Genomic DNA, 72,089 nt, shown 5'->3' with positions numbered 1-72,089 from the left:
AAGATTGTGAGCACCTTAAGGACAGAGATTGCATCTTATTCTTCTCTAGGTACCTAGCGCTAGTACTGTGTAGCACACGGCAGATGCTAACTAAATAGGGGCAATGCTGATTAACTAGCTGAAAAATATCCTTAAAATTTTATTTTAAACTACAACTCTGAAAGCAAAATAATTACCCTAGCTACTAATGCTTACAATTCATTCACCGCTCTATATTTAGACAGTAAATATGGCTAATGGGGAGAGTAAAGATAAGTAATTGCTAATGATTTCTGAAAGACCATTCCTAGAAGGCAAGATACAACAAATAAGACTATATTCCTAGACTAATTCCTACACTTCGTTTACTGCTCCATTTATTGAATTTCTGTAGTTCTTATTACAGCCTAAGGCCTTATCTCATTTAAGTAAAGCAGTATAATCCCTGCCATGAAAATCCCTTTGAAAATCATAAGATTTTTCTAATGGCTTATGTTGGGAGGAGAAGAGGCAGGCATAACATTTAGTGGATATTAGATGAAACTGGGAAAAAATCATTGCATTTTCTGACTTTAAATACATAAATCAAATCACTACTGAGTCATTCTGCAGAACAAGAAAACACCTACTCCTGAAAGTCAGAACTGATTTAGAAACTCTGTATATTGAGGATACTTTTATGTAGTGTTGCCCAAAATGGCAATGAGTTTGTAAAAGGTTTGGTGAAGTTTACTACACAGCGATCCTGGGGCAAACTCTACTATTTTGATTTTGTTATTAGACATCTTTCTTTCAAACAGCTCATGATACTACACCAAGAATTCCCAATTTATACAGCAGCAGTGAATTCACAGGAAATTGAACAAAAGGGAGGGGAAATGAAAAGGTGAAGGGCAATTTTTGCACCTAAAAAGAACTTCCAAATGTGAAGTTGCCTTTGAAACCAGGATAAGAGTAAGATCCTCAATAGAAGTGATTCGTGTGATCATAACCGGGAGGGGATCCGCACAGCTATTACATGGTGCAAGTTCACTTACACTTCCTAGCATAGAGGCATGCTCCATTGTCGCTCTTCATTGTTGACTGCTAGTAATACCATCACTTTTGTTAACCACATGCTGGCTAGGATTTCATCTGTGACATCCACAACCCCGGCCAATGGCTGGTTTTCCACTGCCCCTCCTTGCCCACCCCAAATCAGCAGTTGGCTTCTGAAGGTAATGTCACCCCCACCATTCTGCTGACCCCTTCCTGAATTCAGCCAGGGCCTCTGCTGATCCCTTTGGGACGTGACCCGAGCCCAGCCCCTTCGCAGGTTGCTCCCTGCCCCTGCCTCTGGCCCTCTGGGAATCTGGCCTTTTCTCCTTCTTCTTCATCCTTTCCCACCCCCTCTTCCCTATCGAATCTCCCCTTCCTCCTCTCCCCTTCTTTCCCCTTCAGTATCCCTCCTCTCTCCCTCGGGGATCCCACCCACGCTAATGCAGTAATAAGCAGCAGGCAGGGGCTATTGACCTTGCAGAGGGTGTGGATGAGAGCCTGTGTTTTCTCCTTTAAGAGCTCAGCAGCTATTTCTTGCCTCTCCCTCCTCCCTTCTCCCTTCTCCTTCCTTCCTTCATTCATTCAATTGTATTTCTTGAGAACTTACTGTGTGCGGAGCACTGCACTAAGGGCTTGAAAAGTACAATTCAGCAATATAGAGAGACAATTCCTGCCCATATCAGGCTTACAGTCTAGAAGGGGGAAGACAGACATCAAAACAAGTAAACAGGCATCAATATAAATAGAGTTTTAGATATATACATATATAATGTAAGTGCTGTAGGGCAGGGAGAAGGGGGGAAGAGCAAAAGGAGTGAATCAAGGTGATGTGAAAGGAAGGGGGAGCTGAAGAAAAGGGGAGCTTAGTCAGGGAAGGGCTCTTGGAGGAGGTGAGCCTTCAGTAGGGCTTTGAAGGGGAGAAGAGTGATTGTTTGGCGGATTTGAGCAGGGAGGGCATTCCAGGCCAGAGGTAGGACGTGGGCTGGGGTCGACAGCAGGACAGGCGAGATCGAGGCCCAGTGAGGAGGTTAGAAGCAGAGGAGTGGAGTGGGCGGGCTGCGATGTAGAAGGAGAGGAGGGAGGTGAGGTAAGAAGGGGCAAGGTGTTGGAGTGCTCTGAAGCCAATAGTGAGGATTTTTTGTTTGATAAGGAGGCACCCTCTGCCCCGAACTGCTGGGTTTCCCCATCAAAACTACCTCTCTTCCAATGATCCTGCCCTCTGCTGCTGTTGCTGCTGCTGGCCTGCTTCAGATTTTGACTGGTCCTACCTTATTGTCTCTTCTCCTGTTACACGTACACCCACTCAACTCCACAGACCCCGAGTCAGACCTGGAATCCTGCAGCTGGTTTTGTTTACTCTTGTACGCTTTCCTCCTCTGCCTCTTGCCTGAATTTAGACAAGGTTGCCCCATTTTTTCTAGTGCCCATAATTCCAAAATATTTAAAAATTTAAAGTTTCCCCTACCAGAAATGCTGAGCATGTAGGTGAAATGCACTGCGCAACAAAGCAGGAGCTCTTTGCCCTGATTAAAACAAAACTAACATAATACCAAGGAATTAATGAATACAATGTTATTCGGTTTGATTATGAAGTAAATGAGAAACTGATATAAAATGTTCAAGTTCACTCCCTTGTAAATAAATGTCTTTTTTTTAAGAAAAAACTTCTGTGCTTCCTAGCACTTGGAAGCTAGTTATAATCAAAGCAGACTGTTTATTTTTAGTATCAAATCTTCTTACTCTCAATTTTTTAAAAATTTTCATTGACACATCTCAGCCAGATATTCTGCAAGTTCAATAGCATTCCTTGCACTCACCATGTACGAGAATAATGCATTTATCTTTTTATATATGTTAGTCCTTCTCAACAAGATTCTGAGGTTCACGTGGGACAGGGACTGAGTCGGAACTGGTTATCTTGTTTTCACCTCAGGGCTTACCACAGTGCCTGGTACATCATGAGCTCTTAATAAATACTACACCTACTCATGAAATGAATAAGCTGACCTCTTCCACTTTTTGGATCTTCCTCCTACATTTCCTCTCTCCTGATCCCCAGTGCTATGAGGAGATACTGAGGGATTTTTTTCTTCTGAGGAATGATTAAGGACAGCAGTAGCCCTTGGCCCTTTAGAGATGGGTCGGTCATAGGTTGAGACTGTCTAAGACACGTTGTGCTAGGTGGAAGACTGAATGGAAACCTCGTTTCATTTCTAGCATTCTTTTTCATGCTTGGATTATTTGAGGAGCTTGAGTGACTTAAAAATGAATAAGAACTGAACTATTTCTGTACTGTGATGATGGAGTCTCCTGTCAAGAATAATGGATGAGCCTTAATCCTGAGTTTTCAGGGCCAAGAACCTGTGCAGCGGCATTGATTATAGTGGTGGTGGCTTGTGCAATGCTTGTCAGTTCTTTCTGAGCAGGGACTGCCTCTACCAACTCTGTTTTACTGTTCTCTCCAAGCGCTTAGTAGAGTGCCCTGCACACAGTAAGTGCTCATTAAATTCCACAGAGGCATTGACTGATTAGGCCTGCCCAAGGCAAGATACACTTTTGAGTGTAAAATTCCTCTTATGGTCAGAATCTGCCCAAGACAAATGCCATCCTTGATGCCAAACCAACTTTCGTGGGGAGGAGGAATGTCAGGGGAAATGTTTCCGAAGCCCCGTAACATTAATCTCACCCCAAAGCCTGCCCCAGGAACTAGGCCTTCCTACATCTACCCAGCTGATGAAGAACATTCATTCATTCATTCATTCAATCGTATTTATTGAGCACTTACTGTGTGCAGAGCACTGTACTAAGCGCTTGGGAAGTACAAGTTGGCAACATATAGAGACGGTCCCTACCCAACAGTGGGCTCACAGTCCAGAAGGGGGAGACAGACAACAAAACAAAACGTTTTCAGGTGTCAAGTCATCAGAATAAATAGAAGCAAAGCTAGATGCACATCACTGACAAAATTAATAGAATAGTAAATATGTACAAGTAAAATAAATAGTGTAATAAATCTGTAGAAACATATACAGGTGCTGTGGGGAGGGGAAGGAGGTAGGGCAGGGGGGGGTGGGGAGGGGGAGAGGAAGGAGGGGGCTCAGTCTGGGAAGGCCTCCTGGAAGAGGTGAGCTCTCAGTAGGGCTTTGAAGGGAGGAAGAGAGCTAGCTTGGCGGATGTGTGGAGGGAGAGCATTCCAGGCCAGGGGAAGGACGTGGGCCGGGGGTCGATGGCGGGACAGGAGAGAACGAGGCCCAGTGAGGAGGTTAGCGATGGAGGAGTGGAGGGTGCGGGCTGGGCTGGAGAAGGAGAGAAGGGAGGTGAGGTAGGCGGGGGTGAGGTGATGGAGAGCCTTGAAGCCGAGAGTGAGGAGTTTTTGCTTGATGCGTAGGTTGACTGGTAGCCACTGAAGATTTTTGAGGAGGGGAGTAATGGACTGACAGTCAATCGATTAATAAATCAATCAACTGAATTCATTAAGTGATCACCTAGTGCAGAGCACTGCACCAAGCACAAGGGAGAGCACAATTCAGAACTCAGGTCCTCTACCAGTTCTGTGCCCTGTTTCACTAGGCCACAGTGCTTCTTTTGTGTTTCAGTGGCGCTGACTGATTCCTCTGGGTGTCTTTGCCTACTGACACTGAGGAGCAGTGTGGCCTAGTAGAAAGAGCATGGCCCTGGGAGTCAGAGGACCTGAGTTCTAATTCTGGCTCTGCCACTTGCCTGCTGAGTGACCTTGGACAAGTCATTTAACTTCTCTGTGCCTCAGTCTGTCCGTCTGTAAAAACAGGGATCCAATGCCTAGTCTCCCTTCATCTTAGGCCATGAAACCCATGTGGGACAAAGACCGCGTCCAACCTGATTAACTTGCATGTGCACCAGTGATTAGAACAGTGCTTGACACACAAGAAGTGCTTAACAAATAGCACGATAAACATTAATAATAATAACTGGCTGGTGACTCCCCAAATGTCTATCGAGCTCTACCTTGGCCAAACACTGTGTTCAGCCCTCTTTAGGTGACAAGGAAGTTGTCCAGGTAGCCATCCTTAAAAACGGGTTAGGACAAGTTCGGGTCTTCCAAGAAGGCACTTGTCATCTCATAGATGATGGAGGCAGAACGCTGTTAAGCGTGGCAGGGTACCTGTAGAGAGGCATCTCTTCACGATCACCCTGGGGTCTGCTGAGTTTTCAGAACAACTACAGCCACGAAAGTATTCCTCCATCCCAAATCACAAGTCAGATTAAACTAAATCAGCCCATCAACCCTAAGAACCTACCACAGGCCAGCCTTGCCTTAAGATGCTCCAAGTTATGATGGAGAACACAGTGCGTCTAAGTTTGTTTCAGTTTTACAACTAGAACTGGGAGCCGGCTAGTGGAGCTGGATGAGCAGGGAGCCATGGGGAAAAGGAGAAAGAATGTAAAATCTATGATGGGTGGGGTGGGGTGGGGAAAAAAGGAAGAAAGACAAGGAAGGTTTAAAGAGGGCCGGTAAGAGTTCTCTCTTGGCTCATCCAGGGGTGTGGGCTCCCCCTGATTGTGCCATGGCTGCTGAGTAATGGCTGCACTGTAGGCCATACCTGGGACATCAAGTGGCATATCAAATCTGTTAGGAGGCAGCGGGGAGACTGATCTCAGTAGAGACTCTGCCTAAATAATTTGTACTCTGTGCTTACCTTACCCAGGTAAACAATAATAATTACTATTTGTTAAGCGCTTACTATGTGCCAAGCACTCTATTGAGCCCTGGGGTAGATTCAAGACAATCGGGTCAGACCCAGTCCCCATCCCACCCAGTCCTCACAATCTAAGAGGAAGGGAGACTAGGTACTTAATTGCCATTTCACAGATGAGGAAGGAAACTGAGACACAGAGAAATCAAGAGACTGACCCAAGATTACACAGCAGGGAAGTGGCAGAGCCTGGATTAGAACTCATACCCTCTGACTCCCAGCTCCGTGCTCTATCCACTAGGACACCCCACTTCCCAGTGCACTTATGCTTGAGATAATCTCAATGACAAAACATAATCCCCCAAAATGAAGGCACTAAATATGTGTCTCCCCAGTTAGAGAGCAAGCTCCTTGTGAACAGGGAGTGGGGTCACTTTGTTTTTCTGTATTTCCCAAGGACCTATTGCAGGGCACAACAGTAAGTGAGCGCTCAATATATGCTGTGACTACTACTACTATTATGTGTATGTATGAAAGACATACTCACACAAATACACACACACATGCAAATATTCATGGTCAGAGAGACAGAGGATATATTTCCTTCCTGCCTTTCCCTTTCATTCAAATGTATTTATTGAGCATTTACCGTGTGCAGAGCACTGTACAAAGTGCTTTGAAGAACATTGCCCTGCGTCTCTGGTTCACCCTTAAGGTTTGTGCAAGATCCCCAATTTACCACTGGCACAGACCTCTCCTGGGAAGTGTAATGTGGTTGGGAATCATACTCTTATAATACTCTGGCTCTGCGAGTCTTTTTTTCATAAACTGCTAATCCGCAGTGTCAGGCTGTCAGGACCATCTGTGTCACTCCATTATTTTCAGCCTTAGTGCCTGCCGACTTGTACTTCCCAAGCGCTTGGTACAGTGGTCTGCACACAATAAGCGCTCAATAAATATGATTGAATGAATGAGTGAATGAATATTCAAGAACTACAGAGCCTCATTCTATCAGGAGAGGGAGAAGAGGAGGCATTAGAAAGTGAGCTAAATAGTGCACCTCAATTTCATGTCCCAGAGTGGCCCCAAATCTGCCAAACTCCTCAATATCCTCTGCAATAGACTCTATAAAAGAGCAGCTGCAAATAAATGGGCTGGTGATTTGTATTATCATCCAAGTCCTGCTGGTGGTTCAGAGGAAAGAGCATTGTTCTGGGAGTCAGAAGAACTCCTGGTTCTCCTACCTGAGGTTTTGCCATCAGGATCAGGAGCGAAGGCTCCTCTGACAGGAGAACCACCCAGGGATTACCATGAGCTGGACAGGCCCTGGAAGAATCCTGAAAAAAAGCCGACTAACATGGGCAGCAAAGATTTTGGCTCCTACCATGGCACCCTGAATCAATCACTCAATGGCATTTATTGAAAGCTTACTGTGTGCAGAGCACTGTACTAAGTGCTTGGGAGAGGACACTACAACAGAATTAACAGACATGTTCCCTGCCCATAGCAAGTCTGACAGGAGGTGTGGTACTCTGCTGAGGTCACTTCAGTCGTAAATGGGGACCACATTTACCTCTGTGTACATTTCACAATGAGCTTCATCCCTGCCCGCCTACTTGCATGTTGGATTGTACATTGTACATACATTGTACTTGTACATATCTATTCTATTTTATTTTGTTAATATGTTTGGTTTTGTTCTCTGTCTCCCCCTTTTAGACTGTGAGCCCACTGTTGGGTAGGGACTGTCCCTATGTGTTGCCAACTTGTACTTCCCAAGCTCTTAGTACAGTGCCCTGCACACAGTAAGCGCTCAATAAATATGATTGATGATGATGATGGTGATGGATTACATGCTCCAGCAGGGCAGACAGAGTGCAAATGACCACTAACACTATAATCAATTCTGCCACACAGGTTCTGGGTCCTGATGCACTGGAATGCATGCATTGTTCCCATTGGGAGAGTCCATCTGCATCCTCATCATTATCACACATACGAACCTGTGAATTGTTCTCGACTAATACTAAAAGACCCCAACAACATGCTGTCATTGCACTGCCAACTGACCAAGAAGCACAACAGAGTTCAATATGTACCTCAGATTCCTGACCCAGAAAAGGTAAATTCCCACCCTCTGGACCGTAATTTTGGCCAGTTTGCTTATCAGATATCAGGGACTGGCTTTCCAGATCATTCTGAGGGTCACCTGTATGGAATCATGACTAAAATGGACTATTCCCTTGAAAGATTGAGTTCCTGGTGAAGAAACAGTAGGCAGGAATGTGAAATTTACTTTGCTTTTTGATTGTAGTTATTATGATATGTAAGCTCATTGTGGGAATGTGGGAATATCACTGACTGATGATTTTTTAAGTGGTTACTATGTGCCAAGCACTGTTCTAAGCACTGGGGTAGGTACACGTTAATTGGGTTGGACACAGTGCTTTGTTTTTAAATGACAGGGTGAGGATAATCTAAGTGTTTATGGGAGATATTGGTGCACAATCACCAATTTAGCACTGCCTCCACAGAAACAGGTGGGTAGGGCCCTGAACAGGCCTTGGCCTAAATCGGACCAGGCTAGAGGTGTCACAGCAGGGCCTACAACCCCTTATTTAGAAATGCCTTGGACAAGGGTGTTGTTTTTCCTAGGAGACAGAGCAACCCTGGAGCCATCACAGCTGCCCCTCACGCCCAGACGTTTCGTGTGCTCTCTGGGTCTGCACAACCCAACAATCCAGGGACAATCACGTATGTACCCTATGCCTTAGGTGTGCAGCCCTACCCTCTCTCCCTTCCAGAAAGGAGGTCTGACCCCATTGGAATCCACCAGGATTTAGGCCACATAAGCTCCTGTCCCCAGATTACTGGCCTGTACGAAGCCCTAGTAACGTACAGGGGAGGAAACAAAAGTCAAAGAGCTCAAAATTATTCCTCTGTTAAAAGAATTATTTTACACATATCCCCTAATAGCAGAGTTCTGATAGACCTGTTTTGGAAAAATCAAGCTGTTCATGTCTCAGAAGAGGAAACACCAGGCTGAAAACAAAATCTGTTGTTACTAAAGATGTTGGTACTATGAGACATTATTTTGCTTAGCAGCTTGGCTATTAAAACAGAGTCACCTATTTCATTTTAACCATTTATTTAATGCAAGACACGTGGTTTTGCTTGTGCAGGTATTTCAGAGAGAATTCTCAGGATTTTGAGGGTGAGAGAATTACCTTAGCCCAAAAAAATGAGTGTTCTAAAATGATCATTTTTACATCTGTTCTGTTATATTGTACACTCCCAAGCACTTAGTACAGTACTTGCCACATAGTAAGTGCTCAATAAATACAATTGATTGATCTATATATTATTGAAATTTACAATATTTCCAAAATGTCCTTTAATTAGTTTCATGGTCAGTAGATTAACCCCTACTAGTCCTTCAGTAAGTCCAAGGGGGTTACTGAATCGACTAAAGTTGTCCTTCCTTAGTTCACGTAAAATTTCTAAAAAGTTTGTTAGGAAGTGAGAATTGATGGGATTACATGAACGAACTGACAATAGAAGCTGGTTGAAAGTTACTAAGTAGACTAAAGTTGTCCTATCTTAGTACACATAAAATTTCTAAAAATTTTGTTAGGAAGTGAGAAGTGATGGGATTATATGACTGAAACGGCATTAGAAGCTGGTTGAAAATTTTACCATGAAACTAAGCACCGTAGCTCAGTGGAAAGAGCACGGGCTTGGGAGTCAGAGGTCATGGGTTCTAATCCTGGCTCCCCCACTTGTTAGCTGTGTAACTTTGGGCAAGTCACTTAACTTCCCTGAGCCTCAGTTACCTCATCTGTAAAATGAGTATTAAGACTGTGAGCCCCACGTGGGACAACCTGCCCAGTGCTTAGAACAGTGCTTCACACATAGTAAGCACTTAACAAATGCCATTATTATTATTTTGGTACCAAGCAGGTGACCCAAAAGACTGTAGAAACACAGTAGTTGATGATCTAAGTGAGGACATTGGAACGCATTTGTATATTTCCTTTTATCCTACATGAATATTTCAAACCTTCACATATTTTCCCAAAGGAAGGCAGCATATACCTCTCAAAAAGCACAATCCTGTTTAATCTCCCCTCTAAAATGTCCATTTCTTTTCTGTTGAAATTATCTTCCACTAAACAATAAAACAGAAATCAACCTGGACTCGTCACTTGGGAAAGAGCAGCGGTCAGGAGTTTCTCTCCTTTGTCTAACAGCTATTATTTCATTTTGAAAGTCTAGGGTGCTGGAGGCCGCTGTTTTAATCTGTCACCCTGGATCCAAGTGCTGAGACGGCCACTCTGCTGAAGAATGGAAATACTAGGATGCTCTCTACTGTTGAAAATGGGGAAACGTTGTGGCTTTATTACCTTCTGCTACGTTCAAGGAGTATCATAACGACCCCAGCACCGGCCATTTAATCAAAATACAGATCCATTCTGTCTCCATGAAAGGCAAGGGTTTCCAATCAAACTGTATTCTTTGATCCAAAACTTTTCTTCTTTGTACCAGCACAGCATTTAAAGGAATTTAAAGCATTCCCCCCACTTCTAGACTGTGAGCCTGTTAGGTAGGGATTGTCTCTATCTGATTGTCTCTACTGTCTCTATCTGTTGCCGAATTGTACTTTCCAAGTGCTTAGGACAGTGCTCTGCATACAGTACACACTCAAGAAATAAATCAATAAATATGACTGATATAATAATAATAATACAGTAATAGCTCTATTCCGGGCCTTAGTGCCTGGATTGCAATGATCTCTTGTCTCTTTCATTGTTTCCAGCCTTTCCCCACTTCAATTCACCCATTTTCAAGTGAGAATCATCTTCCTCAAGAGTACTTGGATTATTTTCTCTTTTTAGAAACATATGGATATACTGTATTGCTCCTCCTATCTGTAATTTATCTAAGTGTCTGTCTCCTCCACTGGGTGGTAAGCTCCTTGAGGGTAGGGTTCATACATGGGCAGAGAAGCAGCGTGGCTCAGTGGAAAGAGCCCGGGCTTTGGAGTCAGAGGTCATGGGTTCAAATCCCAGCTCCGCCAACTGTCAGCTGTGTGACTTTGGGCAAGTCACTTCACTTCTCTGTGCCTCAGTTCCCTCATCTGTAAAATGGGGATTAAAACTGTGAGCCCCCCTGGGGACAACCTGATCACCTTGTCACCTCCCCAGTGCTTAGAACAGTGCTTTGCACGTAGTAAGCGCTTCATAAATGCCATCATCAGTATTCTTTTAGACTGTGAGCCCACTGTTGGGTAGGGACTGTCTCTGTATGTTGCCAACTTGTACTTCCCAAGCACTTAGTACAGTGCTCTGCACACAGTAAGTGCTCAATAAATACGATTGATGATGATGATAATTCTTTTATACTTTCCCAACTACTTAATAAAGTTCTCTGTATACAGTAAATAGATGCTCAATAAATGTCAGTGCTGATAATGATGACGACGACGATGATAATACTCAAATTTTTAAATTGTGAATTATGGGCTGTAGACCTCTCCACTAATTCTCCCTCTCCCCACAAATTTATCTTCTCCACTAATCTTGGCTCATGCTCTCCACTCTAGGTAAGAAAACCTGTTTACCATATCCTGCTCGTGACTCATCTGCTCCTGCCTCTAAGCCATTATCCATGCCTAAAATGCCTTCCTAATCTCTCCCCACCAAACTGTGTCCCTCCCTGTCTTGACTAATCCAGCTCACTCCTGCATTCTCCTTAGGTTAGACGAATCAACTGTGATTGTTGACCTCTCTACATGGATGTCCCACCAGCACATCAAGCTCTACAAGTCCGAAACTGAACTCATTTTTCCTCCAAATCCTCCCCTTCTCCTAACTTTCGCATCACATGGCATAGTGGCTAGAGCATGGGCCTGGGAATCTGTAGGTCATGGGTTCTAATCCAGGCTCTGCTACTTGTCTATATGACTTTGGGGAAGTCACTTCACTTCTTTGTGCTTCAGTTACTCATCTGCAAAATGGGGATTGAGACTGTGAGCCCCATGTAGAACAGGGACTGAGTCCAACCCGATTTGTTTATATCCACTACAGTGCCTGGCACATAGTAAGCACTTAACAAATACTGTTATTATTATTATTGATAATAATATCACCAACCTTCTAATTTGTCAAACTCACAACTTCGCCATTATCTCTCTCTATTTCAACCCAAATACTCAATCAGTCACCAAATCCTGGCAATTCTTTTTCACGGCATTTCCAGAATCCGCTCCTTCCTCTCCTTCTAAATAGCCACCGGGATGGTTCAAGGACTTGTCACCTCTCGATTCAGTCGGATAATAGTAATAATAATAGTACTTGTTAAGTGCTTACTATGTGCCAACCACTATACTAAGCAGAGAGGTAGATGGAGTAGATATAAGATAATCAAGTTGGACACAGTCTCCCTTTAGACTGTAAATTCGTTATGGGTAGGAAACATGTCTGCCAATTCTGTCATATTGTACTCTCCCAAGTGCGTAGTACAGTGCTGTGCACTTAGGAGGTGCTCAATAAATGTGATTGAATGATTGGGCTCACACTCTAAGAAGAAAGAAGTAGGAGTCAAACCCCATTTTACAGATAAGGAAACTGAGGCACAGATAAGTGCCTCACTTGCCCAAGGACTTGCCCGAGGTCACACAGCAGACAAGTGGCAAAGCTTGGATTAGAACTCAGGTCCTCTGACTCCCAGATTTGTGCTATTCCACAATGACACGCTGCTTCTTCTAGAATGTGAGCCCACTGTTGGGTAGGGACTGTCTCTATATGTTGCCAACTTGTACTTCCCAAGCGCTTAGTACAGTGCTCTGCACACAGTAAGCGCTCAATAAATATGATTGATTGATTGATTGATTGCTTCCCACATCTACTATATCAGATTCCTTGCAGACCTCCCTGAACTCCAGTTTCTCCCCTCTCTTATCCACATTTTAATCTGCCGCTTAAATCATTTTTCTAAAACGCTGTTGAGTGTACATTTCCTCACTCCTCAAAAATCCTCCAGCAGTTGCCATTCTTCTCCACATTGAGCTGAAGCTCTGGCCATTGGCTTTAAGGCACTCAATCAACCCTTTTTCCCTTGTAACTTGTTCTTGTTCCTATCCCACTACAACCCAGCTCACACATTTTGATCTTTTCAAGTAAACCTACTCAATGCACCTTTTTCTAGTCCCATGCTGTTGATCTCTTGCTCATGCCCTCCTTTCTGCCAGAAAGACCTCCCACTTCCCATCCAGAAGATCCTTGCTCTCCCCATCTTCAAAGTCCTTCTCTAAGATCACATCTCTTCCGGGAGGTCACGGCTGATTAACCTCTCATCTGCCCACCTTATTTTTCCTCTTATCAGTCACTTCAGCTCTTCCATAGTCAAATCCCAGTTCAAATCCCAGCTCCGCCACTTGTCAGCTGTGTGACTTTGGGCAAGTCACTTAACTTCTCTGTGCCTCAGTTCCTCCATCTGTAAAATGGGGATTAAGACTGTAAGCCCCCCGTGGGACAACCTGATCGCCTTGAATCTCCCCCAGTGCTCAGAACAGTGCTTTACACATAGTAAGCACTTAATAAATGTCATTATTATTATTGTTATTATTCCATACAATGTAAGTACACCTTTCTACTGCACTTTTGTATATATCCTCATATTATATTGTTTGCCCCTTCTTGTAATTCATTCATTCATTCACTCAATCATATTTATTGAGCGCTTACCGTGTGCAGAGCACTGTACTAGGCACTTGGGAAGTACAAGTTGGCAACATATAGAGACGGTCCCTACCCAACAATGGGCTCACAGTCTGGAAGGGGGAGACGGACAACAAAACAAAACATATTAACAAAATAAAATAAATAGAATAGTAAATATGTACAAGTAAAATAAATAGAGCAATAAATCTGTACTAACATATATACAGGTACTGAGGGGAGGGGAAGGAGGTAGGGTGGGGAGGATGGGGATGGGGAGAAGAAGGAGGGGGCTCAGTCTGGGAAGGCCTCCTGGAGGAGGTGAGCTCTCAGTAGGGCTTTGAAGGGAGGAAGAGAACTGGCTTGGAGGATGTGTGGAGGGAGGGCATTCCAGGCCAGGGGGAGGACGTGGGCTGGGGGTCGATGGCGGAACAGGCGAGAACAAGGCACAGTGAGGAGGTTAGTAGCAGAGGAGTGGAGGGTGCGGGCTGGGCTGGAGAAGGAAAGAAGGGAGGTGAGGTAGGAGGGGGCGGGGTGACAGAGAGCCTTGAAGCCGAGAGTGAGGAGTTTCTGCCTGATGTGTAGTTGACTAGTAGCCTCTGGAGATTTTTGAGGAGGGGAGTAACATGCCCAGAGCGTTTCTGCGCAAAGACGATCCGGGCAGCGGCGTGAAGTATAGACTGAAGTGGGGAGAGACAGGAGGATGGGTGATCAGAAAGGAGGCTGATGCTGTAATCCAATCAGGATAAGATTCATTTATTCATTCATTCAATCGTATTTATTGAGCGCTTACTGTGTGCAGAGCACTGTACTAAGTGCTTGGGAAGTACAAGTTGGCAACATATAGAGATGGTCCCTACCCAACAGTGTGCTCACAGTCTAGAATGGGGAGACAGAGAACAAAACAAAACATATTAACAAAATAAAATAAATAGAATAAATATGTACAAATAAAATAAATAGAATAATAAATACGTACAAACATATATGCATATATACAGGTGCTGTGGGGAGGGGAAGGAGGTAAGGCGGAGGGGATGGGGATAAGATGACAGATTGAACCAGCAGGGTAGCGGTTTGGATGGAGAGGAAAGGGCAGATCTTGGCGATGTTGCAGAGGTGAGAACGGCAGGTTTTGGTGATGGATTGGACATGAGGGGTGAACGAGAGAGAAGAGTCGAGGATGACACCAAGGTTGCAGGCTTGCAAGACGGGAAGGATGGTAGTGCCGTCTACAGTGATGGGAAAGTCAGGGAGAGGGCAGGGTTTGGGAGGGAAGATAAGGAGTTCAGTCTTGTACATATTGAGTTTTAGATGGCGGGCAGACATCCAGGTGGAGATGTCTTGAAGGCAGGAGAAGATACGAGCTTGAAGGGAGGGAGAGAAAGCAGGGGCAGATTGAATGCCTTGAAGGCAAGGATGGTATCTACTAAATCTATTAGTACAATGTTCTGAACAAAATAATTGCTTAACAAAGACTATTAACTGATTGACTGACTGATTGATTGGCGCGATGCTTTCATTCTGTTCTATTTGTCTTTTCTTATCTTCCCCTTACACTATAAGGTCCTTCAGGTTAAGGATCATGGTTCTTATTTCCTACCCCATTTCTACTCTTTTTGACTCCCCACAGTGATGCATTAGGTATTCAGTAAATATATGACCCAATTCCTCCATATGCAGATCCTGGAACTCAGCATCCCCCTTTAAGTTCCTCCCCCTCTAAGAGCCTGCCCAGGCAGGCTCCTTGCAGATCCTCCACATGTCCCTGAATGAAAGTTTTGCATTCCTCAGAGAATTGCTGGGGATCCAGGAGACATCCACATAGAGCTTCTCTCTCTACCAACATGAACGACATGGATGCTCAAGATATGCCAAACTTGCCAAAGGTTTGGGGTGGCCTCTGGGGACCTGTTTTCAGCTGCAAAGGAATGTGGCTGGCCTGGGATCGTGCCTTGTTCAGAGTCCTTTCAGAGGTCAGGGATGATCCCAGATATAGCACCTTTTTGGAGGCCAAGATTGGGAATCAGCTAAACCTGCTGTGTTGGTGACACAGCAACCAGAATAGTAGTCATGCCACTCTGTCTCTCCTCTTAAACAATCCTGCTTACTGTCAAGGGTGTGCTCTGATCAGGAATGTGATTAAGCATCCCACATACGACCTTGGAGTAAAGGAAGGAGAGGAGAGAAATCTCTCTTCCCAACTCCTTTGCCATCAATCCTCAAAGAGAGTCCTCTATAAATTTATATGCTGATTTTCTCATCATTGTAATAATAATAATAATAATAATAATAATAATGGCATTTATTAAGCGCTTATTAAGTGCAAAGCACTGTTCTAAGCATTGGGGAGGTTACAAAGTGATCTGGTTGTCCCATGGGGAGCTCACAATCTTAATCCCCATTTTACAGATGAGGTAACTGAGGTGCAGAGAAGTGAAGTGACTTGCTCAAACTCACACAGCTGACATTTGGCAGAGCCAGGATTTAAACCCACAACCTCTGACTCCAAAGCCCATTCATTCATTCATTCATTTATTCAATCGTATTTATTGAGTGCTTACTGAGTGTAGAGCACTGTACTAAGCGCTTGGGAAGTACAAGTTGGCAACATATAGAGACGGTCCCTACCCAACAGTGGGCTCACAGTTTAGAAGGGGGGAATGCCCATGCTCTTTCCACTGAGCCATGCTGCTGCTCATCCTTCCAGTCTCATAAGCCCGTAAATTTCACTCCTCTCTCTCATTCAACCCAAACATTCAATCTACCACTAAATCCTGTTGGATTTAGTCACGACATTGCTAAAGTCCAACTTTCCCTCTCCATCTAAACTGCTACCATGTTAATGCAAGCACTTACCCTTTCCTGCCTCGATTATTGTACTATTATAATATTTGTTAGATGCTTACTATGTGCCAGGCACTGTTTCTAAGCAATTGGGCAGATACAAGCAAATCGAGTTGGACACAGTCCCTGTCCCTTTTGGGGCTGTACCAGCCTCCTTGCTGCTCTCCCTGCCTCCTGTCTCTCCCCACTCCAGTCCATACTTCACTCTGCTGCCCAGATCGTTTTTTCACAAAAATGTTCAGTCCATATTTCCCCACTCCTCAAGAACCTCCAGTGATTGCCCATCCACCTCCATGTCGAAAATAAACTCCTTCCCATCGGCTTTAAGTATTCAATCACTTTTCTCCCTCATACTTCACTTCGCTACTCTCCTACTACAACCTGGCCCGTATACTCCACTCTTCTAATGCCAACCTTTTCACGGTACTTCAGTCTTATCTCGCCACTGACCTCTTGCCCATGTCCTGGCTCTGGCCTGGAATGCCCTCTCCTTTCATATCCAACAATTCCTCTCCCCACCTTCAAACCTTATTGAAGGCACATCTCCTTCAAGAGGCCTTCCCTGACTAAGCCCTCATTTCCTCTTTTCCCATTTCCTTCTGCAACACTGCGACTTGCTTCCTTTATTCACACCCCCCTACGAAGCCCCACAGCACTTTCTCTATTTATACTAATATCTGTCTCCCCCTCTAGACTGTAAGCTCTTTGTGGGCAGGGAATGTGTCTATTACATTGTTGTATTGTGCTCTCCCAAGTGCTTAGTAATGTGTCCTGAACACAGTAAGTGTTCAATAAATACAATTGATTGATCAATGCTGAACCGATCTTCCACTCTATTGGAGGACAATCATGCTCATTGAATATGATGATGGTATTTACTCCCCCTATTCCCACTGACAAATTCAGATATATTTTCAAGCATCCATTTTCTGATGGAAAAAACAATGAACTAGATGTGAGATGTAGGAGCCCTGATTTCAGCTCTGCAAATTATATCTTTCTTTCCTGAATCTTAAAAAGGTTTGTCCTCATTTTCCAGCTTAGGAGAACAAGGCATAAAGATTCTAAAAAACCACAGAGATTCCATCCTAGAAACAAAGTTCTCCATTTTCTTTTTTATTTTGTGACTTGTTGAATCTCCTTTTGTTTTGATATAAAGCAGAAATGCATTGAGATGCACAAGGCAATGAATAGCTTCTTGGGGTTATCAGACACCCCAGCTCCACTTCATGACTTAACATCCATAACGACTGTGCCAACCTCCGGTATGAATATTATCCATAAACAATTGCACATAATTACATTAGAAAATCACACTGATCAAATAAAAGCAAAGAGTTTGAGGCCAAATATCAGAGGTGGGTAAGTGTTCATCTCTTCCATGACAACACACGCTGCTGTCAAGTCTAACAGAGAGAACTAGGCATATAAAATATAGGCTCCACTTGATGCAATTCAAATAGGATACAAATGGTCTGTATCTATCAGGTTGCAAGGTAGGGCTTTGTTGGTGGGGGCTCAGTGCTATGCTCCTGGTGGGAAAATCTTAAGAAAAGAAAGCCGAAGTTAGGAATGTTAACTTTGGGGCCAGGCTTGTAGTTAGGTAACCTCTGACTCTTGGATGTAATATGTGTCAGTAATCATGAAGATCCATTCCTCTCAAACGTCTCATCTAAGAGGTCTGTTGCCATGAACATTCCCTCAGTGCTGATGGATGACTGTGTTCCAGGACCGACTGTTGGTAATCCCATTTTGTAATTTGATGATTACAGAATAGCTCATGTGAAATGAATTTAGGTGTGCTTCTGGGATAAGTCCAAGTTGAATTAAAAAAACCTATTGATTGATCTCTTTTCCTCCTGTTCCCTCTATATATTCCCATAGCTCACCTCCTACGGAGGCCTTCCCAGACTGAGCCCCCTTGTCCTCTGATCCTCCTCCTCCTCATCCCTCCTACTCCCTCCCTCTGCTCTACCCCCTTTCCCGCCCCACAGCACTTGAGTATATTAGTACATATTTATTATTATTTTATTTTATTACTGATGTACATATATCTATAATTCAGTTTATCCATTTTGATGCTATTGATGCCTGTCCATTTGTTTTGTTTTGCTGTCTGTCTCCCCCTTCTAGACCGTGAGCCCGATGTTGGGTAGGGATTGTCTCAAGCTGTTGTTAAATTGTACTTTCCAAGAGCTTAGCACAGTGCTCTGCACATAGTAAGCGCTCAATAAATACTATTGAATGAATGAATGAATCTTTCTCTTTCCTTGACATATTCAACTCCTTGTGAGCAGGCAATCTGCTTCATGCTTCCATTGTAAGCTCTCTGTAGGCAAGGAATGTGTCTACCAACTCTGTTGTATTGTACTCTCCCAAACCCTTAGTACAGTGCTCTACACATCATAAGCACTCAATCACTACGATTGATTAACAGTACCCAGTGCAATGCATTGCACTCAGTGGGAGCTCAATAACTACCTTACTACTATTATTTCTGCTGTAGACCGTAAGTTCCTTGAGAGCAGGGATCGGGTCAAACGACTATTGTATAGTACTTTTCCAAGAGTTTAGTACAGTGCTCTTTAAAAGTTAGAGCTCAATAAATATCACTGATTGATTGAATGATTACTACTTAATCCTAACCCGAGCTAGACCGGCTTGGAATTCTAGCAAGGTTATCCAACCAATCAATCAATCAATCAATCATATTTATTGAGCGCTTACTGTGTGCAGAGCACTGTACTAAGCACTTGGGAAGTACAAGTTGGCAACATATAGAGACAGTCCCTACCCAACAGTGGGCTCACAGTCTAATAGGGGGAGACAGAGAACAAAACCAAACATACTAACAAAATAAAATAAATAGAATAGATATGGACAAGTAAAATAAATGAATAAATAAATAGAGTAATAAATATGTACAAACATATATACATATATACAGGTATAGTGCTGCTCCTCCCTGGGTACAGGACTTTGTTTCTAAGGGCTTCTTGGCACCCTTGCTTTCCCAAACGGACTTCCCAAAGGACTTCAGCTCATTTCAACTCCTTGGCAAAAAGCAAAACTGCCATTTACTGTCTCCTTTTTATTGAACCCTTTCTCTAGTGTTATTCCTATGCTGGTATTGGTTCTAATTTTCTCTTGGCAATTAGATGGAGAAGTTCCCCGCATCTGTGCCTCTCCTTGCCAACTCTTCAGCAACAGGTTACGTCTTGAGCCAACAAAATTGAAAATGACTCTGTTTTGGCAGGTGCTCTTCATTTACAAACCTTACCTTCGGCTTAGCTACATTCCAGAGAAAAAGCTTCTCAGTGGATTTCAAATATCTTCCCTTTCATTTGAGAAGACATATATATACACCATAAATTCTAAAGGAAACTCTTATCTACAAAAGTTTTTGAAAAAGAGCATTCTCCCACCCATCACTCCACTCTCCGTGAGCACAAAGAGGCTCTATATGAGGCCGTTCCACTATATGTTATCTTTGCTTTGCAGCCCTAGAAGCAAATGACGCTGGAGGGTGGCGAGGCAGATTCAGCAGTCACAGAGCTCCAGTATTTATGTTGCTCACAAAGCATTTGCTGGCCCACTCTCTGGTTAGAATTTGGTTCAATTAAGGAATAACAAAACTGTTTGGCTGCCAGCCATTAGCTCATTGTCTCCCTGATCCAGGCCTTGGGTTAGCTCCACGTGAAAATATGGGAAATGGATGAAAGGAGGCTTCACTCCCCCACCCTCCCTGTGGGGTCCAATAATCCTGGAATTTCAGGCAACAGGGAACCATAGAGATCAGGGTGTTAGTGGAAGGGAGAAGATTACAACTTCAAGCTCTTGACGTAAGTTCTACCTTCGGGGAACACCCCTGAACAAAATGCTTGGGATATGATAGAGCAGGAAGTGTGCTTAATCACAATTCAATGGAACTTAACACGTAATATCTGTCCTTATTACTAATAAAGCAGAACATGATTATTCCTTCAGGTCTCTTGTAGGATTTCCAACAGGAAGAAAACAAAAATCATCCTTGCAAGTGCTTAGTACAGTGCTCTGCACACATTTAGTGCTCAATAAATATGATTGAATGAATGAATTAATTAATGAATGAAAAAAACTAGCCCTCCCCATCACCAAAGATGAAGTGAGCATTAACTCTATCCATTCGTTTTTCACCTTTTGAGTAGACAGATATTAAATTCCAGTGCCTTACACACACACACACACACACACACACACACACACACACACAGAGTTATGAATCCAAATCCCTTTATACAACTAGGGTAATGCCGGGTGTCCCAGGACGGAGATTAATAAAGGCAGATTTTTCTTTTTAATGGTAAGCATTTACTACTGCCAAGCACTGTACTAAGTGCTGGGGCTGATACAAGCTAATCAGGTTGGGGACAGTCCCTGTCCCACACACGCTCACAGTCTTAATCTCCATTTTACAGATATCTGAGGCACAGAGAAGTTAGGTGACTTGACCAAGTTCACAGAGCAGACAAGTAGCAGAGCCAGGATTAGAACTCAGGTCTTCTGACTCCCAGTGCCCTTTTCACTAAGCTGCATTGCTTCTCATTTAATACTAGTGTCTATTTCCTCAAAAAAATGCATGCTGTTGTGACCTGGTTAACTTCATACGTTGGGGAAGGAATCACTATTGCTATAGCTCATAACCAAATTTTCCCACAAATGCTAATCTGTTAGAAAAATAAAAACTGGTCAACCAAACTAAGAAAGCCAGGGTACATCTACCTGTGATAGAGGTGTAGTTCACAATATCAGCATGACCATGTAGCTCTTCCTTAGGGATTTTCTGCAACACTGTGCTAGCTGTGGTGTTATTTATGTAGTCTGAAGGCATTAGATAATTTTTTTTTTTTGGGGTCACATTGTTCCAAAAAATGCGCCTCTGAAAGCTGGGCAACAGAATCTACATATCAAGATAAACTAGGAATTATTATTGAAAATATCTGGAACTGGGTTTGTTTGTAGGAAATTTATCTTCCAGAAGACACAACTATACAAACAACCAATCATTAAAATTTATACAGATGAATGGAGGAGGGGAGTAGAGGAAAGAAAAAGGTATGAGGGGGGAAAATAGAGAGAGAGAGAGAGAGGGAGAGAGAGGAGAGATGTGGGTCTTCGGGAAGCAGCGTGACAGTGGAAAGTGCACGGGCTTGGGAGTCCGAGGTCATGGGTTCTAATTCCGGCTCCACCACTTGTCAGCTGTGTGACTTTGGGCAAGTCACTTAACTTCTCTGTGCCTCAGTTACCTCATCTGCAAAATGGGGATTAAGACTGTGAGCCCCACGTGGGACAACCTGATTACCTTGTATCTACCCCAGCGCTTAGAACAGTGCTTGGCACGTAGTAAGCACTTAACAAATACCATTATTATTATTATTTAGCACCGAACAAAGTGCTAGGACCAGGTGAGTTCCACATCTTAAAAAAGGTGGCCCACCATTGGTAAGACACACATGTGAGTTGTTTTCCAGTAGTGGTGATGGTTTGCATGGAGTCATTCGCACTGTCTTTCCCAGTCCCTCTGCGTCCAACAGCATCTTCGGAGATGGGTGGTTAGAATATGGGTGAACTCCTTTGGTCATGGAACCATTTATCTTTGTGAGCTCCTCAGGAGCAGGCCCTACTGGGGCCTCATCTGGTGAGTACACTGTCACTGAGTGAGACAGTCACCATCACTAAACTACTCATTGGGGTCTTCACTGGGAAAAACCTTATAGAGCTTCTAAATGAACCAAAATTTAAAATTACACTTTACCAATGCAGACCATGCTCAAAACATTCTATAAAATTAAAATACCATGCTTCCAAAGGACATCTTCACATCAGGCAGAAACTCCTCACCCTCGGCTTCAAGGCTGTCCATCACCTTGCCCCCTCCTACCTCACCTCCCTTCTCTCCTTCTCCAGCCCAGCCCGCACCCTCCGCTCCTCTGCCGCTAACCTCCTCACCGTGCCTCGTTCTTGCCTGTCCCGCCGTCGACCCCCGGCCCACGTCATCCCCCTGGCCTGGAATGCCCTCCTTCCCAACATCCGCCAAGCTAGCTCTCTTCCTCCCTTCAAGGCCCTACTGAGAGCTCACCTCCTCCAGGAGGCCTTCCCAGACTGAGCCCCCTCCTTCCTCTCCTCCTCGTCCCCCTCTCCATCCCCCTGTTTTACCTCCTTCCCTTCCCCACAGCACCTGTATATATGTATATGTGTTTGTACATATTTATTACTCTATTTATTTATTTATTTTACTTGTACTTATCTATTCTATTTATTTTATTTTGTTAATATGTTTGGTTTTGTTCTCTGTCTCCCGCTTCTAGACTGCGAGCCCACTGTTGGGTAGGGACCGTCTCTATATGTTGCCAACTTGTACTTCCCAAGCACTTAGTACAGTGCTCTGCACACAGTAAGAGCTCAATAAATACGATTGATGATGATGATGATGTGTTGCCGACTTGTACTTCCCAAGTGCTTAGTACAGTGCTCTGCACACAGTAAGCGCTCAATAAATATAATTGATTGATTGATTGATCTTCAAATAGGATTAATTATTGTCCTATTTACTTGCTTACTTTGAATTATAAAATTTTCACCACAGTACTGGATAATCACTTACAGTCACTCCTAAAGAATTAATTCACTCCAAATAAGTGATGCTGCCATCTTTTTTTTCCAAAAAAAAAAAAAAAAGGAAAGCTATAACCCCTCCCCACCCAGTTTTCCACGCCCTTGGATGTTATGCATGATGATGTCTATTGTTCCTTGGAATGCAATTAGTCTTGACTCCCAGAGGGATATTAATTAGACCCATATCATTTCAAACAGGAGACCCCTTCAATCATTATTTTCATGGCGCTGACAGGGCGTTGATTCCTTTGAGGAGGAATGTCAAACTTATTCCCCAGGATGGGCTGCTAATGTAATTAGACACTCATTCTTGGGTCATGCTAAAATTGCACGGAAAAGCCTGGAAACCTGGACAGTGGGAGTAGGAACAGCAATCCTTTCAGCCCAGCAATTCTTTCAGCTCTTTTCTGGTGGCAGAAAAGAGAGGGAGAGAGAGGTAGAAGTTACTGCTGCTATGTCATTTAACTAAGGGGCAGTAAGGTACAGTGGTGTTGGGGCAGAGGCTGTTGCAGGGGTGGCAGGGGGAATCAATCAATCAATCGTATTTATTGAGTGCTTACTGTGTTCAGAGCACTGTACTATGCACTTGGAAAGTACAAGTTTGCAACATATAGAGACAGTCCCTTCCCAACAGTGGGCTCACAGTCTAGAAGCTTCAGGGGAGGTAGGCAACCACAGAGGCTGAGGGGTGGAGATTAATAATAATAATTTTGGTATTTGTTAACCAGGATGGAGAATAATCATTTTGCTATTTGTTAACCGCTCTGTGCCAGGCACTGTTCTGAGCGCTGGGGTAGGTACGAGGTAATTGAGTTGGACACAGTCCCTGTTCCACATAGGGCTCACGGCCTTAATCTCTATTTTACAGATGAGGTAACTGAGGCACAGAGAAGTGAGGTGACTTGCCCAAGGTCACACAGCAGACGAGTGGCAGAGCCGGAAATAGGACCCAGATCCTTGTGACTCCCAGGACCGTTGTCTATCCACTAGGCCACGCTGCTTTTAGACTGTGAGCCCTCTGTTGGGTAGGGACTGTCTCTATATGTTGCCAACTTGTACTTCCCAAGCGCTTAGTACAGTGCTCTGCACACAGTAAGCGCTCAATAAATACGATTGATTGATTGTTCATATTTATTACTCTATTTATTTTACTTGTACATACCTATTCTATTTATTTTATTTTGTTAGTATGTTTGGTTTTGTTCTCTGTCTCCCCCTTTTAGACTGTGAGCCCACTGTTGGGTAGGGACTGTCTCTATATGTTGCCAACTTGTACTTCCCAAGTGCTTAGTACAGTGCTCTGCACACAGTAAGCGCTCAATAAATGCGATTGATGATGATGCTTCTCAAATGCACTAAAATCTGGCCAATTCTTCCTATGCCACCTCATTTGTAACAGCTGCCCTTTCCTTCTGACTCCAATTGCTACCACCCTGATCCAAGGTCTTATCATAGCCCAGCTAGACTATCGCATCAGCCTACTCACTGGCCTCCCTGCCTCCAGTATCTCCCTCCCCGAGTCTTTATCTCTTACTGCTGCATGGACCATCTTCTTGAAGCATCTTCTTGATCCCACCTAGATCACTGCACCAGCTTCCGTGCTGACCTTCCAACCTCCTCACTCCGCTGTTCGTTTTATCTTTCTACAAAAATGTTCAGCATTTGGAGAGGCCCGCCTGCCCGCCATCACACCGCGTGGCCCCTGCTGCTCCTGGAAGGATCCTCTCCTCAGAGTGCCGCCATAGACGCCCAGGACTCCGTTCTCGAGAGGCCCTCCCGCCCGCCATCACACCGCGTGGCCCCCGCTGCTCCCGGATGGATCCTCTCCTCAGAGTGCCGCCATAGACCACCTGTATATATGTATATATGTTTGTACATATTTATTACTCTATTTATTTATTTATTTATTTTGCTTGTACATATCTATTCTATTTATTTTATTTTGTTAGTATGTTTGGTTTTGTTCTCTGTCTCCCCCTTCTAGACTGTGAGCCCACTGTTGGGTAGGGACTGTCTCTATATGTTGCCAATTTGTACTACCCAAGTGCTTAGTACAGTGCTCTGCACAAAGTAAGCGCTCAATAAATACAAATGATGATGATGATGATGAAGCATAGCTTGGCACACATCTCTCCACTCCCCAAAATCCTCTAAAGGCTTCCCATTTCCCACTGCTTTAAGCAATGACTCCTCAGGATGGGCTTAAAGGCTCTCCACCATCCTACCTCCTACATGCTGGTCCCTTTCCTGCTACTTCCCAGCTGTCACTCTTCTCCTTCCCAAGCCCATCTTCTAACTGCATTCTGCTCTTTATTTTCTGGCTTTTGTTCCCTCACTCATGTTGTTCCCCTGGCCTGGAACTCCCTCCCCACCATAACCCAACAGACCACTTGCTCTTTCCAGGCTCAAAACCTTCCTAAAATCCCACTTCCCCTAACAAGCATTCCTTATTAGCTCCCAACACCCCAAGTCACATCAACTCCAACAGCCACCTCCAGCACTTACATATTTATTTTTATCTTTCTTCAGCAGCATATCCGTACCTAAGGATAGTCAATTGTTCACCCTATTATTTGATTTATAAATAGTTTTATGTCTGTTTTCATTCATTCCATTATATTTATAGAGCGCTTACTGTGTGCGGAGCACTGTACTAAGTGCTTGGAAAGTACAATTTGGCAACAGCTAGAGACAGTCCCTACCCAACAACGGGCTCACAGTCTAGAAGGGGGAAATAATAATCATGGCATTTGTGAAGCGCTTACTATGTGCCAAGCGCTGTTCTAAGCACTGGGATAGAGACATGGTTATCAGGTTGCCCCCATGGAGCTCACAGTCTTAATCCCCGTTTTACAGATGAGGTAACTGAGGCCCAGAGAAGTTAAATGACTTGCCCAAAGTCACACAGCTGCGCTTGCTGTGTGCCAAGCACTGTTCTGGGTGCTGGGGGGGATGCGGGGTGATCGGGTTGTCCCACGGGGGGCTCACGGTCTTCATCCCCATTTTCCAGATGAGGAAACTGAGGCACAGACAGGTGAAGTGACTTGCCCAGGGTCACGCGGCTGAGAAGTGGCGGAGCTGGGATTAGAACCCATGACCTCTGACTCCCAAGCCTGGGCTCTTTCCACTGAGCCCCGCTGCTTCTCATTGCTTACCACCCAGCGGCCACTCATTCACTCATCCAGTCGTATTTAGTTCATTCATTCATCCAGTCGTATTTACTGAGCATTTACTGTGTGCAGAGCACTGAACTAGGCGCTTAATCCTTGTGTTTCTAGGTGGTGCTTTTATTACCAAAGCACCTTATATTACTTAATTACTTAGAGAAGCAGCGTGGCTTTAGTGGAAAAAGCCCGGGCTTGGGGGTCGGAGGACGTGGGTTCTAGTCCCTGCTCTGCCACCTGTCGCTGTGTGACCTCGGGCAAGCCGCTTGATTTCTCTGTGCCTCAGGTTCCTCATCTGTAAAATGTGGATTAAGATGTGAGCCCCATGTGGGGCAACCTGATTACCTTGTATGCCCTCCAGCACTTAGAACAAGGCTTGGCACATAGTAAGCGCATAACAAATACCAACATTATTATTATCATTATTACTTAGTTATTTACTCCTCACAACATCCCTGCAAGGTTGGGTTTAGGTATTATTATGCCCAATTTACAACTGGGGAAATTGAGGTACGGGGAGGTTGAGTGACTTGCCCAAGGCCACACAGGGAACTCGTGTCAGAGCCAGGATTCGAACCCGGAGCTGTCTCCCCCTCTTCAAAGCCCTACTGAGAGCCCACCTCCTTCAGGAGGCCTTCCCAGATTGAGCCCCCCTTTTCCTCTGCTCCTCCTCCCTTCCCCACCACCCCTACTCCCTCCCTCTGCTCTACCCCCTTCTCTGCCCCAGAGCACTTGTGTATATTTGTACATATTTATTATTCTATTTATTTTATTAATGATGTATATATCTGTAATTCTATTTATCTATTTTGATGTTATTGATGTTATCGTTTTGTACTGTTCATTCATTCATTCAATCGTATTTATTGAGCTCTTACTGTGTGCAGGGCACTGTACTAAGCGCTTGGGAAGTATAATTTGGCACCATATAGAGACGGTCCCTACCCAACAGTAGGCTCACAGTCTAGAAGTATTGCTGTCTGTCTCCCCCTTCTAGACTGTAAGCCCGTTGTTGGGTAGGGATTGTCTCTATCTGTTGCGGAATTGTACTTTCCAAGCGCTCAGTACAGTGCTCTGCACGCAGCAGGTGCTCAATAAATATGACTGACTGAATGAATGAAGTGACGGAGCTGGGATTAGAACCCACGACCTCTAACTCCCAAGCCCAGGCTTATTCCATTAAGCCACGCCGCTTCCCACATTCGAGTGCAACCAGCTTGTGGACGGGGAATAATTCTTATGCATCTGTTGTATTTTTCCTGGTGCTTAGGACAGTGCATTGCACCCAGTGGGCCCTCAGTAAGTGCCATTACTACTATTGCCGCAAAATGCTGCTTAGTGACCTCATTATATGACAATGCATACACACCCAGCATAACATAATGACATAGTATGGGACAGGAAGGGTGACAGATTGTTCTTGCTTCAGGGCAGCTAAATGTGCGAAACCTGTGCTGCTGGTTGGCTCAGAAATCTGGCAAGAACGCTTGAGTGGGAGAAAAGAGAGGGGCTATTGCCTTTTCCTGCCACTGTTTCTCTCCCACAGAAAGCAGTATTGTTCAAAATGACTTTCAGGTACCAAGGTATTCACTTAATCAAGGGCTAGAACAGCTAATTAAATCATTTCAACATCCCTTACCAATTTAATTTTTTTCCCTTGAAAAACTGAATTTGGAAGCCACTAGATGGCATCGTCTTACTTGCTCATGGTTTGGCAAAACTAATTTTTATAAAATATTTGCACTGCCCAGATTATTTTACAAGATAATTTCATTACGCTAATTCTTCTCAAAATTTGTCCTTAAAAGTACCGCTAAGTTATTACTAGGAAACACAGGAAATCGAAGCATATAGATAAACAATATTTCACTGGGAGTCAATATTCCAAAGCTCTATGATAAGTGGATAATATTGCTTAGATTGAGAAAATGAGACCAAGGACTTTATCCAACCCTATGGATATATACAAAATAAGGAACCATTCATGCTTTAAATGATTGTCGTTGGATGAGTAAACCTGCTGTGGTTAACATAAAAAAGAGGAACTATCTCAAGTCATTTGCCCTTACTCACTAGTTTAATAAAGGGATCTTGGAAACCAAGGAAATAGGAGGCCCATCGAAAAAGATGTTAATACCCAAAGGCATTACGAAGGCAGAAAAACTGCTCAGGAGGTAGAGTTTTTTTGTTTCTAACAGATCTGCAAGGAAAAATATAATCCCAATGGATTTTCTATAATGCTCTTAAATCAGAATCATTTTCTTTGGTCAGCAAAAATCTCCTCCTTTCACATCAAACTCAACATTTCATAAAACTAATATTTAACATCCCCTAGGCTACAATTTTCCACAAATTCTCTCTCTCTCTCTCTCTCTTTCCCTCTCTCCCCCCATATACATATACTTATATATGTGTTCATATAAACACTTAAATTACAAATGTTCTTCGGATTTGTAAATAACAATTCTGATGGTCACATTTTACAATTGTCACTGAAAAGGCTGTTTTGTGGCTGATAATTCCTTCCACCCCAAAAATTAAAAGATTGTCCTCTCCTATAGTGTTGTTTATATTACTTGCAGAGTCTAATAACATTTCATTTCTGCCTTTGATGGGACATTCTTCTCAAAATCTCTGCTCCAAGGTATTTACTCCATGCCCAATTGCTCTCATACTCTAGCAGTGAATTATCCCAGCTGTCCACATACAAGAAGCATAAGGGAAGATTTTGCTCCATTGCATCTTTCAGCTTTCTTTTGTCCTCCTTATTTGTAGAAAGGCAGCTTTAGCTCACCATACAGCAACTACTCAGGTACCTAGTTGAGGTTAAGTCTAATCACATGACCCTCTAAATAAAGCAAGGACAGTTGCTTTTTGCTAACTGACTGGTTGTAAGGCAAGAGCATATTTTTTGTGACCATGTCTTACAGTTTTTCACTAACCTAATAGTAGGTTAAATATCACACATAGGCGATAGGATGGAACTGCTTAGTGAGTCGGATGTGGCATTTGTGGTCCGTCTATTCTCAGAGCCATATAAGAGTTGTACACTATAATTGCTCTAAAGACAGTACAAAAAATGTATGTTTACTCAACATTCTAAAAAAAATGAATATTGACAATAAAGCAATTCTATGTGTAATTAGCAAACATAGTAGTGGGAGGTCGATAGGTCTTGAGATTAGATGTCAATCAAACTAAAATACAAAAACAAGTGAATCAAAGACAGTACATGCACAAACAAGCACCACAGAGGAGTGGTATTTTTGTCTCGTGATTCAAGCCAATAATAGTTGAACCCTGTCTACTTTCTGCTCTGTCTGAAGACGGAGACAATATTAGCACCACAATGATAGTCTCCCAATGGACAAGATGGCTTTCTTGACTCAGTTTTCTTCCTTAGTCACTGGACAAAGTGCTGCCTAAGTAGCAAAATCAGGGGCAGTATGCATTTTTGATTAGCTGCTGGAGATCCTCAGTTGTAGAGTTTGAGTTTTCTGCCCAGAAACTGCCCTTGCAATTTCAACCACAAGTGTATCTGCTCTGTCTTCATTCTTTAAAACAAAATACTTTATGAACATTCATTGGCCTGCTGCAGTCAATTCACTTTTGTTTTTAATTTTAAATGTATTTGAAAGTATGTCCCTACCTTTCATGAGACCAAAAGTTCAAGCTATCAGTCAAGGAGAAAGGAAGGCAGGAAAGAAGAGAAAAGAAAGCAAGGTCTGCAGTTCCCCCAACCCTAGACCATCCTGCCAAATAATTCTTTCTTACTTTCCTCTCTCTTCTTTTCTTCCTCTCCAACTGCCCCACTAAAATGATGGCTTCAGTTGGCTTGGGCCTTAGGCAAGCCCCTCATTTGAACTCTCTGAGGATTGATTGTACCTTGAAAAATCTCAGGGTGGGGGAGGAAATGGACCCTGAATTTGTTGAAGCTCACGATAAACTAGCAGATTACCTAAATTGGCCTCAGGACCAACTAATACAACAGGCTATGCATTCTGGGCAATTTATTCCTAATTCCATCATGAAATCTGGAATATTATAAGAGCGACAAAGATTTTGAGTTCTGCCACGATAGTCTCCTCCACACAGGCTTTTCAATACATGCACAGAAAGTTATTCAAAAAAATAATTTGATATCTCTGTATTCAGAAACACAGTGTTCTGTCATTTTAGGGAGTTTACTTGTGATAACAGATACTGAATCAATCAATCAATCATATTTATTGAGTGCTTACTGTGCGCAGAGCACTGGACTAAGCGCTTGGGAAGTACAAGTTACCAATATATAGAGACAGTCCCTACCCAACAGTGGGCTCACAGTCTAAAAGGGGGAGACAGAGAACAAAACCAAACATACTAACTAAATAAAATAAATAGAATAGATATGTACAAGTAAAATAGAGTAATAAATATGTACAAACATATATACATATATACAGGTGCTGTGGGGAAGGGAAGGAGGTAAGATGGGGGGATGGAGGGGGGACGAGGGAGAGAGGAAGGAAGGGGCTCAGTCTGGAAAGGCCTCCTGGAGGAGGTGATCTCTCAGTAGGGCCTTGAAGGGAGGAAGAGAGCTGAATAAAACAATCCATAAGAATAAAACTATGGAAAGTGACCATAGACATCTAATAAAAGAGATGGAAAACACCATCCAAATAGGGAAGGGAAGTTTGTGGAACTAGAAATTTTACTGATGTGAAACTTCCTTTGTTTTCCTCCAAAAATGATTTTGTAGATGATTTGGACCACAGAGTATTCCACAGTGTTTAATTTATTTCAGCGATTGGTGGACACCAGCCAGGAACTTCTGGAATTGGCTGTTTCAGAGCCCTGGCACCTGTGGGAGCCTTGTAAAGCTGAAAGCCTAATGCACAAGTAACAGACCTCACACAGTTGTGGGGCCCTGCTACCTTTCATCGAAAGTTATAAACTAATATTACACTCCTCTAGTTAGAGCCCTGATGTTAATACCTAAAGTGCCTTTGGATTTACTGAGTTCCTTCACCACTGAAAATTATTGTTGCAAACTTTTATTGCTCACTCTATTTCCAAGTGGGTTTAGGGTTGGGATTTGGGGTCAAGGAAGGTGATTGTTAACTTCTTTAATATATTATGATGCCTCTCTGACAGCTTCACTTGATTAGCAGGAACTGCTCAGAAACAGAAAATCCGGAAAGACTTTTTGCTCCTCTCAAATTTACTCTCTAGCCAAACTTAGCTCTCCTCTATCCCGACTGCAACCTCTTGCTCATGTTTTCCCCTTGCCTGGAACCGCCTCTCTTCCACAATTCTACCGGACCTTAGCTCTCCCCGTCTATAAATCCCTCCCCAAATCCCACCTCCTCCTGGAAGTTTTTCTCGATTAACTCATAATAATAATAACAATGATAATAACGATGGAATTTGTTACGCGCTTACTATGTACCAAGCACTGTTAATTTCCCAATCCTAATAGCCTAACATTAACCTTCAGCACTCCTGTATTTTATTCCTATCCTCAGCTTTCGTGTCTATATAAGTTTATTTATATTTTTCTATTTATCTAAAATTTAATCATTTTATTCATTCTCCCTCTTCCTTAGATTGGGAGTGTTGTGAGGGACACAGACTGTTTCCAATCTGAATATCCGGTATCTACCCCAGGGCTTAGAAGATTGTAGGCACTTAATAAACATCACAATTTGTTATCATTGTTGTTTTACCATTATTATTTCTTTGGGGTTTTTTTAATGGTATTGGTTAGGTGCTTACTGTGTGCCAGAAACTGATCTAAGCTCTGGGGTAGATACAAGCTAATCAGGTTGGACACAGTCCATGTCCCATATGGGGCTCATAGTCTTAATCTCCATTTTACACATGAGGTGACTGGGGCAGAGAGAAGTGAAGTGACCTGCCCAAGGTCACACAGCAGAGAAGTACCAGAGAAGTGGCAGAGCTAGGATTAGAACCCAGGTCCTTCTGATTCCCAGGCCCGTATTCTATTCATCATCAATCTTATTTATTGAGCGCTTACTATGTGCAGAGCACTGTACTAAGCTCTTGGGAAGTACAAATTGGCAACATAAAGAGACAGTCCCTACCCAACGTTGGGCTCACAGTCTAAAATTGTTCTATTCAATTGTTTTACCCTGCTACTGCTTTGCATTTTATCCTTATTCATCCTCCAGATATAACTATAGGTAAAGTAATTTTGTCAATCTGCTCCACTAAATTGGAAGCGCCTCGAGGGCAGGTAAAGCGTGTTTTTTTTTCTGTTATACTTTAACAAGCACTTAGTACAGGGCCTAGGACTTAGAAGCCTCTCAATAAATACCACAAAAAAATCGAGGAGGGCCTCAGTAAAGAACTTGAGATGAAGATGAAACTAGATTTACGGACCAATAAGGAAAAAGCATCTACCACATTAAGGGCTGTCCCTCCTTCACTGCCATCTTCAACCTTTCGCTCTCCAATGGCCCTTCTTGGAAGCCAGAAAACCTTGCCCACATAACTTCAACAGTTCAGGTTTTCCAGAAACCATGGACGATTGGGCCAGGCATCCTGGGAGAAGAGTAGAGGTCCCGACAGGCATGAGGTTTCTCAAATACAGCCATTCTGACTTACCATTTTTTTATTGGATTTGTTAAGCGCTTATCACGTCAGGCACTGTACTAAATGCTGTGGTAGGAACAAGATAATCAGGTTGGAGCTGTGGTAGGAACAAGATAATCAGGTTGGACTGATTATCTTGATAATCCATGTCCCCCATGGGGCTCACAGTCATAATCCCCATTTTACAGATGAGGAAACTAAGGCAAAGAGAAGTTCAGTGATTGGCCCAAAGTCACACAGTAGACAAATGACAGAGCTGGGATAAAAACCTGGCTCCTTCTGACTCTCAGGCTTATGCTTTAGAGAAGCAGCGTGGCTCAGTGGAAAGGGCACAGGCTTGGAGTCAGAGGTCATGGGTTCGAATCCCGGCTCCGCCACATGTCTGCTGTGTGACCTTGGGCAAGTCACTTAACTTCTCTGAGCCTCAGTTACCTCATCTGTAAAATGGGGATTAAGACTGTGAGCCCCACGTGGGACAACCTGATCACCGTGTATCCCCCCCAGTGCTTAGAACAGTGTTTTGCACATAGTAAGTGCTTAACAAATGCCATTATTATTATTATTATTATCCACTAGGACGCATTGTTTCTCTAAAGTTCACTGTTCCTCTAATGTCTGATGCTAAGCAAATGGGTGATGTCGGTAAACTACTCTGGAAAGTTTCCAATCAGTGCAATAAATTCTGTAATTAAGAAGTTTCCCAGACAATCTCTTTCCTGCATGCCCCGTCCCTGGTAGGGGAACCCTGTCTTGCCTGCCTTCACCTCCTCAGTTCCTGTGGCTTTCATGCTCTCCGATCTCACCTCCAAAGCTGCCTGAGCAGAGCAGAGGTAAAGTGGGTGACCAACAAACCCTCAGAGGGTGCTAGAAATAGGAACATCTGTGGCCTGGCCAGGCTGAATAATGCTGCAGCAGTGGTGGTAGTGATGGATGCCAGCCGAGGGCAGCTCCATCTCTAGTCCCTTTTTGGCTCCAAGGGGCAGAGAGGGCTAGCCGTGGTTGCCCGCCATGCCCCCAAATCCCCCGTGAAGTTGGTGTCCATGGCCTCGTCTATTTCAAGAATTATCTACTGTGCCTCCCACCCACTTCTAATTCTAACAGACTGTGGTGAAACTGGGTTTAAAAAATTGTATGCCCCTTATCTTTCAGAAACAATTGAACGATGTAAAATTTCAAATTCAGACTCTATTTTAAAAGAAATTGAGAAGAGAAATTCTATCCTTTAACAAATTTTAACTTACAGTTGTCATTCCTGAAGCCATTGTAATGATTTTGAGATCATTAAAGCCTGGTGTTTCCAGTCCATGGGTTTTCAACCTGTGAAGTCACAATGAATCACATTCTTATCCTTCGCCTCCCTTTTGAAAGAAGGGAGGATTTTAATGTATCCTATTTCAATTAAGTGGGCAGATAGGGCCCTGCCCCAACAAAGGACTTCTCCTCACCGACTCTTATTAGTCACACAGATTAAAAATTTACAGTTACTGTTGGTGACATCATTCTCAGACTCCAGGGACATACACCCACAGACATTTATATATTTCTAGTATACATACATTATAAATATCTATCTATATCTATATAGATAGATGGCTACCTAGATAACTTAGTTGAAAAATCTATTGGAAAGGATAATATTTTCTCATTTGCTTTACAGAATGATAATTTGTAAAAATGGCCAGAGAATTTTAAACTGCGCAAGGGATCATATGGACAAATGATGTTTATGATACACAAGTTACCCAACAACACCACAAAAGGCAGAGCACGCAACACATTGATTCCTGCAGAGATACGTCAGTCCCCAGGACTAACTCCCTCCCTATTGCCCCCGGGCACCCTCTCTCTTGTCCCCAGAGTCCCTAGTACCCTTCCCTCTCCACAACTTCCCTGCTTGCTTCCACTTTGTCCTCTTCCTCTTCCACCACTGTTGTCCTGCTCCAGCCCCGCAAACCTGGGTGGCAGGGGTCACAAGCTGGGAAGTGGTCACAACCGGGAGAAAGGTATTAAGTTTTAATAAAAGGAATAAAGGGGGAAAAAGGAAATCCTTGGGAGGGGTTGGTTTGGGGCACTGAGCTAGCCTGGTTGGAGAGAGGGGAGGGAGTACCCCAAAGCAACAGTGTGCTCTCCCTGAGGTAATGGGCTTACATAGACACCCCTCTTTATCCAAAAGACATATAAAACAATTTATATAACTATTAATTTCATATATAGTACATATGAAAGAATACATGAGAAGCAGCATGGCTCACTGGAAAGAGCACGGGCTTTGAAGTCAGAGGTCATGGGTTCAAATCCCAACTCCACCACTTGTCAGCTGTGTGACTTTGGGAAAGTCACTTAACTTCTCTGGTCACTTAACTTCTCTGTGCCTCAGTTACCTCATCTGTAAAATGGGGATTAAGACTGTGAGCCCCCTGTGGGACAACCTGATCACCTTGTAACCTCCTCAGAGCTTAGAACAGTGCTTTGCACATAGTAAGCGCTTAATAAATGCCATTATTATTATTACAAGACATTAAATCTTAGTAGATAGTATGCAAACTAATAGCAACAAATAGGCTATTGAGATTTTAAACAAAATCCTGTTTTAACTGCAGACCAACTTGAAGCTGTTACTGGTCTTTAACATACTCTGGATTGCTCCCAAACTGGGAATATCCATTTTTCTTTTTTCCTCATGGAGGCTCTTTACATGGGGTTTCTTCTGTGACTAAATCACAGCTCTGACTGGTTTAGAAGATGGGAAGCACCAGAGTCCTGTCCTCTGTGCCTCCCTATTTAACCCATTTCTTTCTGACCTCCCCTTTGTCCCTGCTCCTTCTCTGGAGTTGGCTAGGTTCCAGTAAATGTCATCATCAGTGAACCAAACCCTCCAAGAATCACTGACAGTACAAGCAAATTGATCTCCTCTAATAGCAGCAAGATCTCCACTCCATCCCAGACATTCAAAATTAAACGCTCCCCTAACCCACTGCCTTCTTCAAACCCTGCAAGATCAATCAATCAGTTGTATTTATTAAGTACTTACTGTGGGCAGGGCATTGTACTAAGCACTTGGGAGAGTACAACACAAAAGTTCAAGCAAGATAAAACAGCTTGTGTAGGGAAAGAAGTGCATAACTAGGTGAAGTTTGGAGTGAGGTGGGCCAGGGGAAAGGAGCTGAAAATGGAGATAGAAGTGGAATTTGCCAGTATGAAACCCTTTGAGTTGTTTGAGTTCAGAGAAGAGGAAGGAAATTTGAATTTGGGTAATAGTCTTTATAACTGCCACTTCATTGCTCAGGCTAGGAATTCCATTGAACCAAGAACACCGTATTTGGAATGTGATAGATACTGAGTGAATAGACCACTAATATTTGTATATACCTATAATTTATTTATTTATCCAACCTCACTATCCAACCTTGGCTTCACAGACTCCGTCCTCTCCTGGTTCTCCTCTTATCTCTCCGGCCGTTCATTCTCAGTCTCTTTTGCAGGCTTCTCCTCCCCCTCCCATCCCCTTACTGTAGGGGTTTCTCAAGGGTCAGTTCTTGGTACCCTTCTGTTCTCGATCTACGCTCACTCCCTTGGTGAACTCATTCGCTCCCACGGCTTCAACTACCCTCTCTACGCTGATGACACCCAAATCTACATCTCTGCCCCTGCTCTCTCTCCCTCCCTCCAGGCTCACATCTCCTCCTGCCTTCAGGACATCTCCATCTGGATGTCTGCCCGCCACTTAAAACTCAACATGTCCAAAACTGAACTCCTTGTCTTCCCTCCCAAACCCTGCCCTCTCCCTGACTTTCCCATCACTGTTGACGGCACTACCATCCTTCCCGTCTCTCAAGCCCGCAACCTTGGTGTCATCCTCGACTCCGCTCTCTCGTTCACCCCTCATATCTAATCCGTCACCAAAACCTGCCAGTCTCACCTCCGCAACATTGCCAAGATCCGCCCTTTCCTCTCCATCCAAACTGCTACCCTGCTCGTTCAAGCTCTCATCCTATCCCATCTGGATTACTGCATCAGCCTCCTCTCCAATCTCCCATCCTCCTTTCTCTCCCCACTTCAATCCATACTTCACGCCGCTGCCCAGATCGTCTTTGTCCAGAAACGCTCTGGGCATGTTACTCCCCTCCTCAAAAATCACCAGTGGCTACCAATCAATCTGCGCATCAGGCAGAAACTCCTCACCCTGGGCTTCAAGGCTGTCCATCACCTCGCCCCCTCCTACCTCACCTCCCTTCTCTCCTTCTCCAGCCCAGCCCGCACCCTCTGCTCCTCTGCCGCTAATCTCCTCACCGTGCCTCGTTCTCTCCTGTCCCGCCATCAACCCCTGGCCCACGTCATCCCCCTGGCCTGGAATACCCTCCCTCCGCACATCCGCCAAGCTAGCTCTCTTCCTTCCTTCAAAGCCCTACCGAGAGCTCACCTCCTCCAGGAGGCCTTCCCAGACTGAGCCCCCTCCTTCGTCTCCCCCTCCTCCCTCTCCCCATCCCCCCCCGCCTTACCTCCTTCCCCTCCCCACACCACCTGTATACATGTATATATGTTTGTATGTATTTATTACTCTATTTATTTTCTTTGTACATATTTATTCTATTTATTTTATTTTGTTAATATGTTTTGTCTTGTTGTCTGTCTCCCCCTTCTAGACTGTGAGCCCACTGTTGGGTAGGGACCGTATCTATATGTTGCCAACTTGTACTTCCCAAGTGCTTAGTACAGTGCTCTGCACACAGTAAGCGCTCAATAAATACGATTGAATGAATGAATGAATTTATGAATATAATATGAATGAATTTATATTAATGTCTGTCTCCCCCTCTAGACTGCGAGCTTCTTGTGGGCAGGGAATGTGTCTGATGTTATAGTGTACTCTCCCGAGCACTTAGTACAGTGCTTTGCACACAGTAAACACTCAATAAATGAGATTATTATTATTACCAATAATAATCATAATAATTTGGTCAGTGATAGCAGCGTTAAATTGGACTTATGAATATGTATCTCCATTAGCTGGCTTCCATACGTCATTGTCATCCTCTTCTACCAAAGTGGAGGATGGCACAGTTGATAGATATAGGAAGCAGGGGGTTCTTGCAGTTTCTTGTTAGAGAAGTCTCAACATAATTACCATTACTAATTTACATCATACTCAAAGTGCTACTGGCCTAATTTCTAGCCTTTCAAGCCGTTGTTCTGGAAAAACTGACAGCTCAGACTTCAAACCTTCATCATTGCAATTTACCTATGATTTAGGTAAATGCCTGGGGTAGTCATGATTACTGTGTCAACAAAGCAGTCAGCTCTCTTGAAATGCCAATTAATTGTCCTAATCAGATGCCTGACCCCACCCCCGCGGCGAAAAAAACACTCAGGGGACTGATCTGTCTTCAATTTAGCAATCAGAGACAATCCTTTGTGACACACTGGATCCACTGCTGGGCCCCCATATCAAAAATCAGTGGGGAAAAAAATGCCATCTATTTCATTGACAAAATTTAAACCATCAGGTGAGAACTTCCCCAAGTCTCCCACTCACCCTGCAAACTCCCCTCTTCCGCCCCCCCATTTAGTCTCGTATCTACCTGTTTCTCAGGAGATCTCCCACCTGCTTTCAAAGTCTACTCTTTCCACTTGCATCTCCGATTCCATCCTTTTGCACTTCATTAAAGTCCTCCACTTCACAGAAATGGCTGTCTCCAAATTCCCAATGACTTCCTCCTCACCAGATCTCTAGGACTGCGCTCTGTCTTGATCCTCTTCATCCTCTCAGCAGTCTTTGACAACGTCTTCTTCTAGAAATAATAACTTGGATTTCTCTGACACTGTCTTCTCCTGGTTCTCCTCTAAGCCCCTGGCCACTCCTTCTTGGTTTCTTTCACTGGTTCTTCCTCTTCCTCTCACTCCCTAACTGGGAACGGGGGACGGTGGTTCCCCAAAAGTTGGTTCTGAGTTCCTTTTTATTTCCAATCTGCATTCCACACATTCAGGTAATCCACTCTCCTTCGACTATCACCTCTCCAGATTCTAAGTTCCCTGAGGGCAGGGAACACGTCTACCAACTCTGTTGTACTGTACTCTCCTCCTCCCCATCCCCTCTCTTCCCCTCCCCACGGGATTTGTATATAGTTGTACAGATTTATCACTCTATTTATTTTACTTGTACATATTTACTATTCTATTTATTTTGTTAATGGTGTGCATATAGCTATAATTCTATTGTTCTGACTGTTTTGACACCTGTCTACATGTTTTATTTTGTTGTCTGTCTCCCCCTTCTATTCATTCAATCTTATTTATTGAACGCTTACTGTGTGCAGAGCACTGGACTAAGCACTTGGGAAGTACAAGTTGACAGCATATAGAGACGGTCCCTACCCAACAGTGGGCTCACAGTCTAGAAGGGGGAGACAGACAACAAAACAAAACAGATTAACAAAATAAAATAAATATGTACAAATAAAATAAATGGAGTAATAAATACGTACGTATTACGTACGTACGTAATAAATACGTACGTAATAAAAATCTAGAATAAATTCTAGACTGTGAGCCCGTTGTTGGGTAGGGACCATATCTATTCTATTTATTTTATTTTGTTAATATGTATGGTTTTGTTCTCTGTCTCTCCCTTTTAAACTGTGAGCCCACTGTTGGGTAGGGACTGTCTCTATGTGTTGCCAACTTGTACTTCCCAAGCGCTTAGTACAGTGCTCTGCACACACTAAGCGCTCAATAAATACGATTGATTGATTGATTGATTGATTGACCGTCTCTAGATGTTGCCGGCTTGTACTTCCCAAGCCCTTAGTATAGTGCTCTGCACAAAGTAAGTGCTCAATAAATACGATTGATTGAATGAATGAACAAGAGCTTAGTATAATTCTCTGCACACAATAAGAGCTCAATAAATTTGACTGATTGATTGATCCTATGACTGGCAAATCTACCTCACTTGCCTGTACTTCTGTCCTTCTTTGCAATCTTGCATTTCCTCCTGCCTCCAGGCATCTCTACAGGGATGTCTACCAATGGCTAGTGGCTACCATTGGCTCCAGTGGCTACCAATCAATCTCCAGTGGCTCCAATCTCCAGTGGCTACCAATCAATCTGTGCATCAGGCAGAAACTCCTCACCCCGGGCTTCAAGGCTGTCCATCCCCTCGCCCCCTCCTACCTCACCTCCCTTCTCTCCTTCTCCAGCCCAGCCCGCACCCTCCGCTCCTCTGCCCCTAATCTCCTCACCGTACCTCGTTCTCGCCTGTCATCATCATCATCATCATCAATCGTATTGATTGAGCGCTTACTATGTGCAGAACACTGTACTAAGCGCTAGGGAAGTACAAATTGGCAACGTATAGAGACAGTCCCTACCCAACAGTGGGCTCACAGTCTAGAAGGGGGAGACAGAGAACAAAACCAAACATACGAACAAAATAAAATAAATAGAATAGAGATGTACAAATAAAATAAATAAATAAATAGAGTTAAAAAAATAAATAAAAATATGTACAAACATATATACATCATCATCACCATCAATTGTATTTATTGAGCGCTTACTATGTGCAGAGCACTGTACTAAGCGCTTGGGAAGTACAAATTGGCAACATCTAGAGACAGTCCCTACCCAACAGTGGGCTCGCAGTCTAAAAGGGGGAGACAGAACAGAACCAAACATACTAACAAAATAAAATAAATAGAATAGATATGTACAAATAAAATAAATAAATAAATAGAGTAAAAAAAAATGCACAAACATATATACATCATCTCCTGGTGTTCCCCCCAGCGCTTAGAACAGTGCTCTCCGCACAGTAAGCGCTCAATAAATACGATTGATTGATTGATTGATTGATTGATTGATTATTATTATTATTATTATTATTTAAGCCCCTGGTAGTAGGGCCGGGCGGCGCCGTTGCCACGGCAACGAGAGGGGGCCCCTCCAGAGGGGGTCACGTGGTCCCCGCGCGGCCGGCGGAAGTGGGGCGGAAGTGAGGGCAGGGCGTCGCACGTTACGTGCAGGGACGTGGCGGCCGCGCGCCGGGACTGGTCTTTGGGTTTGGGTTCAGCCGGACCCGGCGGCCGCCGGCTTGCGGGGGGGAGGACGAGGAGGAGGAGGAGGAGGAGGAGGAGGAGAAGAAGGAAGTAGTCGATCCCCAGCCCGGGCACCGGCGGAGGAGGCACCAGCGGGACCCCGCCGCCACCGCGCAGCCTTCCCAGGTAGCCGGCCCGCCCTCCCCCGGGCGGATGCGGCAGGCCCGCCGCCGCCGCTGGTTGTTGGGGTTGGTTCCGTGGCCGGGACGCGGCGGCGGCGGCCCCGATCAAGATGGCGGCCCGGGAAGGCCTGGGGAGCCCCATGGCCGACGGGACCGGGCTTCCTTCCCGGAAGCCTTCGCTGCCGCAGCAGCGGCGGAGGGGGCATCTGAGGCCCGTGGCTGAGGTGACCGGCCTTCTTTCCCAGAAGCCTTCGCTGCCGGAGCAACAGTGGATGGGGGTAGGGGAGGCCTATGGCTGAGGGGACCGGGCTTTTTTCCCAGAAGCCTTCGCTGCCAGAGCAAGAGTGGAGCGGGGCAGGGGAGGCCCCGGCCCTGTGCGGGACCAGCCGGGGGAGGCCCATGGCTGAGGTGACCAGGCTTCTTTCCCAGAAGCCTTCACTTCCAGAGCAAGAGTGGAGGGGGGCAGGGGAGGCCCCGGCCCTGTGCGGGACCAGCCGGGGGAGGCCCATGGCTGAGGTGACCGGCCTTCTTTCCCAGAAGCCTTCGCTGCCGGAGCAGGAGTGGAGGGGGGTCGGGGAGGCCCATGGCTGAGGGGACCGGCCTTCTTTCCCAGAAGCCTTCGCTGCCAGAGCAAGAGTGGAGCGGGGCAGGGGAGGGTCCGGCCCTGTGCGGGACCAGCCGGGGGAGGCCCATGGCTGAGGTGACCAGGCTTTTTTCCCAGAAGCCTTCACTTCCAGAGCAAGAGTGGAGGGGGGCAGGGGAGGGTTCGGCCATCACTTTCGGCCCTGTGCGGGACGAACTGGCTGAGGTGACCAGGCTTTTTTCCCAGAAGCCTTCACTGCCAGAGCAAGAGTGGAGGGGGACAGGGGAGGGCCCGGCCATCATCTCCGGCCCTGTGCGGGACCAGCCGGGAGAGGCCCATGGCTGAGGTGACCGGGCTTCTTTTTCAGAAGCCTTCGCTGCCAGAGCAAGAGTGGAGGGGGGCAGGGGAGGCCCCGGCCCTGTGCGAGACCAACTGGGAGAGGCCCATGGCTGAGGTGATCAGGCTTTTTTCTCAGAAGCCTTCACTGGCAGAGCAAGAGTGGAGGGGGGCAGGGGAGGCCCCGGCCCTGTGCGGGACCAACGCGGGGAGGCCCATGGCTGAGGTGCCCGGGCTTTTTCCCAGAAGCCTTCGCTGCCATAGCAACAGTGGAGGGGGGCAGGGGAGGGTCCGGCCATCACCTCTGACCCTGTGCGGGACCAACTGGGAGAGGCCTATGGCTGAGGTGACCAGGCTTCTTTCCCAGAAGCCTTCACTGGCAGAGCAAGAGTGGAGGGGGGCAGGGGAGGGCCCGGCCATCACCTCCGGCCCTGTGTGGGACCATCCTGGGGGAGGCCCATGGCTGAGGTGACCGGACTTCTTTTCCAGAAGCCTTTGCTGCCAGAGCAAGAGTGGAGGGGGGCAGGGGAGGCCCCGGGCCCGTGCGGGACCAACGCGGGGAGGCCCATGGCTGAGGTGACCAGGCTTTTTTCCCAGAAGCCTTTGCTGCCAGAGCAAGAGTGGAGGGGGGCAGGGGATGCCCCGGCCTTGTGCGGGACCAACGCGGGGAGGCCCATAGCTGGGGTGACCGGCCTTCTTTTCCAGAAGCCTTCGCTACCATAGCAACAGTGGAGGGGAGCAGGGGAGGGCCCGGCCATCACCTCCGGCCCTGTGCGGGACCAACTGGGCGAGGCCTATGGCTGAGGTGACCAGGCTTCTTTCCCAGAAGCCTTTGCTGCCGGAGCAGGAGTGGAGGGGGGCAGGGGAGGCCCCGGCCCTGTGCGGGACCAACGCGTTGAGGCCCATGGCTGAGGTGACCGGGCTTTTTTCCAGAAGCCTTCGCCGCCAGAGCAACAGTGGAAGGGGGTAGGGGAGGCCCATGGCTGAGGTGACCGGCCTTCTTTTCTAGAAGCCTTCACTGCCAGCGCAAGAGTGAAGGGGGGCAGGGGAGGCCCATGGCTGAGGTGACCGGGCTTCTTTCCCAGAAGCCTTCACTGGCAGAGCAAGAGTGGAGGAGGGTAGGGGAGGGCCCGGCCATCATCCCCGGCCCCGTGCGGGACCAACTGGCTGAGGTGATCAGGCTTCTTTCCCAGAAGCCTTCACTGCCAGAGCAAGAGTGGAGGGGGGCAGGGGATGGCCCGGCCATCATTTCCGGCCTTGTGTGGGACCAACAGGGGGAGGCCCATGGCTGAGGTGACCGGGCTTCTTTCCCAGAAGCCTTCATTGCCAGAGCAGGAGTGGAGGGGGGCAGGGGAGGGCCCGGCCATCACCTCCGGCCCTGTGCGGGACCAACTGGGAGAGGCCCATGGCTGAGGGGACCGGGCTTCTTTCCCAGAAGCCTTCACTGCCAGAGCAAGAGTGGAGGGGAGCAGGGGAGGGCCCGGCCATCATCTCCAGCCTTGTGTGGGACCAACCGGGGGAGGCCCATGGCAGAGGTGACCGGCCTTCTTTCCCAGAAGCCTTCACTGCCAGAGCAAGAGTGGAGGGGGGCAGGGGAGGCTCCGGCCCTGTGCGGGACCAACCGGGCAAGGCCCGTGACTGAGGTGACCAGGTTTCTTTTCCAGAAGCCTTCGCTGCCAGAGCAAGAGTTTGGTTTTGTTCTCTGTCTCCCCCTTTTAGACTGCGAGCCCACTGTTGGGTAGGGACTGTCTCTATATGTTGCCAACTTGTACTTCCCAAGCGCTCAGTACAGTGCTCTGCACACAGTAAGTGCTCAATAAATACGATTGATTGATTGATTGACCAGGCCAGGGCCCGGCCATCATCTCCGCACTGCCGGACTCCAGGGAGGCGGACTTTGTGTGGGGAGGAGGCCGGGCCGGCCACCCACTCGCAACGGCGAGGGCCTGGGCGCCTTTCTCTACAACAGCGGGCTCACAGTCTAGAAGGGGGAGACGGACAACAAAACAAGTAGACAGGACTTCACAAGGGAGGTGAACGCGCCCAAACAGCCAGCTGTCATAATAGTAACAATAATGATAATAATAACTGCGGTATTTGTTAAGCGCTTACTGTGTCCCGAGCACTGTACTGAGCGCTGGGGTAGGTACAAGGTCAGCAGGTTGTCCCACGTGGGGCTCACAGTCTTAACCCCCGTTTTTACAGATGAGGGAACTGAGGCACAGAGAAGTTAAGTGGCTTGCCCAGGGTCACACAGCAGACAAGTAGCAGAGTCGGAATTAGAAGCCACGACCTCTGACTCCCAAACCCGGGCTTTTTTCCACTAAGCCACACTGCTTCTCTAAGCTGCACGAAGTACTGTGCAGGGGCCAGGATCAACGTTTAGAACAGTGGTTGGCACGTAGGAAGTGCTTAACAAGTACTATTATAATTGTAATTATTATTATTATCTGAACCGTCCACTGCCTCTGATTAAAATCATGCCGGTTTCAGGCTCGATTAAAAGACAGCCCGAGGCAAATGGAGAACCCCGGAATACCAATTCCAGATTTTAAATCTATATCAGTTCTTATCTTTGTGTGTGATGCAAAATGTTTGGCCAAGTAAATGAATGCGTTTGGTTGGGGTTTTTTTAATGGAGTAACTTGTCTTCTCCGTTTTAGTTGTGCAGTTCCCGAATAGGGTAGTTCCTGAAATGAAAGTGACCTCTTGCAAACTGTCAACGTTGGGGTTATTTCAAGTTGTACTTGAAAAGTCCTTGTTTTTTTCCCTTTACCAAAGTTTTTTTTTTTTAAACCCCTTCCTTGGGTTCGTGACAGCATCAGTTGGAGATGACGAAGTGGAATTATTCTAAAACCTATAGTGTGCTTAAAATAGCATGTTTTAGTAGAATTGGGATTTAGCCATGCTCCTATCATTTGTTCATTCAAAATTATTTTACCATTCTTTCGAATGTATCGGCAAATGTTGAGGTATAACTCTTCTTATGTGAAAATTCATGGTCCCTCTCCATCGCAGTGCCCACAACAAATCAGATTATTGAAGCCTTCTTAAGGTTGGGTTGATACTGTGCCTAGCATATGTTGAAATTATTGCTTTTCTCGTACCAAAGCAGTTCTGTTCATTTTATTAAACATCAAAATACAAGGGGAATGGTGGGAAGGTTACTGTCATAAAACTAGGAATAAGCTTTACCTATGTACAGCCTCCTTGGGAGGAAAATTCCACTGATTCTTGAACAGTAGTAAATACTGTTATTCAAATAAAATTTAATTCAAAAAGCCAATAGGTGAAATTTCAGCTCAAAAAAGGCTTATTATTTTAAAAAAATACTACCCACACTCCCAGGCAGAAATCCAGTGTATTCCTATCAGTGACTGACAAAGTGAGATTTCAGTACAATCAAATAACTACTATGACAGTTTGTTGTAATGAGATTTGATGATGCACAACTTCTGACTGTATGAAACCGACTGAATTTAAGAACGAAAATGCAATGCTGAGTCATGCCATTGGTCCAAACAGCAGAGTATTATGTCTTCCAGAGAGGAACCGCTTCAAAGAACACTTTGCTAGGTTTCTCCTGCCTAAACTTTTAGAATTATTCTAGAAATTCTAAACCAGAGTTTCCTCTCAGAAATTAACTCTGTCATTTACTGATCGAACTCTGCCCCACAACTAGGGTGTCATATATTTTGCAGGTGTGAGTGCAGTTGTAGTTTGCAGAACATTCAGTTACTGTTTAATCATTGTGTCCAGTAGGCAGACACCAAATAGGCATTTCCAAGAATTGCTCATGCTCATGTAAATAGGTTGATTAATTGCTTGAGATCATGACATAGCTGTTGAACTACAAAAACAAGGCAGGGCTATGTTTTAGTTGAGGCGTTGTTTAAATTTAAATTTGCTGAAAACACAGTGAGCCTCAACTTCTAAGTTCTTCCCCTTTCCATTGGAAGGTGGATGTGAAATCCGAAACTTAAATTATTTGGAAGTTCACCTTGGCATTTTTGTCCTTGTGGAATGATCCTGATTGTTCCCCTTCTCCATTCTTTTTGTCACAGTTAATCTTGTTTTTGTGTTGTTGTGGTATGTAAGTAGTGTATCACCTTCTCTCCCACGTATTAATTCTTAGTGTCATTGCCAAGGTAGGTGGTGGGGTATGTGCAACACCCCTGACATGCACGCACACCGCTTGTATCCATGTCTCAAGAGAGTGTCCTCTTCCTATATTATTGGGAGGACAGACCCAGTTTTATGCCCCTTTGACACTATCCAAGTTATTGCAGTGCAGCTGGGAACACAGCTCTTTCCTAAAAACTAAATAGAGTTATTAAGGGAAGTATAAAGTTAGACACTGTGAGCTGGATGTCTAATTTTCTTAATTGTTACAAATTAACAGGTGCTTCTAAATTTTCCGTGTGGCTTCTGAGAGTATTGTAACACTAACGAAATACTTTCAAATACTTTGTCTATGGCACAGGAATATGTGTATGCTGAACATCCTGTCAAAATTGTCATCAAAAATAGCATAAGAGGAAATCGTGAGTTTATAGATTAAAAATGAATGAAAGGTAGTTATGATTTTAGTGTCGTGTTAGCAATGTAATGCAAATGTGTAGATTGAGTCTGGGGTTTGTATTAAAATTTGACTTGTTTGGCAGTTTTCTGCATTTAATAACTTGTTATGATGTCTTTTGGTAAACAGGTTGCTACCAATAGAAAGAAAAACATTAAGACTTGCATCCTGGAATTCCAGCATCTAAGAATCTGAAATTAGGGACTTGAGTCTATTTGGACATGGCTAATCGAGGAGCAACAAGACCCAACGGGCCAAATACCGGGAATAAAATATGCCAGTTCAAGCTAGTACTTCTGGGCGAGTCTGCTGTTGGCAAATCAAGCCTTGTGTTACGTTTTGTGAAAGGCCAGTTTCATGAATTTCAAGAGAGTACCATTGGGGGTGAGAAGATCTTTTTTATATATATATATATATATTCTCTTACTGTATTTAATTGAATTCATTCTAGTTCTTAACCAAGATTTCACAGTTGCTGATAGATGTAGTCCTGAGATGTTTGCACAGACACCTCATCTTTCCCAATTCATTTATCTAAAAGTTGTCTCTGAAGAACAGAGCTGCTGTTTAATCCTATAGTTTTTGGTAAGCCTTTATCACGTGGCAAAGCTTCAGTTAGGACCATAAGTATCTCTCTCCTTTGTGACTGACCAATTAGGTTGTAGTTCAGTGAAGCCAGCAAGAATTTGGGAAATAATGATGGTGTTATTGAGCCCACCTAAACAATTGGGATTGATGTCGCTCCCTCTGTTAGTAGAATTTAGGCAATAATAGCACTCGCTTGTGGTGGTTCTTTGGAGAACAAAATCAGCAATTAACTTAGTATGAAGGACCTCAGTGTCACTCAAAAGGTACCTATAATTTACTTTTGAGTCCCTTGAGTAACCATCTGCTTACCTGTGAAATTTTCACCTGCCCTACTCTGAGGGTTTCTACTTGATCTCTCTGTGTGCTCTATTTGCCCAGTGATGATAGCATGGGGCCATGGTGCCTTTTCGTTAAGGACCAAGTTTTGTAGATTTGGTCTTCTAGGCTGTGAGCACGTTGTTGGGTAGTAACCGTCTCTATATGTACCCAACTTGTACTTCCCAAGTGCTTAGTACAGTGCTCTGCACATAGTAAGCACTCAATAAATACGATTGAATGAATGAATATAAGCCATTTTGCCTTAATCATCAGTGGTATTCATTGTGTGCAGAGCTCTGTATTGAGCACTTGGGAGAGTACAATACAATGGAGGCAGTGGACGGATTCCCTGCCCACAGTGAGCTTACAGTCCATTCATTTAATCATGTTTGAGCGCTTACTGTACGCAGAGCCCTATGCTAAGCACTAAGAAAGTACAACCCAGCAACAAAGGGACAATCCCTGCCCACAACAGGCTCACAGTCTAGAAGGGAGGAGACAGACATCAAAACAAGTAAACAGGCAACAGTTTACTGTAAAAAGTAAACGGTCTAGAGAGGAGACAGACAGAAATATAAATAAATGTATAATATATCATTTATAGATTTGTAGTTAAGTGCTGAGGGTGGGGCAAATATCAAATACACAAAGGTCACAGATTCAAGTACATAGATGATGCAGAAGGGAGAGGGAGTCTTCAGCCAAGACTGGGTGGTGGCCCTTGGTTTCTGTGGCTGGGGTCGTGGTGTGCCAGCAGCAAGCAAACAGAAATTTAGAGCATCTTAAGATGCTCTGTTCTACCACCTAAAAGTAATGCCCTGCCCCAGAAGGCTCTCAGTTTTCCCTTCTGATGAAGATGATGAGTGACTGTGACTTGCTACCTCTCACACTATACCGTTTTAAGCCAGGATTGACGGTTTCCTTACGTGGAATGATTTTTGCACAATTCACTCAATGGATTCTTTGTACTAGTACCTCACCTTTTCCGATCCAGCAGATCACATAATTCTCTTACGTATTTTTCTTCTACATTCTTTTTCCTTCATTCGCATCTACGTATCAGTTTTATGATGTCTTTTCTTTCCATGGCGAAGCACTAAAGAGACCTTCCAGGTCTTTAACATAAGCAAATTATAGCATATCACTGCAGTATGCCAATTGATGGCCTTCAGTCAAAGCAGGAAAGCATAGATTGCATGCTATTTATTGAGGCGTTGCTTTGACTTTCCCAATGGAAGTTAGCCCGATTTGTAATTTTTCAGTGTATTCCATTATTTGGGCAGTAAATTGTGGTTACCTTGATGCCACTTGCTTTGTATCTTACCGGAGAGTTGACAGATTGTCTCTAAATTGGACCTTTTTTCAAATGGCTAAGTGAAAGAAAGGAGATTTTCATTAAGAATGCATTGTGCAATTACATTTTAGCATCTAAAATAACTTCGGACTAGAATTCCAAGATTGGTTCCATATAGTTGATAGAATAATCCTTGTCAAAAAAAAACCTGGAATTGTCTGGTCTCTCTCGGCGTAAACTTTTGATATAGAATCTTTGTGTTCGGAGTGGCTATTTGACACGAGAAGCAGACTTTTAAAAATGTGGTGTCCACAACCTGAAGTAGAGCTCCTGAAATCCTCTTATCCACTCAACCATGATGAATGAAAAAACTAAGTGGGAGATGGCCCCAGGGAAATGTACTGGTCCCTGAGTTGTCACTTAGGAGCCTGTGTGTTTCCCCTCCCCATTCTGTCTTTACTAAGAGGGAAAGATGTGGTGATTAAAATTATTGCATTATTTTTTTTAAAAAAGGGCAGCAGTTTACATCACATGCTTCCTCCTTAGCCTGTGAGCCTTTGGGACTTGTAGGTGGAGTCAGTGGAACCTTACCAAGAAAAAGTGCTCTAGCCCTGGCTGTTTAAAAGAGTGAGCGTAAAGCAGCATAGCCTAGTGGAAAGGGCAAGGGCCTTGGAGTCAGAGAACCTGGATTGTAATCATTCATTCAGTCATATTTATTGAGCCCTTACTGTGTGCAGAGCACTGTACTAAGTGCTTGGGAAGTACAAGTTGGCAACATATAGAGACGGTCCCTAGGGAACAACGGGCTCACAGTCTAGAAGGGGGAGACAGACAACAAAACAAAGCATGTGGACAGGTGTCAAGTCATCAGAATAAGTAGAAGTAAAGCTAGATGCACATCATTAACAAAATAAATAGAATAGTCAATATGTACAAGTAAGATACATAGAGTAATAAATCTGTACAAACATATATACAGGAGCTGTGGGGAGGGGAAGGAGGTAGGGCGGGGGGATGGGGAGGGGGAGAGGAAAGAGGGGGCTCAGTCTGGGAAGGCCTCCTGGAGGAGGTGAGCTCTCAGTAGGGCTTTAAAGCGAGGAAGAGAGCTAGCTTGGTGGATGGGCGGAGGGAGGGCATTCCAGGCCAGCGGGAGGACGTGTGCCGGGGGTCGACGGCGGGACAGGCGAGAATGAGGCACAGTGAGGAGGTTAGTTGCAGAGAAGTGGAGGGTGTGGGCTGGGCTGTAGAAGGAGAGAAGGGAGGTGAGGTAGGAGGGGGCCAGGTGATGGAGAGCCTTGAAGCTGAGAGTGAGGAGTGGCAAATCCCATTTGCCAACTCTGCCATTTGCCTATTGCAAGACTGGGCAAGTCACTTAATTTTTTGTGCCTGTGTCCTCATATATTAGGAATTAAGGACCTGTTCTCCCTCAAACAATCAGTTGTGTTTGTTGAGTGCTTACTGTGCGCAGAGCATTGTAGTAAGTGCTTGGGAGAGTACAACAAAAGTATAACAGACATATTCCCTGTCCACAGCGAGAGGGGGAGACAGACATCAATATAAATGTTACGGATTTGTAGGTAAGTGCTGTGGGGTTGGGTGGTGAAGAAACGGAGCAAGTCAGGGTGACACGGAAGAGAGTGGAAGCAGAGGAAGAGAGGGCTTACGGAAGGCCTCTTGGAGGAGATGTGCCTTCAGTAAGGCTTTGAAGTTGGGGAGAGTAATCATCTGACAGATAATGGAAAGGGAGGGCGATGCAGGCCAGAGGCAGGAAGTGGGCGAGAGGTTGGTGGTGAGATCGAGGTACAGTGAGAAGGTTGGCATTGGAGGTGCCAAGTGTGAGGGCTGGGTTGTAGTCGGAGAGTAGCTAGGTGAGGTAGGAGGGGCAAGGAGATTGAGTACTTTAAAGTGACAGGAATTTCTGTTTGATGTGAAGTGGATGGGCAACCACTGGAGGTTCTTGGGAAGTGGGGGAATATGAACTGAGTGTTTTTGTAGGAAAAATGATCCGGGCAGCGGAGTGAAGAATGGACTGGAGTAGGGAGGGGAGGCAGCAGAGAGGTCAGCAAGGAGACTGATACAGTAATCCTACTTAGACTGTGAGTCCAATGAGGGACTAGAGACTGTGTCCAACCTGATGCCTCATCTATCTGTCATAGTGCTTTGCACATAGTAAGCGCTTAATAAATGCCACAATTATTATTATTAGGGGTAACAATAATTGAGGAAATAGTGGCCTTGGGTGCGTCGGACCAGGCAGTCAAAAGATAGAAGTGAAAGGAGAGATGTCACCAGAATTAAAATTGCCATGTAGAGAGGCGAAGGTGCTGGAGGGAAGAAGCAAGAGATAGGCGGGGAGTAAGATCAACATAATAGTCTTTGGGAAAAGTGGAGGGAAAAAATTTCAGGTGTCTCAAGAGGTTGGAGAGGGCTGGGAGTACTTTAGGATTGTGCAGACCTGTAATTCTAGGTTTACTTGTCAAATGGGAAGGCTAACTTCTGCAGTGTGCGCTAAGGCAATAGAGATCTAATATGACCAGATTTGTATGGACCTGGTCTTCAGGTGACTCTCTTCCAAATCCTTGAATACGTGAATACTTGGCATCTTCTTTGATTTAAAAAGTTAGTGTGATGCCTAACTCCTCAAAGGAGCATAACTGTTGGAATAATATGGGAGATCCTTATATGAAAGGTACTATAGATATGCAAAAAAATTATGTGTTGGTGACTTCTGTTGACTTTTTGCTGTATTAGAATCAACATGCCAGAGACATCACAGATATCCTTTGTGCTGTGGATGGGTAGTAACTGTCGCGAAGATTATGCTTTGTGGTGTTGGGTGGATGAGGCTGGGACAGGGCCCTCAAGTAATTTCTCAGGGTACTTAGAATAACTGCTGAAGAAAAGTTGATCAGTTAGATTTGGGAGGGGGTGGTTTTGGAGGGAGCAGGTACTGGCAGGGCTGGAGAAAGGTATTTTGAAATGACAAAATAGGAGCAGGCATGGTGGGGAGGCAGTGAAATCTTTATATTTTCCTTCTAGTGGAATTAATAAAAATCTTCACAGTCATACAAAATGCAACTGAATAATCTCCAAACCTTCCTTTCCTGTGCACAAAAAATATACTCTTTATTTTAATAAGGTCTCTATTGAGGAAATCCATTCATAAATTTATGTAAGAAAATTAAATTCTTCATGAGTCAGATCAACAGTCTCTGTATTCAACTCTTGAAGTTTTGGGGGTGTTAAAAATATGTATTTTGATATCTCAAAGAACGTCACTGCATCTGGGAGTTACATATCCTGATGAATGGGAGTGACGAAAGATTGGTTGCTGGAGTTGTCTTTTATTTCCCTTACCTCCAAAGAAGAGTAATGTGTAGTCACTTCCACTTTTTGAATACTCCAAGACCTCGAATTTGCAGAATCCTTTTTTAGGCTTGAAGGGGCTGATCAGAGTGATGCCCTTTTGGATTGGTGACAGGCAGGCAGAGTATAAGTGGATGTGGGGAAAAGTGAAGGAGCAGATGCTGCCTTCCCACCATTTACTGACTCGGATCAGCTACTGTCATGGTGAAACATGGCTTCAAGCTATAGTTGACTGGATGGCAGTCTGGAAACCAGGAGAAGAAAGAATCAGTTGGGATGAGAAGCAGTGTGGCTCAGTGGAAAGAGCCCGGGCTTTGGAGTCAGAGGTCATGGATTCTAATCCCGGCTCCACCAGTTGTCAGCTGTGTGACTTTGGGCAAGTCACTTCACTTCTCTGGCCCTCAGTTACCTCATCTGTAAAATGGGGATTAAGACTGTGAGCCTCCTGTGGGACAACCTGATCACCTTGTAACCTTCCCAGCACTTAGAACAGTGCTTTGCACAAAGTAAGCGCTTAACAAATGCCATCATTATTATTATTGTGAATTTTTAATTATTGTGTTCCCTCTAAAAGATGTAGCTACTTTGTTTAGTTTCTAGGTCTCATTTTGTTCTTTGAGACACACTGCACCAAATAGATGATTTTTACATGGTGGGAAGATGAATCAAAGCCTTCAAATGGCATCCCAGTGCATGGGTGAAGAACCTAATTTTGACTCAGTGTAGTGTTTAACGAATGTAAATAGTCCCTTAAAATCGGGTTTGTAGACTGTCAGAAATGCACACTACAATCCTTTTTTTGAAAATCCAGAACTATTCATGTACTTAAGAAATGTCATAGTATAGTTGCCTTTTTCTTCAAATCAGAAAATGAAAGACTGCATTTAGAATTTGTGTTATTATTTTGAGTTCATAACCCTTGGAATGCTAGTAATTGGGCATCTTATTTTTTAAGTGACTTTTTGTGCTGGTCTCCCCCCTCTGGATTATTTATGGTTAAAGAACTAAACTTGTACAGGACTCTGCAGCATATTTAGTGCATTTTTTCTTCCCCTGTTATGAATAGTGGACTATTCCATTTTGTCCAGCTATATTTTTTGATTAATCTGTAAGGAAGAAAAGTGGATGGCAATAGAGTAAATGGTAAAGCAGACTTTTCCAGGCCAAAGTAATGTTCTTCTATAAAGAGAAATAGGTGGTTGGTGTAGTTCTTGGAAATATTTTCTGTTTACAATTGTTTAGATAAGGCAGTGGACACAAAACAAATGCCAAAGCAGGAGAAAATGACCTTTTTAAATCTACTTTATTGTCTGTGACCAGATCTGAGAGAGTTTCATTCTGCAAATGTAAAAAAAAACAAACAAAACCATCTTCCACTAGCAATAGCTAATAGCTTTTCTAAAGCTGTTAGTGTTCCATTAAGATGATTTAAACCATAGGCTTGGCACTGTTTCAGAGTTTGTTTTACTGCAATGCCTATTGATTAAATGATGGTCACTGATAGTCTACCTTTTTATTCTTCAAGTTGCCTTCTTCATTCTCAAAATAGAACCTTTTAAAGTAAGGTGAGGCAGTCTTATTTGGGGCTGAAATCTTTGTCCAGCAAAGACCTCAAGTTAAGTGAGCAGGATTGAATAGAGGTGATCATCCCAGACATCTAATCTACTAAAGGGGCAGGCGTGGGGACTTCACATATAACTAAGGAGTGAATTTCCATGTACCAATATCAAGTACACAACATTTATTTTTCTGTGCTAGTCTTTCAAATCACTTGTCGTCATTCAATCAGTAGTATTTATTAAGCACTTACAATGTGCAGGGCACTGGCATCAAAATGTTTCCTACCACCTCACCCTATGAAGGGAAAGTTGTATTTTCTTAAAGAATGAACATAGTTTCAGTGTGACTCAGGTATGATTGTGTGACTATTGCAACTCCTGGGTGTTTTTCACCTCTCCCATTATCAGAAATTAGGTGCTTTCCTATGGAAGAAAAAAGCCTTGAATTCTTCTAAGTTCGTATCACAATCATGACAGTGTGTTTAGAAAGTATACTTGTATATAGTTCTGGGATATAATGTGTGTATCTATATACATTTGGGGAGACAGTGTGGTGGAATGGAAGAGCTGTGGTCCTGAAAGTTAGAGGTCCTGGGTTCTAGTTCCAACTTTGCCACCTGTCTACTGTGTGACCTTGGGCAAGTCACTTAACCTCCCCATGCCTCAGTTCTCCCATCAGTAAAATGGGGATAAAAATGCCTGAACCCTCCCTTACAGGGGTGTTGGGATGAATTAAAATAGCTAGTGTAAGATGCTTTGGTAATAAAAGCCTCAAAGAGAAGAGAACGTGCCTACCAACTCTATATTGTACTCTCCCAAATGCTTAGTACAGTGCTGTGCACACAGTACGTGCTCAATAAATGCCATTTTTTTTAACTGTAGTGGTTAAGCACTTACTGTGTGCCAGGCACTGTGCTAAGCTCTGGGGTAAATTCAAGTTAATCAGGTTGGAATCAGTCCCTGTCCCACATGGGGCTCACAATCTTAATTCCCATTTTGCAGATGAGGTGAACTGAGGCACAGAGAAGTGCGGTGACTTGCCGAAGGTCACTCAACAGACAAGAGGCACAGTCCGGATTAGAACACAGGCCCTCCTGCCTCCCAAGCCTGGTTTCCATCCACTAAGCCAGTCTGATGCTCAAAAATGACAGCCCATATTTTAACTTCTGGGATTGCTCAGCTTCGTGGGCTGCAGCTAAGTAGCTCTGTTGTGTCTCTTGCCAGCTGTTTTCATCAGACTTTTAGTTAGTTTAAGGAGGAAAGGTAAGAATGATGTGCCACCTGCAAGACATGTGCTTGATTAGTTTTTTGTATTAGGCCATCATGGATCGTGCTGAGCTATCTTCGTTCTTTCCCTCTGCTCCAAGTAAACAGCAGCAAGAATTGTGAGAGCATTCAAACAGTGGTACTTATTGAACGCTTACTGTGAACAGAGAATTCTGCTAAGCACTTGGGAGAGTACAATACGGAGTTGGTAGACAGGCTTCCTGCCCACAACGATCTTGACTAGAAACCTCATTAGCAGCAGGGCTCCGCATATCGTAAACCCTCAATAAATACCTTTGATGATGAGCGGCAGGCTCTGTAGTTCAGTGGTTAGTTTTAAACTCTGGTCATTCCTTCACAACAAATCAGCCTGAGTATTTGTTTTTTATTTAAATAATAATAATAACGATGGCATTTAAGCGCTTACTATGTGCAAAGCACTGTTCTAAGCGCGGGGGGGGGGGGATGTAAGGTGATCAGGTTGTCCCACGTGGTGCTCACAGTCTTAATCCCCATTTTATAGATGGGGTAACTGAGGCTCAGAGAAGTTAAGTGACTTGCCCAGGGTCACACAGCAGATATTTGGTGGAGCTGGGATTAGAACCCATGACCCCTGACTCCCAAGCCTGTGCTCTTTCCCCCGAGCCACGCTGCTTCTCTAAATCTGATTTGTAGTAAGAGCTGAACTTGTGGCTCAGTATTTCCTTGATACCAGAAGCCCTGGCCCTGGTCCGGGAGAACCACCGTGCCCCTCGCCCTACCGAGAGAACGTATTGTGCCCTCGAAGCTGCAAGAAGCATGTGGAGCTGGCCTTGTAGCCTTTTGTCGGTTCGATATGTTGGGGGAACTCTGAACTTTTGAGGCTTTGGTTAGGCAGTTCTGAAAAAGCTGTTGTGAGTGGTATTGGTAACACTTTGAGAGTTGGGCTTTTTTTGGCATCTCCTTCCCCCACCCCCATTTTAGTAGTCGTAAAAGTATTTATAAAGCATTCACTTTGTGCAGAACACTGTACTGAGTGCTGGGAAAGAGTATTCAGGTGGGAATTAAACACAGTCCCTGTTTTTCAAGGGCCTCACAATGTCTGAGTACAGATCAATCGTATTTATTGAGCGCTTACTATGTGCAGAGCACTGTACTAAGCACTTGGGAAGTACAAATTGGCAACATATAGAGACAGTCCCTACCCAACAGTGGGCTCACAGTCTAAAAGGGAGGTAGGGGAGTACTCATACATTCAAGCACTTAGTACAGTACTCTGCATACAGTAAGCACTCAGTAAATACGATTGAATAATACTTATTGAATGAACGATTGAATGATAGGACTAGAGACAGACATTCTAGATTGAATTCCTGGAAAGCTGGGCTTTCGTCTGTCAGTTTTCATTGTACTTGTTGCTGGGGAAAACCTGGCTTTTTACATATAGTGATATCCTCAATAAAGTCATTATGGTGGTGTTTGGGGGAGGGTGGGGAAAGTGAATTTTTCAGATTGTTCCCAAGTCAGTGCTCTAAAGGCTAGGTTTACCTGAGGTTAGGATACTTTTTGAAGATGATCTAGTAGATAAGTTCATCTGTGTAAAACACACACACACACACACACACACACACACACACACACACACTGTCTCCCCCACCCACCCACCCATATCCCCCTTTCCCTGATACCATGGCTCAGGCCAGCTGATAAGTGGAGGGAGGCAGGACAGAGCTGCCTGCATACCTGGGCAACAGTTGTAATTCATAATCAGACTCACAGACCAATTAGGCAAACCATCACTTTTCAGCCTTTTTCCTGCAGTACTTTAAGAACCTGTATTAATAACAGATTGTTCTCTAAGGCGAAGCACCAGTGGATTCTGTGTTCTTTTTTCCAACTGTCAGCTTTGCTCCATGTGGACACTTGCCTAGCCATTAGATGAGTTGGTATTTTCAATCTTTATTAAAACGTTTACTGCCCAGAAGCCTATGTTTCTGGTAAGCTTGGTCTGATGATGCCTGCTGTTGGGTAGGGACTGCCTCTATATGTTTCCAACTTGTACTTCCCAAGCGCTTAGTACAGTGCTCTGCACAGAGTAAGCGCCCAATAAATACAATTGAATGAATGAATGAATGATGTAAGCTTGGTCTGATGATTTTCAGGCATTTGGCCTATGTACCCATGTACCTTTGCAATTCTGGTTTAGGCTTGTGGCAAACCTAGTTCATCTGCAAATAACTTTCTAAGCAAATAATGAATATTTTAAAGGATGCAAAAATCTCATTTAAAATATTTATTAGAGGAATTTGGTATTAGGATTTATTTGAATATCTCTAATAATAATGACTGTGGTGTGAAGTGCTTACGAGGTGTCAAGCGTTGCACTAAGCACTGGGGTAGATAAAAGATAATCAGGTTGATACAGTCCTTGACCCACCTGGGGATCAGTCAGAGTAGAAGGGAGTAGGATTTAATCCCATTTTACAGTTGAGGAAATTGAGGCGCAGAGAAGTGAAGTGACTTGCCTAAGGTCACACAGTAGGCAGGGGGCAGAGCTGACATTAGACCTCAGGTCCTCTGGCTCCCAGGACACAGCTCTTTCCATTAGTCCACGCTGCATCACATTCAGAACCGCCTGGTCCGATTTCCAAAGTGTAACAGGCCCCTTCTATTATTGGTCATGGAGGTAGGAGCCAGTCCTGGACTCCTGAATGAAATCAGCAGGAGGTTGAAAAGCAAGTATTGTTATGACATTTCAGTGCTTACTGTGTCAAGTACTGCTCTAAGCGCTGAGGTAGATGCAGGTTAATTGGTTGGACACGGTACCTGTCCCACATGGGGCTCACAGTGTAAAAGATGGATCCACATGTATGGGCTGGGAGTCTGAGCTGCTCGGAAGAACTGGAAGGGTTTGATAGGTTACTTCTTTATGCCATCATACTTGATTACACTGAAAATTTAAGTTTTACAAAGGTTGAAGTGAGTTTGTGAATAGGGTTAAAACGGGGAATACGGAGTTCTCGTTGCTTCGAACTTTTGACAGTTCTCTATTCCCTTGGAAGCCTAAATCTAAATAGTCAAAACATCCTGCAACTGTTTTGCTTCTACCAGGAATCCTCTCCTCCCTAAAGCCAAGAAGTTATTCATAACCAAGTGCCTATGCATCAGTATTGTCATATTGGCTTGTTCATTAGCATTTGTAAAAGCCTCTTTAATGCCTCAGACAGACATAAACTTGGATTATAGATACACTGGAAAAAATGTGACATTTAGGCAAGTACATTGTAAAATGTAATTTTACATGAATATTTGGATCTAGTTTTCTCTTCTGTTAGCCTTCCAAGACATCTAATGTTCAGTTAAAAAAATATGGTGGAGCTAACAGTCTAAGAAATGGCCATGTGCACATGAAATAGACTCTTCAAGGCCCAATAAAATTTATGGTGAAGCCCTGCCAATTTGTGTAATACGTAGCTAAGCCCATTCTTTAATTTTTGTGTCAACTGTAGCTTTCCCATTCCCTAACCAAAAATCGTGAGTTTGCATTAAAGCTTTAAGAGCTTTCTAGTGTGAGTAACGTGTTCATAAAAGCAACATTTCACTTTGAGATTTCAGTTATGTAAATTCTATCTCTTCTCGCTATTCAGTTTACTTGGAGAAAAGACATTTGATGAGCCCAGTGTCAAAAATCACCAGGGTTGGTGGGAACCTAAATAAAGCAAGGGGGAAGCAGATAGAGGCAGTGGTAGTACTAGAAAACAATACTGGAAGGACACAGAGGTGATTCAGTGTATTTCTGGGAGGGCAAGATTTTTTTTCCTACATATTTTCTGAAAAATAAAAATGTATTTCTAATATTCCTATCCTGATTCCCAAACAGTGGAAGTCCCTCAGTGAATGCTCAGTTCTGGGTCCCCTTCTATTATCCATTTATACCCACTTCCTTGGAGAACTCCCCTAGCTTATAGCCAACATCTCTACACAGATGATTTCCAAAACTGCCTCTCCAGGCCTGACCCCTCTCCTCTCCTTTGTAGTCTCACATTTCCTTCCTGCCTTCAGGACATCTCTGCCAACACTTTAAACTAAACATGTCCAAAGCAAAACTCCTCATCTTTCCACCCAAATGCCATCCTCTCCCTGTGTTTCCCATCACTGTGGACAGCACCACTGTCCTCCCTATCTCACAAACCTGTCACCTTGGCATTACGCTTGACTCATTTCTCTCATTCAACCCACATATCCTGTCACCAAAACCTGTTGGTCCTACCTTCACAACATCATTAAAATCCACCCTTTCCTCACCGTCCAAACTACTGCTGCCCAGATCCATGCACTCATCATATATCTGGCCAGACTACTGCATCAGCCTCCTGGCTGAATTCCCTGCTTCCTGTCTCTCCCCACTCCAGTCCATCATTCCTTCTGCTGCCCAGATCATTTTTCTAAAAAAAATCATGAGGTTCACATCTCCCCACTCCTTAAAAATCTCCAATGGTTGCCCACTCTCCTCGGCATCAAACAAAAACTCCTTACTATCGGTTTTAAAGCACTCAGTCAACTTGCCCCTTCTTATCTTAACTTGCTAATTTCCTACTATGCCCCAGCCCACTTCGCTCCTCCAGTGCCAACCTACTCACCGTACCTCGATCTTGTCCATCTCACTGCTGACCCATTTTCTCCCTCTCACCTGGAACTTCTCCCCCTTCTATGTGACAGACCACCACTCTCCCCAACATCAAAGCCTTATTAAAGTCACATCTCCATGAGGCTGTCCCCAATTAAGCCCACTTTTTTTCGTATTACCCCCTCTCCCTTGTGGGTCGCTTGTGCACTTTGATGTGAATTATTTAAGAACAATTAAACAATATTTTTTTTTTAACATCTTGTCTCCCCCACTAGACTGTAAACTGTCTTTGGGCAGGGAATAGGTCTACCAGCTCTGTTGGATTGTACTCTCTCAAGCTCTTAGTATAGTGCTCTGCGCACAATAAACACTCAGTATTAATCAAGGGTATGTGAGTGCTTATTGTGCAGAGACCATTAATTGATTACACACACGAGCCCTGTAAAGTCTTACTAATTTTTCCTTAAAAGAAATCACACTAAGGAAGCAAACTATTTGTCTAGAATGCTAGCTCCACCCTTGCCCATCCTCTGGAGCTATCCTTGGAAGGAGAAGCAGTGTGGCCTAATGGAAAAGGCACCTGTACGGGAGTCAGAAAGAACCTGGGTTTGAATCCCCGGCTCTGCCACTTGTCTGTTTTATGATCTTGGGCAAGTTACTTAACTTCTCTCTGCCTCAGTTATCCACCCGTAAAATGGGGATTAAGGCTATGAGCCCCAAGCAGGAGAAGGACTGTGTCCAACCTGACAAACTTGTATCTATCCCTGTACTTAATACAGTGCTTGGTACATAGTAAGTGCTTGACAAATACCGTGATAAGAATAAAAGAAAAAGGAGGAAAATCCCATTTTGCTGTGTTGAGAAAGTCACTCCTGGTAAAAAAAAAAAAAAAAAAAAGTAGTAAGACAGTGCACAGCCTTGAAAGTAAGCCTCAGTTTCTCGTTTTACCCCTTGGGTATGCCGAGTGTTCTTAGTTAAACTCATTTCCGTAGCTGTTTTCTCTGCATCACGGCTAATCAGGGACTGGAAATTAGTTCCTTGTTTACTTTAGCTCCAACCTGACCACAATTCTCTCTCCCTTTCACCTTCTCTTCTAGAAGCAGCATGGCCTAGTGGAAAGAGCATGGGCCTGGGAATCAGAGGACCTGGGTTCTAACACTGTCCACTGTGTGACCTTGGGCAAGTCACTTAACTTCTCTGTGCCTCAGTTCTCTCATCTGGAAAATGGAGGTTAAGACTTTGAGCCCTATGTGGGACAGGCACTGTGTCCAATCCATTATTCTTGTATCTACCCCAGTGTTTAGTACAGTGCCTGACACATAGTAAGTGCTTAACAAATACCACAATCAATATTATTATTCTCCACAATCTATTCCAAACTTTAGTATTCAGCTTTGCAGAAAAATATAAAAAAAACCCACTGCCAACAACATTTGTTTACTGGCTTGCAAAATTCCCACCTCACACTTGTTGGTCCAAGAGCCATTCCCACATTTGCTCTTATGAAATTCTTTTAATATGAGATGCCGTACCTTACCAAGAAAAACCTTGCTGTAGATTGTATTTGTAATTTGTATTAATCGATTGTAGGATGACTTATATGGGTGTAGCCCATTTTTTAACATGTGGATTTGCATCAATCTGCTTGGCATCCTGATCTGTCACCACTCTACCCCTAGGTCACCCTTGTGCTTGGCTTTGTACCCTTTATTTACCCTTCCCTCCACGCCACTGCACCTATGTACGTATCCATAATTCAGTGTCTGTCTCTCCCTCTAGTCTGTAAGCTCCTTGCGGGCAGGGAGCGTCTCTGACAATTCTGTTGTATTGTACTTTCCCAAGTGCTTAGTACCGTGTTCTGCACACTGTAAGTGGTCAATAAATATAACCTCATGTGTCCACCAACTTTTGAATACAGTGCTTGGCACACAGTTAAGCACGCAATCAATTTGCTAATTTGATAGGTAGACACTTCCATACTGGGTCCGTCTAGTTGATTCTCCTGCCTGTACTTTTGTTCTGACAGTGGCATTACAGGATGCCTGGGGGAAGAGAGTGTTGTTGGCCCTGCTTGTCATCCAGTGTTTCAGGATTGTTCCTTCTTCTGTCCCTAACTTTTCCCTCTAATAGCTCAACTTGGACCTGTCCACTGGGTATCTATCTTAAACCTATTTCCCTAACTTTTCCCACCAATAACTCATCTTGCCCTTGGAATTACCAAAATTCATTTTGAATTTATCTAACACTCTCCCAATTATATTGAAAGCAGAAATCTGTTTCGGTACTGTCCCAATCACCGGTGCCCACTTCATGGGAGTGATAGAGGCAGGGAACATATCTATCAACTGTATTATATTGTACTCTCCCAAGTGCTTAAAAAAATACAGCACTCAGCACACAGTAAACACTCAATACAATTGATTGATTCGCCCCCATTGCTTCTTTGAAACTCCCAGACTTGCTTCATCCCAGGTAGAGACCTGACCCAAATAGATGCTAGAGAGTGAATTTTTAGTCAATTAGCCCTCTAAAACTTGTCCTCCTCCTGGGCGTTGTATCCCCCCAGCCCAAAATCCCTGCCCCATAAAGCTGACACCACTGCTCCCAAGTGCACATGGTGCTCAAAAAATACCATTGATTGAAGCTGGCCCCCCACTGTCCTGACTGCAGCCTAGTTACTGCACACATCTTCACCCCCGTGACACAGAACTGAAAGAAGGAACAGGTTTTGTCTCATCTTACCAAATCAACTATTGAATCTTCTAAACCCATTCGTTATCCTTAGTTATACTACTTTCACACTGGTGATCAGGACCAGGAACTTCCACTAGTGAAATGGTGGGGAAAATGCGAAAACATTGTTCAGTCTCTGTTTCCAAGTGCTTAGCTAGGATTGTTAGCATGGAAAATCAGTAGGGCGCACCCTGAATTTGGTTGGAAGAGCCTGACTTTGTCAGGATATTGACAGATTGCATTTTAAGTCTTTTTCATAATGTGAAAATACAGTTGCTCCATGGAGATAACATAATAATAATGATGGTATTTGTTAAGCGCTTACTATGTGCCAAGCAGTAAGCACTATTAGACCGTATATTTTAGCAATTTTTATTAGCATAGGGTATAACACTAGGGTAAAAACAAACTAATCAGATTGGACACAGTCCATTTCTCACATGGGGCTTACATTCTTTATCCCCAATTTACAGATCAGGTAACTGAGGTAGAGAAAAGTTAAATGAATTGCCCCAGGTCACACTGCCAACAAGTGGAGAGACTGGAATTAGAACCCAGGTCTTTCTGACTCTCTGGCCTGTGTTCTATCCACTAGAAGATGCTACTTCTCACTTTCTGGAGTAATGTGTATCTTTTTTTGACCTCAGCAATCTTCTTGTTGCTGTTGTCTTATGCTGACAAGTCATTCTTAGTGCAGTGTATAATCTGGCAGTATGCTATTCAAGAGAGGTGAATTGTTGAAAAGATTCCTTAGAATTTTTAAAATCTTTGGGTAGTGGACTCTGTGGCTTCAGTGCCTATAGGCAATACCTTTGAAATATCTCATTATTAGGAAATTTGAGCACATTCAGGCTAGCTAATGATTTGGACTTGAGGTTGATGTTCGTACTTCGTAGCTCTTGAGCTCTGGGCTCAAGTTTTATACTCTTTTACAATCAACAAACTTAGATTGTTGAATCAACCTGTTTGGTGTTTGAACTGTAATACTGCGACTACCTGTTTCCAATGAGCAAAGTTTAATATTAGGTTTAAAATGTTCCTGGAATTCATGTGCTAGAATCTCAAGCAGTACCTTATTTGTTAGGACTAGCTGATAAAACTTTTTTTTTACCAACTAGGATTGGTTCACGTAAGCAAGGCAGTTTTTTCAGTGGCTGCATCTCTGTAATACCTTGAATTTTTATAGTGCTAGTTTTTCTAAAGGCCTTTTGGATTACTTATCTCATTTTTGCCCACATACATGCTTTCTGAGTGTACAACTGATTGATAGCTCCTATTTGGAGGTCCTGGTAGTTGCACATTCCCCTTTCTTGCATTTCAGTTTGCTGGCTTGTTTCCTGTGATTTGTCCTGAGGTCTCCCAAGTTGGGGGGGGGGGGGGGGGGGGGGGGTTGGGGGAGGGAGGGTCAATCAATGGTATTCATTCATTCATTCATTCAATCGTATTAATTGAGCACTTACTGTGTGCAGAGCACTGTACTAAATCCTTGGGAAGTACAAGTTGGCAACATATAGAGACGGTCCCTACCCAACAACGCTTATTATGTGCGGAGTTGTATGCTAGACTGTAGTAGTAGTAGTAGTAGTAGTCCCCTCCGGACTATAAGCTTGTTGTGGACAGGGAATATGTCTATTGTACTCTCCCAAGCACTTAGTACAGTGCTCTGCACGCAGTAAGTGCTCAGTAAATACTATTGACTGAGTACCGTACTGTACAGAGCACTTGGGAGAGTACAGTACAACAGAGGTAGCAGATGTGTTCCATGCCCACAGTGAAATTACAGTCTATGAAGAATGAAAAAGCTTAAATGCTTCTGCGAACAGGTGGAGTTGCAAAAATCAGGGTTCCCCAGAAGTTTTAGTAGATGAACTGGTTTTATAATAGGATTCATCCCTGCTGAAGTAGTTGGCCCACAAATTCAGGGCAAATAAAATAGGTGTACATGGACTAATGGGTTGGTGGGATATTAAATGTACACTTTAAGTGTATGATACAAGTAGTTTACTTTTCAGAAAGGCTTATCCTTCTTACCTTCACCAAGTGACACATTTAAGAATTAATCCAATCGGAAGGCTGTCCTTCTCTGTAATTATTCTTAAAGGGCAGGGATTGTGTATTTTATTTTTGTGTGTTCCCAGTGGGGGTTCAGTAAATATTGTTGGTACTGGTTCTTGGCCATCGTACTCTTTAAATATTTCAGCCAGCATTTATTAATATGTTTATATTTATTATATTTATATGTATTACATATTTATTTTTCTTATTGTATATATTTATCGAGCGCTTACTTTGTGCAGAGCACAGAGTACTTGGGAAAATACAATAGAATTTGTAAAATGATTCCCACCCTCGAGGAGCTTACACTCTAGCTGAGGAGACAGACACTAAAGTCATCCACGTAACTACATATTTGCCTTTGAGTAAACATCAGTTTATTTTTACACTAGCGTCTTTGAAGGGGTGAATGATACAGCGGACTTAAAATATGAAACGAACATAAAGTCTTACAGATGGGAATTTTTTCATTTTGGATTATTTTAAGAGGAATATTTAAGCCTCTGGGTCCTAACATAAATAGTATCTTAATCATCCTATCAGTACCCCATTGCTTCTTAAATAAAACACAATCTCCTTACTGTTGGCTTCAAGCTTACTCTCTACTCTCCTTCCAGTACTTCACAGTCATGCTCTTTGCTCATTCTAAGCAAACTCTTAACTGTCCTCCTCTCGAGTCTCATCTCTGACCGGTTACTCCCCTACTTTCACAACTGCCCTTCAATTTCCCCAAACGAAGCCCTACTGTCTTTCAAAGTTTTCCTTAACAGCCCCTCCCCACGATCACCCCAGCTTCTTGTCATAGCACTCCATCACTTGTAACTCAGAATCTCTGTGAATTGATATCGATTAGTTCACTTGTGATATATTCTTTTCAGTCTTGCCGAAATATCTGTTATTTAGCTCGGCTTTGTTCGCCAGTATATACCTTGAGTTTGGAGATTGTCTCTCTTTATTTTTGTATGCTTCCCCCCAACCTGAGACAGTGGTCTCTAACACTTAGTAAGCACCTATGAACTCTGTTGATTCTTGTTAAAGAAAATTTCTGAACAGTGCAATTTTGAACCTACATATTTCTCGATTCGGAATATGAATTTCAAATGACAGTCAAATGGGCTAGAGGAAAAGGTATGGTTCTGTCTAAAGAATCCTTTGCTATCAAATTTTTAACATTTTATTCTTCCGCCTCATCTTGCCTGTATCTCAGGCTAATATAAAGTGTAAAAATATGCACTCTGTGAGCTTCCTACTAGAATAGTTTACTGAAAAACAGGAGAAAAAGTGTGGCCGACTCACGACCCTGGATTTTTTTTTTCCATCTTTCAGCTGCTTTTCTAACCCAGACAGTGTGTCTTGATGACACAACAGTAAAATTCGAAATATGGGATACAGCTGGTCAAGAACGGTATCATAGTCTAGCACCAATGTACTACAGAGGAGCACAAGCAGCAATTGTTGTCTATGATATCACAAATGAGGTAAGTATAAAGTTCAGAGCATGGTGATCATACCATGAATATTTTAGATGTAGAACTATTACAATTGTGGTAAATTTTGAAGAACTCTAATACGATAGAAAGCCCTTTGAAGGAGGCTTTAGCCCAAGAGAGGATGTATAGTTTTAACTAGTTGATAGTGAATAGTTTTGTCAAAGCCCTTAAATGGGAGAACCCAGCACACTTACTGAATACAGTGGGAGGATATTGCCTTCTCTTCATATGAAGATGTACTAATGCTATTTCTACCATTTTTGATATGCATGCACATTCAGACTTGTGGGCAATCTGCAGTCCTGTAGAGGGGAGGAAGGTTGGAGGAATGAAGAATTGCTTGAAAGATAAAGAGGTTATTTGGCTGTAAGGCTTGTCTCTTGGTAAAATTTATCTATATTCTTGAGAGCAGACACTCCCCCAGAATGAAAGTGTAACCAAAATATGTTCTAAATACTAACATGTGAGTACTCTCAAGTGTCAAATCTTTACATTGGAACTATAGTTAATTTTACATGTGTGAGTGAAGCTCTATGTTTTCTGTGAAAAATTGATGACTTCTGGGTGCAACTGTGCTAAACATTATTGAAATCAGTAATTTTATCCATTATACCAAAGATCGTGGCGGTGTCTGAAAGTTTTTATTTCTAACAGGAATCATTTGCAAGAGCAAAAAACTGGGTTAAAGAACTTCAGAGGCAAGCAAGTCCCAACATTGTAATAGCTTTAGCAGGAAACAAGGCTGATCTAGCAAATAAAAGAGCCGTAGATTTCCAGGTATGTACCTAGCTCTACCTTGAAGGTAGCTCTGTTGTACCAAGCAGTCTGGTGTATTGGCTGTATACAAAGTTTATTCTTAGACCACATCCCATAGTTAAATTGTTTCATTCAGTTAAGATTATCCATTGTTTGGAAACTGTAAAAATCTCAGTGTAAATTTTAGATCACAACTAATTGTAGATCAGACTTCTTTGCAATATGCAGCATCTGTCTCCTTGTGCAATTTTTGCTTCTCTGTTCTCCAGTGAAGATAAAATCCATAACAACCAAAAATAAAGTGTTCATTTTACAGGAAGCCCAGTCTTATGCAGATGACAACAGCTTATTGTTCATGGAGACATCGGCTAAGACATCAATGAACGTAAACGAAATATTCATGGCAATAGGTAAGATTAACTTTGATGTGAGAGCCCCTTAAAAAAAGAAATCCAAAAACCCTAACCTAGGGAGAATATCTGATTGCCTTTTCTTCAAACTCTTGGAGACTTTGTGGCATCCTCTTAAAAGAGTGCCTTTCCTCCAGCTAGGCTTTTGATAATTTCTGAATTTGAGGCCAGTTCAAATTATTTTAAGGGAAACTGTTATAGGCCAACCATGCATCTTGGTACAAACTAATAAACCTCAAACTGAAAGAAATTAGGCTTGGGAATATTTTAATAAAAATCAGAACCATGACCTAATTTTACCTCTATACTTCTTCAGGGTACTATTGCTCAGTGCTGTGATATCATTCCTATATTGCTAAATATGGAAATGGTAATTAAAACTGTTGCTAGATGTTCATTATTTTCACCGACTGGTATTTGCCAACCCTGCAGTTATTCGTTGGAATGCTTCAGCCCTCCACTAGCCTAATTCAGGATTTCTCCTAAATCTAGAATTTCCCCTTTTGAAACTGGTGCTATTCCTATCATACCTCCTGTTTTGAAAGATCAGTTTTATTCTAGCAACCAGACAGTACGAAGGCCAAGATTACGTCTTCTATATTTTAACTGTTGGAAATATAAACCAAATAAAAATTGCATTATTGGGGAATACTGGAAGAAATTTAGTTCCAAGTTTAAATTTAGTTACATTACGTGGGACTCTACTATGGAAGGGTTACTTTGTTTTTGAGGGACTACATTGTCTTGGAAATGCTGATGATTTTGATGAAGATGTCAGATAAATAAAACAAAGGTTTTAGTCCTAAGAAAAGCACAGTCTTTCTAAACCTCTTGTTACAGCATGTAATGAGGGTATCTCCACTGAACCTGAAAGGCCATAGTCTCAGACAGAAAATGAGGGTTTTTTTCTTCCAATAAATTGATGTCAGTTAACACACATTTATTAAGGATCCAAGACTGCATGAAAAAGTGAGGACACTTTCTTCCTGGGTGATTGGCATATAAAAGGTATGCATGATCCCTCCCCTAAAAGACCAAACTTCTGTGGCTCCACACTAGGAAAAAGGCTAGAATTTGAAATAGTGTTAACTGCTACTGATGCAAAAATACTTTAGTGTCCTTTCCACTTCCTCCTCTTCCACTTCTCTCTCTGTTATTTCTGAATTTACCTTAAAATCTTCTTGTCTATAAATCATGTACCGCACCAGAGGTTTTTAAAATAATGTTTTAGGATTCCCAAAGCTAGGAAACTTGTGTTACAGAGGAAAAATGGTGTCACTTTTGGTGTGCTGACCAAGGTGAGTATAGAACTGCCAGTGTGGAACAGAAGAAAGAAATTGGCAGTTTATAATTTTCCAAGTCACAGGGCTTGGTAATACAATTTACCCTCCAACTCTGAATTTCAAAAATGGTACAGTGCAACACAAATCTGCGTAAGTAAAATCTATCAGCTCATCAGCAGAGCACTGCATTAAGTGCTTAGGAAAATCTAACACTTTCAAAATGTAAACCAACAAAACATGATGACTTTAGAATATCCTGTTCAAGGATCTGCATGTCACAGCCATAGCTGGAATACCAAGAAAAGTCCAGAATATCACAAAACCATAATATGAACTCCATAATTTTTCTGTCTTCTCACCATGAAAAGTCAGTTTATTTGGGGAGTATTATGTTCCTTAGAAAATGTTACTGCTGATTCTAGAAATAATGTCATATCTAGACTCAATTTAGGGTATTTTTTTAGAGGGGAGGGTTCTGGGAAGCGTGACATGGGAGAAAATCTATTAAAATTTTTATATTTAAGATGCTGATTTTTAAGACAAGGACATTATGAAAATAAGCCAATTTTTGATATAAAAGGGAAGCCACAAATCCACCCTAAAGTTGGCTGAATTTTCGCTTGTTGGCTTTTGACAATTATTCATGTTTCCTTGCTTACCTAGTAGTATTCTCATCCTTCTTCTAAAACCAGAAAAATATTTTCCACCCCATTTCTAACTTTAAGGTTGTAATTCTCATTTGCATTTTGAACATTTTTTGTAAGTTTTTTTTAAAGGTAAAAATCAGTGCCAATCTTATTCTGTTATCCTCTGACTTCTTTTTGAGTTCGCATGTGACTTTGTAATTGATGTCTTTTAAGAAAATTAAATTATGCCTTTCTGGCCACTAAATGTATAAAGCCAGAAGTGCCATATTAAGCAACACTGGTGGATGTTGGAAATTATTTTAATTTATGAAAATCTAAAGTGTCCAGCCATTGATGAAGTTGCCATTTCCAAGAGTCCAGTCATAACATTCTGCACAGAATGTGGTTTAAAAAAACTTCTAATTTATAGAGAAGGTATGGATTTTTCACTTTTGTGGGAAAAAAAATCACACAGGAAGTTATTGAGTTGAATTTTTTTTAATGGGGTAAAATCAGGTTTACATTTTTTTTTAAATGTGAAACAAAAATTCAGGGTTTTTGTTAACTTTTTTCCTTTGGATTTCCTGGCTAAAGGGTTCTCTGCTGAAGGAGCTGAGGAAAGAGGGAGGCTTTAGAGGAGATGCTAAAAGTGATATGGTTCACTGGAAGTGGCTGGAGGTGCTTTCAGCTGAGATTCTCAGAATGAAACCTTTGGTGATGGATGGGAGGACTGGAAAAGAGCAAATGCTCTGCACACAGCAGCAGTCACTTAATAACAATAATATTAGTGGTATTAAGTGCTTATCGTGTACCAAGTGGTAGAGACATGTCCCCTGCCTAAGGGGCTGGGAGGGCAGATATCTCCATTTTTACAGATGAGGAAACTGAGGTACGGAGAAGTTAAGTGACTTGCCCAAGTTCTAACAGCAGACAAGTGGCAGAGCTGGGATTAGAACTCAGGTCTTGACTCCCAGTCCTTTGTTCTTTCCACTAGGCCAAGCGGCTTCTTTTCCCAGTCCTGTCCTCAGCCCTCACCCTTTTTGCTTTGCGAGCGAAAGAGTTGTATAAAGGCATGGGAAAAGAAGAAACAGGGAGGGGTTCCCAAGATGGAAGGAGCAGGCAGTAAACAACACAAGAGCAGAGCTCTGTTTGTGGGGATTAAACCATAGGGATAAAATTAGAAACTGAAATCTGAAACGCTCCGTATTTTGCAGGCAGTATTCATTTATTCCCACAAGTCACCTTAGCTTCTCGAGGGTAGAGTCAGTGTCGCTTATTCATTTCCCTTTCTCTAACTATTGATTTTGCTAAAGTTTTATAGCTGAGTTGTCACCTGATATAAAATGTGTAATAAGGTAAGTTAGAATCTGAGCCAAACGAATCTTGACGTTCATTCTTCATTGGTCATTTTTCAGCGAAAAAGTTGCCAAAGAACGAACCACAGAATCCAGGAGCCAATTCTGCCAGAGGAAGAGGAGTAGATCTTACTGAACACACACTACCAAGCAGGAGTCAGTGTTGTAGTAACTAAACCTTCAGTGGCAACTGTCTGGAATATTCTTCTGCTTCCTACTTGTTAATAACAATGGAATTGGAGCATTTAACCTGACCCAGTATGACTTCCAAAATGGAGAAGAGACTTACGGCATAGTCAAGTTTCTAATACAGAATTATTTTATGTGTTTTGAACTTAATTTTTAATAACATGCATGTGTCACTATTTGACTAATGTTTCAGTAGAAGGGAAAGAGGAAGCTGCAATACACATGTTTCCTGGGAGAGTTGGAAAAAGAATCAGTTGCCATTAGGGAATGTAGAGGAATTACTTTATGGACCTCAACTAACCAGTTAGTTCCTCCAACCCCAGTGTCGATTACTGTTATAATAATCTATGAATTGGGATTCCTCGATTTGTGCTTTTTCAAAATTATTTCTAGAAGCAGGGTCTAAAACTACTTCATCTTATCTACAGTATTCTTGCAACTAGTAGTCTGTATATCTACAGTTTAAATGTACATTCCACATTTTAATAGTCTAACCACCAGAAAAAAAAAACCAGAAAAAAAGTTTAACCCATCCCATGTTTGCTGGAAAGAAGTGGACTTGAGTTGGTAAACTGTCTGCATTTTAACAATCCTGTTTCAAAAGGTATAAAAATCAAGTTTAACCTCATTTTCTTGTAGGAAGATGTAAAGCAAGTAATGCCACTTTACAGAAATAGTAGTGTTTCCCCTCAAACTTTTAAGGCTGTAACTAAAATGAAATAAACCGGATGTCTGGGATTTTTATTTAATCACTGCTGCCCATTTTCAGAGATTCTTCTCTTTTCTTCCCTGTGGACATACTCTAGCCAGTGCACTAACGTAATTATGTACGCTCAACATGATCATTTAAATTTGGATCTTAAATGTGTTGTAAATAGGGTATTGCATTCTAGTCTCCATTTGTTTAATACTTTCTGTAATATTTAAGGGTTGTTTAAAAGTATACCAAATGTACAGTAACTAAAACTGCTAATTATTTTTCTTTTTCCCCGTGTTGTGAGGAGGGGTTTTCAGCTCAGTTCTTCCTCTATGGCTAGAACAGTGGTAAATGATGCTCCTGTATCTGTAACATAAGTAAGTACTTCTGTCTGTCAGTAATGAACTCTGCAGCCTTGTTCTCCAAAGCCCATTTTATTTTGATCTGTCCAGTATATTGCACTAATTATTTTAGTTATTTTCATTATATGAAATCTACCGAGTGTCAGAAAAGATGATTTAATCTATTTAAATGTTGAACTGCTAGCAGAAACTTACTTATGCAGATTGTAAATTTGCAATAATTGGAGCTTAGCAAAGAAAATGACAGTTCACCAGTGTTTAGTTTTATATTGAGGTGCTCAGGTTTGAATAAAGTGGTATAAAAACAGGAAAGTATTGATCAGCATGTTTTTCTTACTATAATCAGAAAGTGATTCTTCAGCAGTTTTTCCTTATATATTCTACAAAAGGCATTAATGTTTTCCCAGACATATTGAAAATAGGGTTATTTCATTCTGTGGTTATAATACTCCAAATACAGTACAATATGTTCTCTTCTGGTATTTACGTCTCAATTCTGTTAAGTGTTACATACATCAAGTTCTAGGGTGTGCTAACTGATTTTTTTTTTTTTTTAACCACAGTGAAGTGCCACAGAACAGTGATGTTATGGTGAGAACCTGCTGCTAAAGCAGCTTGTCCTTGCTGTTTGCTAATGTGTTCTGTTACTTCATCATAGCAACTCTTGTACTCTGTTTCCATCGGCCCTGAATTTGAATAAGTTGTTAACTTAGACCAGCTTTCACGTTGCCTTCATCCAGATGATGAGCTGTG

General features: G+C 43.3%; 1 protein-coding gene across 1 annotated transcript; it reads left to right on the top strand.

Moving 5' to 3' along the window:
* Positions 1–40,773: 40,773 nt before the first annotated feature.
* Positions 40,774–71,648, top strand: RAB5A (RAB5A, member RAS oncogene family). The gene is made up of 6 exons (XM_038765741.1): positions 40,774–40,889; positions 46,513–46,767; positions 65,495–65,646; positions 66,313–66,435; positions 66,731–66,824; positions 70,149–71,648. The coding sequence occupies exons 2-6, from the start codon at positions 46,605–46,607 to the stop codon at positions 70,262–70,264; spliced, it is 648 nt and encodes a 215-aa protein (XP_038621669.1). The 5' UTR covers positions 40,774–40,889; positions 46,513–46,604; the 3' UTR covers positions 70,265–71,648.
* Positions 71,649–72,089: the final 441 nt, after the last annotated feature.

This window comes from Tachyglossus aculeatus, chromosome 2, assembly GCF_015852505.1.
Source record: "Tachyglossus aculeatus isolate mTacAcu1 chromosome 2, mTacAcu1.pri, whole genome shotgun sequence".
NCBI classification, from domain to species: domain Eukaryota; kingdom Metazoa; phylum Chordata; class Mammalia; order Monotremata; family Tachyglossidae; genus Tachyglossus; species Tachyglossus aculeatus.
Note: the sequence above shows the minus strand (reverse complement) of the source record. Positions and strands in the feature narration are given on the sequence as shown.

Bases quoted from the DNA above. Each gene is read 5' to 3' on its own strand.
- RAB5A (XM_038765741.1), top strand. From the start codon at position 46,605: ATGGCTAATCGAGGAGCAACAAGACCCAACGGGCCAAATACCGGGAAT. The intron at 66,436-66,730 runs GTATGTACCTAG...TTCATTTTACAG, and splicing joins AAAGAGCCGTAGATTTCCAG to GAAGCCCAGTCTTATGCAGA. The intron at 66,825-70,148 runs GTAAGATTAACT...GTCATTTTTCAG, and splicing joins CGAAATATTCATGGCAATAG to CGAAAAAGTTGCCAAAGAAC.